Source organism: Antechinus flavipes, chromosome X, assembly GCF_016432865.1.
Source record: "Antechinus flavipes isolate AdamAnt ecotype Samford, QLD, Australia chromosome X, AdamAnt_v2, whole genome shotgun sequence".
Taxonomy (NCBI): domain Eukaryota; kingdom Metazoa; phylum Chordata; class Mammalia; order Dasyuromorphia; family Dasyuridae; genus Antechinus; species Antechinus flavipes.
The window spans coordinates 44,363,493-44,435,581 of NC_067404.1; the positions used below are offsets into that span (position 1 = coordinate 44,363,493).

A 72,089-nucleotide genomic window follows, 5' to 3' on the forward strand; every position below is an offset into this window, starting at 1 on the left:
CCAAGGCTGAAAGAAATTCCCTGAGATGGCAAGATATGTGAAATGCTTTTGTTTATGGATTATATTGTGCTGATTGTATTAAATTTCAATATGTTGTAAAGTCTCCTAAATGATGTCCACAGAGACTCAAAAGAGTTGGGCTTGACTATCCACGTAGAAACAAGTCAGATTGATGCAGAATGATGATCATGTATGCTATTATATGATATTTGATAGTAACTTACAGAATTTGATCATTAATATGCATATTTTGGATGTTTATTGCAAATGGGTTATGAGTTGGATTCAGAATTGAATAGTAGGAAGAGAACCAGCTGAATAATCTTTGAGAAACTGTATAGTTCCTTTAATAATTCCCATGCTTGTCCTAGAAAGAAAGGCTTATTTTAAAATTAATTTTTAGAAGAACTGTCTATTATTCTTATATTGAAAACTGTCTATCTTATGGTGGTGAATTATATAGAAAATTGTCTATATTATTATACTCTACTAGTAAATTATATGGAAAATTATCTATATTATTATTACCTTATATTGACAAAAATTTCCATATACAAAAAAGAATCAACAACCAGGATTATATATAAAACTGTGAATCTCTATGCACAGTTTGTTTTTCTAAAGTTCATATGAAATTTTTTTTAAAAATAGCTTTTTATTATTAAAATATATGCAAAGATAGTTTTCAACATTCATCCTCGCAAAACCTTGTGTTCTAAATTTTTCTCCCTTCCTTCCCCCAATTCCCTCCCCTAGACAGCAAGCAATCCAAAATATGTTACAGTACATATAAAATTTAATACGATAGCAACGCTGTCCTGCCTGTGACCTGTAACTCCCTTTGAACTTCCTTCTGCTCTTTTTAAATGTATTTTTGGAGGCAATCAGGGTTAAGTGACTGGCTTAGTAAGTATCTGAGACTAAATTTGAACTCAGGTTCTCTCGGCTCTAGGGCTGATAACTCTATCTACCACCTAGTTTTTCCTCTTTTTTATTTAAAAAATGTTTTACTGAGGCTCCTTTTCTTCTTTTCTTTATTTTAGCCTTTACTATCACTAGATAATAATTCTCCTCCCCACCATCAGAACAGGGGGTAAGTGGGTGGGTGGGGGAAAGAATTTGTTCTGACAAAAAAAAAAATCTATCCTTTATAACAAAGCAATCAAACAAAGCAAATCCACAGATTGCCCATAGCTGAAATTGTAGGTTTCATTGTGTGCTTTTAATCCATCATCTCTCTGTGAAGAGATAGGTAGCCTGCTTCAACATCCTTTTTATTCTAGCCATGGTTGATCATTTTCCTTTACAATTCTACAGTTATTATATACATTATGCTCTTGGACTTGCTTACGTTATTCTACATCCATTCCTATAAGTATTCCTAGGTTGCTTTAAAGCTATCCTTTTTATCATTAAAAAATGACCAACAGGATCTTTTATTTGCCAAAAATAAGGCTTTATCTACATTACAATATGTTTGAAAAAAATTCATCAAATATTCTTTCAATCATACTTAGTTTTAAAACAAACATTTCCTATTGTAAAGGTAACTGAAGAAAATATTTAAAATTCTAATACAATAGAATTGTTTTCTCCCAATTCTCATTTCAGAATTTGAGATTACATGCAAAGCCCATAGTAGTTTTAACATTTGGCTAGAAGCATCCATCACAGGGATCTGATATTTTCAGAAATATATTTGTTTGTCATTGAATTGTATCTGCAGTATTCAAAATTATGGAGTTATTATATATGAGCAAAAACACCTGAAGGCTTATTTAAATGATCTGAAATAAAAATTGGCTTTTCATGATGCTTTCAGGTAAACATTAGAGTCTTCTCTCTTGTGTATTTCTAGATGAAGTTTTCTTTATCTGATACTATGAAGGCTTTAAATCCTTTTATCTGGCTCCTGCTATGCTGAAGCGAGACTTGCTTATTTTCTAGGAAGATCTTTTATGTACCTCAGGTGTCCATTCATTAAATCAATCAACTGTCATCTTTGTTGCTGTTATTACTATTTTACTATGTGCTAAATACTGGTAATAGGTAAAAAAAATCCACAAAAATGGTTCCTGCCCTTAAAGAGCTTATGCTCTAATGGGGAAGACACATGGAAGTGAATAGGTATAGACAAAATAAATACAGAGTAGGAAACAGGTGATCTCAGAAGAAGGGGTATTACTGGGCAGGTGGTTTTTGAACTAAATCTTGAAGGAAGCTGTAGATGTCAAGAGTCAGAGATGAGGAAGAATGGCACTTGAGGCATGAGGGACAGCCGGTATAAAGGCACAGAGATGGAAGGTGGAAAGTTGTTTTTCAGGCACAACAAATGAGTCTGTGTCTTTGGCTTGTGTAATGTGTGGAGGTGACTAAAATATGAAAAGATCGAAAAGGTAAGAAGAGGTCAGCTAGTGAAAAGCTTTAAATGCCAAAGAACTTTATATTTGATCCTGCTAGTAAGAGGGTCATTGGAGTTCATTGAGTAGGAGTATGAAAGATCAGATTTACACATTTAAGGGTGTGCTAATGGCAATTTGGACCAGCTTGTGAGAGCCTATTGTTAATTTTTCAGTGTGAACATTTTCACCTCAGAAAGTGGCAAGTGATACAAATCAGGGCTTGATATGTAATTTTGTTGATTGTTTAGACAAAGTGATAGAAAAAACATCAATAATGTAGACTAAAGTTAAAAGGGTGTCACGAATACATTATTTTGGAGATCCAATGGCTAAACATTTATGAACACCCCACCAAGTCTTTAGAAAACTTACCCAGGCAACTGAGTAGAGAATAGACTGGAATGGGGGGACACTTGCAGTGAGGAAAGTGATCAAAGGTTATTACAAAAGACCAGATGAGAGGTGATAAGGACTTGAACTAGGATTGTGGCTAAGTAAGAGAGAAAAACTCCTATATGAAATATGATATGATATTAGATATAACAAGATTTGACAACAGAGTAGGTATTTGGGATGAGTGAGAGTGAGGAGATGAATAGGACACCAAGTCTATGAATCTGGGAGCCTGAGAGAATGTTGGCAGTGAGGGAGAAGTTGGGAAGAGGGGAGGATTTGGGGAGAAAGATAATGAATCCTGTTTTGTATATGTTGAGTTCAAGATCCTTATAGAATATCCAGTTAGAAATATTCAAAAAGGATTTGATTATGTGAGACTGGAACTCAAGAGAGAGAGACTAGGATTGAATATATAGATGTTGGAGTCATCTACAGAAAGATTATCATTGGGCATATGGGAATTTATGACATCACCAACAGAAATGGTATAGAGGGAAGAGAGTACAGGACAAAGCTTCGAGGGATACCTATAGTTTGGGGGCATGAATAAGGATAAAGATACAACACAGGAGACTAAAAAGGCACAGACAGACAGGTAGGAAAACCTTGAGAGATTAATGTTACACAAACCCATAGAGAAGAGCTTATCTTTAGGTTATCGACAATGCCAAATGCTTCAGATGATAAGAAGATAAGGGTTGAGAAAGAGCTATGAGATTGACTGGGTAAGAGATTATTGATAGCTCTAGAGAGAGCAGATTCAGTTAAATGATGAGGACAGAAGTCAGATTTAAAAGGGCTTAGAAGAAAATGAAAAGAGAAATGGAGGTACCCAGTGTAGTTAGTAGCTCTTTTCAAGGAATTTAAGGGGAAATATAGGATGATAAAGTAAGGATAGTAGAATCAAGTTAGTGTTTTTTGAAGATGGGAGAGACATGGAAATGTTTGTAGGCAGCAAGAAGGGAGCCAGTTATAGGCAGGGAAGATTAGCATTCCAAGAATTTGGTTTTATCTGGGATGTTGGGTAAGGATAAACATCATCTTGAAATGTTTCCTTTGGGTCCCAAATGTTTCCTTTTGAAGTACAACTAGTTGAATTCCAGGTTATCCTTGCTCTCATTCATTGTAATGTAGAATTCAAGGCCCCCAAGTCTTTGGAGAGCTTTCCTGGGCTAGAGGTTCAATCCCTTCAGAAGAGCTAGTGTTCTCATTGGCATCAGTAGTGTCTCTGGAATAACAGGGGCTTATGGTAGTGTCACACCGAGTGACTCTCAGAGTCACTTCTCTACTTAGAAAATGCCCCTTCTAAAAATCAATTGAGCCTAACTGATGATGATTTGGAAGCACACTGGTGGGGGCTTATGAGTGAATACAGTAGAACAATCCTAATTGTTATATCAACATTATTGATGCTTTAAAAAAAATCAGCTCAATTTCAGAAAGGCCTTACATGAGACTCACCTGAGAGACTTACATGAACTGATCCTAAGTAAAGTAAGCACAAGCAGGAGAACACTGTACACAACAACAAGATTACGTGATCTTCTAGTGTGATAGACTTGGCTCTCTTCAACAATGAGATGATTCAATTCCAGTAGACTTGTGATGGAGAGACCCATGCACATTCAGAGAGAGGACTATGAGAACTGAATGACTATCACAACATAGTATTTTTACCTTTTTTGTTGTTGTTTGCTTGTTTGTTATTTTCTTTTTCACTTTTTTCCTTTTTGACCTGATTTTTCTTGTGTGGTAAGATAAATGTGTAAATATGTTTAGAAGAATTGCACATGTTTAACTTATATAAGATTACTTGCTGTTTAGGGGAGTGGGAAGGAAAGGAGGGAGGGGAAAAATTTGGAGCACAAGATTTTGCAAGCATGAATGTTGAAAACTATCTTGGTATGCATTTTGAAAAATAAAAAGTTATTAATATTTTAAAAAAATAAAATATATCAGCTCTTTGTTTTGTGCACCAGTACAACCACTGATTTTCAGGTCTGTTTATTTAGCTTTTGTTTTAAAATAATTTCTTCTTTTTTGTCCTTGTTTTAGAAAAATTAATTCATTTCTTTTCTAATTTTTAAAAGTCGTATGTTTAATTCATTAACCTTTTCTTTTTCTCTTTTGTTTCTCTACACACACACACACACACACACAATATAAACATAGAAATTTATATAGAGTGAAGAAAACAGAGGCAGTCTAACAATGAACACAGAGTTTAAATTAAATGAAATGAGCAATATAAGGTTTGAAGATGAAACCCAATTCATTCCTTCATTAGAAAGGAAGCAGCCACAGGTGCAAAATGTTATAGTCATTGTATCCATTTTGCTTAACTGGTTTTCATTGTTATAAGGAAGAGTTCAAATGATAGTGTTTATTAGGAAATAACAGTGATATAAGAAACAAAAGGCATCAAAACATTTTAAAAAGTGAAAAAATACATGTCAGAAATATAAATTTCAAAACTACTTAAACTGTATACCATAAAATTTGGTATCATTTCACTATTATCATTCTCTTTAATTTTTCAGTTTTATGATTTGGTCTTTGACTTACTCATTTTTTCAGACTTATTTTAGTTCTAGACTGGTATCTATTGTTTGCATTTTTTATATCCTTTTAAAAATTCTATTAAAATTTATAAAGAATGTAGTTAAGCTTTCAACTTTTCTCCATTTATAAACTATTTTATATCCTTTATTTTGAATTTTATTAAAATTTATAAAGAATGTATTTAAGTAAGCTTGGAACTTTTCTCCATTTATGAACTTTTTATGCCACTGGATCCATAGACTCCTTAGGGACCTAAGTATGGCTTTCCGGTGGTCTATGGGACTACCAGAAGGGATGGGAAAACATTACATTTTTGTTATCATTAGCCTCAATCAGAAAGGGAGCATTTCCCTTAATTATGATTATAAACAGTGAAGCATTATTCTAAGAAGGTGTCCATAGCCTTTGTCTGTTTGATATGGAGGGGTTTATGATTAAAAAAAAAAAAATTAAGGACCTTTGCCCTAGACCATGACCGATTTTTGTTCAAGTTTCATGTTAGCCCTAGCTGTATACTTTTCAAAATTTCCATTAAGTAGTCTCCATAAAATTAACAAAGTCAGTTTTCTTAATATTCTATTCATTAGTTATTTCCTTATTTATATTTCTTTATTTTCTGTAGGTAGAATATTATTGAGTTCTGTTTTCTAATTCCTTTTGCAACTCCATTCCTATTATGGATCCATTAACAATCTACATTGTTAAATTTGGTTTTATCTCCATGTGGAAACACAGAGGACAACCAGTGATATTTTCTTTTGCTTATAGCATGTAAATACTGAACCATCATCTGATTTTTTCAGTTTACATCTTGATCTCTCTGCAGTTTTTGAAACTGTGGTCCACAACCTTCTTCTGGGTATTTCCTCCTCATCGGACATATGTGATCATGTTCTTTTCTAATTCTTTTACTCCCTTTGGCCACGTCCTTTCCATCTTACTGAACTGTTATTCATATCAAGCCCATTAAGCATGAGTGTCCCCCATGGCTCTTTCCTCGGTCACTTTCTATTCTCTCTGTTCTCTGTTTTGGTGATTTCATTGGCCCTTATGAGTTTAATTATCATTTCTACACAGGTTTCTTTAAATATATATATATTTCCATTTCAAATCTCTTTACTAAACTCTGGTCTCACATTACAATTACCTTTTGGAATCTCCATCTGAATGACTGATCAGCATCTCACACTTGACGTGTCCAAAATGGAGTTCATTATCCTTTCTCACCAAAACCTCCTCCAGACTCTCCTATTCCTGTTGAGAGCTCCATTACCTTTCCTGTCATTCAGACTTGCCACTTCAGACTTTCCTTGACTCTTTCCTTTTCCTAACCTCCCATATCCAAATACTTTCCACATTTTGTCATTTCTACCTCCACAGCAGTTTTTTATATCCATCCCTCTCACTCTCACACAGCCATCACTCTTATTTAGGTCCTCCTCCCTTTTCATCTGGACTTTGCTATAGAGTCACCATTGGCCTCCCAGATTCCAGGTTCTTTGCTCTCCAATCCATCCTCTCTCTATGTAACAAATTCTTATTACTTCATTTGACTCAGGTAGTTGGGGATTCTCTAATTCATAAGGTATCTCCATGAGGCAATTTCTCAGGATAGCTAATCTTTGATCTGTGCTCAGGGCTGACAACAAAAAGACTAAAGAAGATGGCTAGGGACTCAGACTCATACAGACAAGCACATATTCCCACTGTCATATTCCTGTAGTCACCATTGCCACTGGGTGTAAAGAAGAGAGATATATTCTCCTTCCCTTACTCCCTGCTTATTTTCCGAGAGAAAAAGGACTGGAAGAGAATCTGAAAAGAGGAGGCCCAAAATAGCCCAAAGAGCTATTTTTCTTCCTCTTCTTACATTCTACAGAGTGGATGGCTCTTTCTGACTTAGTCACTAATCATCTTTGACACAAATGCTTCCACCCCAATGTGGGAATCAATCAGGAGGTATTGTGTCACCTCAGCAAGGTGCATGTTACTTAGAAAAGAGACAGGGTGCATGTCCCGTTCCTTAGAAATTTCCGTAGTCCAGCAAATTATAGGTTCCCTTGATCTCCTCTGTTATACCTGTTTGCTGATAGAAAATGGAAGAATACTTAACCACTATTCACACTTGAACTGCTTTTAGCAAGCAATAAGAGGCTCTGCTCTTATAGGGACTGCTGCATCTAACAGCCACAACAATCCATTAGGAGAAATGATGTTCTGGCTTACAACCAGACAGAACTCACTCTACTGAGCAATATCAATGTATAACTGTCATCAGTTCTATCTTTTAGCAGTACAATTTGTTTTAAAAGTGGGGGGAAGGGCAATCGTTCATTCATTCATTCATTCAACAAATATTTATTAAGATTCTGCTGTATACAGAAAATTATTATTGTCTCTGGAAGAGATACAAAGTCGAGATACAACCTGATGATCCCTGCCCTTTCAGAATTCACAATCAAAGAGAAGGATAATAAATATACATAGACAGCTATAATAAGAAGAATTTACATGGGCATCGGAGAGAAAGGAGAAGAAGAAAGTTGTATGTGAGATCTGAGGGTAAACATGGTTTCTAGTAGGGGGAATCAGAGAGACTTTTCTAGAGGATATGGCTCTTGGGTCTGGCTTTCAGGGTTTGGGAAGAATTCAATAGGCAAAGAGAAGAGAGCAGAAAATTCTAGGTATGAATTAAGACACATGATAGAAATGTTCGTGCATTTCTAGCATAGAAAGCTATTCAGGTGACTAGAGCATAGAGGGCATAAATGGGGATAATCTGAGATAGGAGCTAATTGTTTTCCTCTAAGCTTTTGAGGAGACCTTCTCTCTCAACCCTCCCTCATTCACTTCTCTTTAATACTCTTCTGTTAGAATGTAAGTTCCTTGAAGGCAAGAACTATCTTTCTTTTTTTGCTAAGACTGGTAATTCCAACATTTAGTACAATGATTTACACATAGTAAATGCTTAACAAAAACTTGGTTACTTATTCAAGACTGGCGAGGGTCTTAATGCGAGACAAAGGACTTGAACTTTTGAGTAGAGTCATGATGTGACAAGATCTATGCACACAGCAAGTCACTGGACGTTGGTGTCTACTGGCAGACCGAAATCTTTCGAGGTCCACCAACTTGAGCTCCTGAAACATGTAAAATTATAACTCTCCCAGGTTTGAGAAGAGAACTGAAATCTTGTGAGAGGCAACAAGTGAGCACTTGCCTTGAAAGATGTTCCCCAAGGGAGCCTGGTGCTGCTGAAATAGGGGGAGAGATCACAGCTAAGCTGGAGTAGGGATGCAGTGGTCTGCTACAGCCAATAATGGCTTCCATGGTACCAAAGCCTTTATAGCCAAGCATCTTCCATTGCAGCAAGAGTGGGGGAGATTACAAGAGACTGGCTGTGCTTAGGGTCACTTCTGCTGCAGCTACTGTTACTGCTCCAATTAGTATTGGGATACTGGGAAAAGACTGTAAATGAACAACATGGAAATCCCATTGAGTGGATGCAGAATGGCTGTCACTGCCCTTGTTGACAAGAATAAAACCAGTGATACTTCTACCTTTGTGTGCCTTATTTTGCTTTGAGCTTAAATTTCTCATTTTTATTTTTTAAGAGTTTTTTTCTCCCTTTCTGTGTTTGCCATGGTTTCAAAAGAAATCAGTTTCCCTAAAATAACATTCACTGCATGTATATGTTTATGTGTGTATATGTCCCTGAGGAATTAAATGCAGATGAGATGGAGGCTACAATGATCATGGAGAGAGAAAAATAAATTTCATTTCTAATTTCCAGGACTACCATCTGGGGACTTGAGCTGAACAAAACCAATCATTTATTTATTTATTTGTTTGTTTTTTTGCTGAGGCAATTGGGGTTAAGTGACTTGCCCAGGGTCACATAGTTAGGAAGTAACTATGGGTACTCCTACCCTGTCCAAGACAGTTTAGGAAAGTTTCCTTCTCAATACTTCTCTCTTGGCAGATTTGAAAACAACTTCATGCTCTCACAAGGGAAAAGTAAGAGTGCTTACAAAAGGGAAAGTCATGGCTGAGGAGATGACCCAGGAGGTAAAGATAGAAACAAAGGGTACCAGATAAGAAGTAATGAATTCTCATCAGCTAAATATCTTCCTTCCCTTACACTGCTAGAAGCATGCCTCAGCAGCTATTAATGTGAAAAGAATGTGTTATTATGGCATCGGTGTGAAGGATGGATTGGCTGATGGGAATGGGGGGGGCAGTGGAAGACAGAACTGTTATTGCAATAGTCCATATAGGCAAGACTGGGCTGGTAAAAGTTTACCATATAGCTGTCCAAAAATGTACTTATGACATACTTTTAAGTTAATATGCATTATTAACATTTTCTCCATCACTTTCTTAGGTCTAGATGATGCTTTGATTGAAAATCAATAAGCAAAACAATCAATCAAGCCCTAATTTATAGCTCTTGCTGACTTCCAATGCTCACACTAAAATGTAATAATCAGCTGTCCAAGCCAGTTTGAACTGGATTCAGCATGCTTCTGCACATAGGTATTTATTAGTGTGTAGAAAGGAGGCACAAGATGTGAGAAATTTTGTGAATTTAATACTGAGAAAACTTAGGGAGATGCTTGGATTTGAGAGGTGAAGGAGATGGGGAAAGTACAAGATAATGTAAACCTCAGGTAACAGTGATATTACAAACACTGATCTCCTTTGGCCAAAAATTATAATGTGAATTTAGGGTGCTTTTAGAGATACTATGTTCTCCACTAGAGAAATGATGCTCTAACTGTTTCATCCTGGTCAGACCCTCTGTGGAATATTGAGCTTACTTTTAGGTACCACGTTTTCAGGACATTCATAAGATTGAGGATATTCAGCAGAGGACAATCAGTATAGTTAAGGGTTTTGAGACTGTGCCATGTGAATGCTGACTCAAAGGAGTGGAGATGTCTAGCATGCGGAGGAGATTTCAGAGGAATATTTCAACTATTTGAAGGCATGTTATATGAAAGAAAAATAAGATTTATTTTTCTTGGCACTAGAAAGCAAAATGAGGAGGAGGGGAAGTTAGACAAATTTTGCAGCATCACAGAATTTCAGAGTTGAAAGGAAACCAACTAATTCAACCCATACTCAAATGAGAATCCTCACCACCATGTAGTCAATAAGGAGTTATCTAGCCTGTACTTAAAGATCTATTCTAGTGAGGGAAATCCTCCCACAGGAGTGCTTCTCTGAGCAACCCATTCTACTTTTGGACAGCTCATGGCTAGGAAATTTCCTCCATATCATCTTTTAGTAGACCTTTTTGTAAGTTTTCCCCAGTGCTGCTAGCTTTTCCCTTAAGAGTTAAGCAGAATAATTCTATTCCCTCTTCCAAGTGACAGCCTTTCAAATACCTAAGTCTTCTCTTCTTCATGCTAAATATCCTCAGTTCCATTAATTTACTAATTGAAGCAGTTCTCTGGCTTATCAGTGACCTTTCTAAAATATGGCCTTCAGGACTGAACATGATGCTCCCAAAATGATGTAACAAGGACAGTAAAGCTGGATTATCACCTCCCACATTAGGACATGGGAACACACTTAATGCAGCCAAAGATCACATTAGCTCTCCTGGTTGCCATATCAACCTTGTATCTGACATTGAGGTTGCAATAGTCCATTAAATCCCTGGATTTTTTCTTCAAATGGCCTGCTGTCTAGCCAAGCTTTCCCCATCTCATATTTATGAAGTTGCCATTTTGAACCAAAGTGTAAGATTTTATCCATATTACATTTAATTCTATTGTATTCAGTTGAAAATTTCAGCTGTTGATATCTTCTTGGATCCAAAATCTCATACAACATTGTAGGTTAATTTTCCCAGCTATGTGTCTCACAGAATTTTGATAAACATGCTATTAATGTTTTATTCACATGATTGTTAAAATGTTAAATAATGCAAGGCTAAGGATAGATACATAGGGATACTCTACTTGAGATATCTCTCAACATCAACACTTAGCCATTACTCCTTAGGTTTGTCACTTAACCAGGGATTAATCCACTGATGTTTACTATCCTCTACAAGCTAATATGACAGATTTTGCCAAGTGCTTTGCTAAAATCTAGGATTTTTCTGATCTAGTGCCTAGTACCCTTCTCAAAAGGGTAGTCAAATATGGTTGTCAAACAAAGGAAATTAAGTTAGCAGGGATGATCTAGTCTCAATGAAATAGATGGCTATTTTTGTCTTGTCTTTTCCAGTCCAAAGTTACTCTCTTTGATAGAGAAAACTGAAGTAAAATAAAAGTTGAGCAGCTTTGCCTTCTCTCTTTCATCTATTATCCTCATACCTTCCACTCCAAGGACTTCTACCCCTTCTTTGATCTTTCTGTTTTGACAAATGAGTTTTTTTTGCAAAACCCTTCTCATTGCACTTTATATCCCTTATCATCTTAATCTGTTTTAGTGTCTCTGATACTGTTCTTACAGAATTAAACTCCATTTTTGCATTTATCCTCTGGTACCTTTCCTTAAATCCATTTTCAACACATGTTTTAAAAATCTCAATTAGCTCCCAGTTTATCCCTATGCATCCATATGCGTCTCTTCAGATAATTCCCAGTTTGCCCTCATAGGATTGTTTCCCTTTGTATCATCAAAATTTCTCCTGTGAGGGCTTCTTACACCTTCTAGGCAGAGTTTTAGTTCATGAGCTCATATCTTTATTTTCTCTAAAATCCTTTGAAATCTGCTCTTCCAAAATCACCAGACTATGATTAGATTTCTTCTCCTTTTCCAAACCCTAGGAGGGAGGGATCACTTGCCCCCAGAGTACTTGCTGTTGCTATTCCGGCAGTTTCTTCTTTTAAGTGAGAATCAGATCCAGAATAAATTTCTCCTTGTTTTTCCTACCTTTTGAAAGAACAAATTATAATTTCTCCTATTAATAATATTTTATTTTTTCCCAATTACATGTAAAGTCATTTTTTGTAATTCTTTTTTTTAATATTGAGTTCCAAATTAAGAGCAAATTATCATTAATGCAAGTCAAAGAATTATTAACTGCTCTACTTTTGGCAATTTCTCTGCCAAAATGACAAAACATTTAGATCATAGACATCCCTCCTCCATTACTATCATAATAGGTCTCTGTGCCAGGCTAGTTATCTGTTTCCCCGAATTCTCATCCATGCTTCTTTCTGTTCAAATGGTTTGTAGTCTTATCCCACAGCAATATTGCTTCTATTTCTGCCTCCTTTGATTTTTGCTCCAATGTTCTTCAGCATGTCTCCCCAGCCTGTTTTTTTAAAAATATATTTTTCATAAAAGTATGTAATCTATTGCCCAGTGTTCCTCAAGGTCAGAATCAGCACAGACAAGGTCCAATTTTGATGACAGATCTATTAGATATCACTCATTCTCTGGCTTTTGCTGCCTTCTCCCAGAATTTGCTCTGGGAAAATCTCAGATCATAGCTTTTGTCTAGGTCGACCTTCATAAATGCTGGCAATGGGTTTTCAACTACTGTTCAAGCACTTAAGGTAATAATAAATTCTGAGGCATGGGGTAGCTTTTATTTAACACCACAGAAAATGTAGAAAATGCAAAGAATTCACAGGCATAACCAAATGTGCTCATAAAGGGCTCATTATAGCTATTAGATAATTATTACAATTTTCTTCCTTCTCAGGTGGGTCTCACTTTTTTTCAGAACCTTAAAGCCTTCCAGTCTCAAAAACAACATGGAGTTTTTGATTTTTATTTTTTAAGTTCTGAACTTAAACACCCTAAAAGAATATTTCCATACTCATAGCAGAACACAAAAAGAGGATTCTGTGTGTGACTATGAATTTTCTTTTCACATTGTTTACTTAAAATGTATCTAATAAATTCTACATATTATTTTCAAAACTGTCCCACTTGTCCATGCTTCTTTCTGAACTTCCTTCTGTTTCCTTCCCTACATTTAATAATGTTTCTATGGCTCTCAGTTTGGGGGCTTTGCTGTTGCTAACCCCATCTCCTTGTCTACCTTGTCATTTAAAAGATGAAAGAGCAAAAGAAAAGAAAAAGAATTATTGTAACAAATGGGCATAATCAGGGAAAATAAATTCACAAACATGGTGTCCCAAACTCTGAATCTTTCTGAACCTTGTGTCTATCACCTTTCCATCAGAAGATGGGTGACATGCTTCATCATAGGTTCTTTAGAGATATGGTTTCTCCTTGCATTGATAAGAGCAACCTGATCACTCTACCAATATGATATATCTTTCCAGAAATAGATCCTAGCATGTTAGCTTCACAACATGAAGGAACATTAGGGGACATTGAATTCAATACCCTCATTTTTCAGCTGAAGAAACCAAGGCACTGCTCAGAAATGAATGTCATCAGTTCTCAACATTTCAATGAGTTCCTGTTTCTAATGCAATGACTCTCAAGCTCAAAGTACCAGCCTGTGGTTTGACTTTTCCCCAGAGGGGACCAACAGTATGCAGAAATTCTGATCCCTTCCTTCATTTTACAGAAATCCCTTGAGGACATGTCCTCCTTTAGAAGAGAAAACCTGTTATCTGCCCTGCATCATCAAAATAACTCACTCTAATAGGGGTATGCAAAGTTCTTTGTACAAGTCCCTTAGTCTATACCATGGATTTTGCTTCATTGTCATTGGATCTTTCAGCCATGACTCAGCCATGGACTCAGTCTTCTCTCCCTGCTATGCACAGTGCTCCGCTAGATCTCCAAAGTCCTGAACTTGGGCTTTCTTCAGAAATAATCCTTAAGTCTGGTACAGAAGCAAAAATCTCCCTTCCTTGGCTAGAAAACCCAATTCTGGGATCACATTGCCTAGCAAACTTCACTTCTTTGAACACAGGGCGTGGGTTCAGAAATGACCTTGTCTAGAAATTTACCTCAAAGGCCATAATGGTGGCAGCAGCAATTCGCACAAACTTTAAAATTTACAAAGACTTTTACAAATATTCTCATTTGATCCTCACAAAAACTCTGTTATTATCCCTAGTTTACAGATGGGGAAACTGAGACAGAGGTTAGGGGACTTGCCCAGATTCACACAATTAATATGTAAGGCAGAATTTGAACTCAAGTCTTTCTGATCCTAAATCCAACGCTCTGTATACTATGCCACCTAGTTGCTCCCATAGGTCTTTCCTTGTTGTATAATACTTTTATAAATCCAAGGCTGCTAACTTTTTTTTTTAATCGATAAAGTGTCCTCATAGTTTTGGTAGCTGAGCTGTACTCATAAAAGGGTGGTCGTGGCAGCTTGGAACTTGGTGTGCTGGAAAGCTTCTTTAAGCTTATGTAGATGAATCCTTATCTGTCACTCAAATACCCCCACTGATGGCTGGGGTGCTGGAAAGGAAGTGGTGGTGTTCTCAGGGTCTCTCCAGAAGAAAAATGGAAAGGAGAAAAGGCCCTCATAAACCAATGAAAAGGGATAGATCCCCAACAGGAGTCTTTGCCAATTAATTCAACTTGAGAGCAATCCCATCACTGAAATCCATCATCTAGAATATACCAGAGTGTTGCTCCAAGCCCACCAATTCATCGCGGAGATATTCCCCAAATCATCAAGAGTTAATTAGAAGTTTTTAATCATCTCAACAAAGTGCCAATGCCCATTGCTCAACCTTCTATAGAGAGCTGCTTTCCAAAGTTCAAACATTAACGCTATTCATCCTCTAAGTTCATCAAATTCAAATCATCAAGAAATTTCCTTGGTCATTGATCAATTTCCTTGATCAATCCCCAACCTTTAATATATATACGCTACTTTGACCTCCTCCCTTTTATTTATTCTGTTCCTTTACAATATGGTATACCTTTCTAGAACCAGATGTTATAGGATTTTAGCTTTAGATCTGGAAGAAACCTTAGGAAACATTCCTCATTTTTCAGCTGAGGAAAGGGAGACAGAGGTTGTGACTTTCTTCACGATCATACAACTAGTAAATGTCTGAAGTACAATTTAAATTCAAGTCTTCTGCTCTATAGTGCTCTTTCCACTGAACCTAACACTCAGGGGTCTCAATGATACTTAAATGTCAAATGTGCACCATGCCCCAAATTACCTAGCCTCCTTTGATTGTTATGCATACTTTATATGTACATGGACATTTATGGCCAGGATTTTAGTCAGTCTCAGTTCCTGGATTTTGCTTTATCTTAATTTCTGAACTTTTCTACTGTTACATTTCTCTCTGTAACCTAGCTACTCTTTATTTCTTTCCTGGGAATCATATGTACCTAGTTTTCTCCTTTCCCCTTCTTTATTTTGAAGGTTCTTTTTAATTAGATTTGTGAGATTCTAGGCAAATAAATTTTGTTAGCTCTTGTAATGTGAACTCCAGCCTTGATGAGGAGTCCTTTGTCCCTAAATATAAAGTCATTGCTGGACAGCTCTTTGCTTTCTATTCTTTTTACTGGGTGCAAGGAAAAAATTCCTAATGATTGAAGCTGTTTTAAAGTAGGAGGAAGCATCATGGGAAGTACTGGAGATCATCAAAAGGATTGTAGATGACTATTTTAGGGGTTGCTCTAGGGGGTGAAGTTCCTAGTCATATGAGGTAGGATTGGATAATTTCTCTAATTCCTTCTAATTCTGAAATGGCATTATCTATTCTCAATCCCAGGAAAATTATGTATTATTTACTAAGTAGGCTCAGGGTGTGATATTCAATAATGATCGACAGTTGATTGCTAAGCTTAATTGAAATGAATTTATTGACTTGGAAAATATCTGTTCTCTGACTCAGTTGTTCACTGCATTGCTCCTATGCTTTCACAAGTAGACCACTGGAAAAAAATTTTATAGAGCTTTCAAGATTTTTCTTTCCCTCTAGCCAATTTCCTTAGGGCACCTTTCACATCCTTATTCCTTAGGGTATAAATGAGAGGGTTCAACATAGGGGTAACTGCTCCATAAAATATAAAAATGACTTTGTCCTGGTCCTGAGACTCTTTAGATTGGGGCTTTAAGTACATATAGATGGCTGTCCCATAAAATACGGTCACCACTGTCAAGTGGGAACCACAGGTGGAGAAAGCTTTGAGCCTGGCCTCTGTGGAACGGATCCTGAGCACAGCTGCCACAATGCGGATGTAGGAGATGAGGATAAAGGTGAAAGGCAAGGGCAGAGTAAAAGTACTAATGACCAGCCCCAGGATCAGGCTCATGGGGGTGTCAGAGCAGACAAGCTTCAGCAAAGCTTGGATTTCACACATAACATGGTTGATGATGTTGTGCCCGCAGTAATTAGCTGGAATGGCAATAATTGGCATTACAGACAAAAGGAAGGCACTGACCCAGGTGCCCACGGCCATCTGCAAGCAGACCTGGTTGCTCATGATGACGGTGTAGCGCAGAGGGTTGGAGATGGCGACAAACCGGTCATAGGCCATGACAGCAAGGAGGAGACACTCAGTCATCCCCAGGAATAGGGAAATAGTCATCTGAGCATAGCAGCTGGTGTAGGAGATAGTGGGGAAGTCCTTGAAACACTGGGTCAACACATAGGGCTCCCAGCTGGTAGAATAGCAGATGTCAAGGAAGGACAGATTGCTGAGGAAAAAGTACATGGGGGTATGAAGCTGAGGGTCCCTTTGGATCACAATGACGATGAGACTGTTCCCCAAAAATGTGACCAGGTAGAGGCACAAGAGCCCGGAGAAGAAGGCGGCCTGCACATGGGGCCTCTGGGAAAAGCCCACCAGAATGAATTCTGTGATGTCAGAGTAGTTAGTTCTCTGCAGCCCATCCATCGGGCCCCTCAGCTGCAAGGAAAAGAGACAAAACAGAGCATCTTCTACATGGGAGCCAAGGGACAGGAAGAACTTTTCAGCGGCTTCTGGAATGAACATTCTCAGCTTTAAGTCAAAACTGGGCTGGGTTACTGCCAGAGGGTCAGGCTCATACTGCACATGTTGATGGAAGATGGAAAAAAGGTCTGGGGATTTGGAAAATTGTTTTCTTATGAGCAAACTTTGAAAGGTTTGCTATTACTTTAGCCTGGAGAAAGGGATATAAGCTCTCCTTACTCGATGCGAAAATATTTAGTCTATTCTGTGACACAGTGGCCAGAATACCACATTTGGGGTCAGAAACCCAGGATTCTGACTCCAAATTGAACATTTTCTCCCTGTGTGACTTTAGAAAGTCCTTTGATGCTCAATGCCTCAGTTTCTTCCTATGTAAAGTAAACATATTTAATGAGATGCCGTCTATGAAATCTTGCAGATCCAATTGCTTGTTATCCTATGAGACACAGATTTGATCAATCATGTTTTTGGTTGTCATACACAGGAAACATGGGGGTGATTAATTGAATCAGGCAGTTATTTTGGCCTCCTCATGATGCACAACAGCTTGACCTTTTTGGATAAATTGGCTGGTCAATTCAAAAGGTTACTTTCATTCAAATAACTGGTCATTATTTTTATTCCATGATACCAAGAAGCTGATTTGACTGAAGCTTTTTATTTCTAATTAGCTATTTAGGAGAAACAACTGTCCAATTTAGACTATTCTGGAACTATAAATTGAGTAGGAACAAGGAAGGCAAGGAAGGAATCAAAGATAAGCCTGATGTTTCTAGGCTGGGAGAAAGAGATTGTAATTGACCAACATGAGACATACTGAAAGTTGAGCTGCTCTTGGGGGAAAGATTCAGAATCTGATTTGTTCTACTTAAGATTTTGGTGAGTAAGAAAATAAAAGACTTCCTGTAGTAGAAGAGAAGTTAAAAGTTTTGTGATAACCATGCAACTTAGGAAAGCTTTCCATACATAAAGAAAGAGTTGGGACAAAATAAAGCTTATTGTAAAGTTAACATGACACCAGCTTAATCGAATCAATTCCAATCAACAAATATAATTGACACTGATGATATAGATAAGCATGGGGATATAAAAATGCGTTAAGAAGTTGACATAAATGATCATTTATGTTGCTTCCATGTCCTCCATACATTTCTGGATCACTGAATCATAAGTTGAGCATTAAGATCTGCTAGTCCCACCCCTGTTCAATCATAGCATTGAGATCTGCTAGTCCCACTCCTATTCAGAGAAATACAGTGAGACCAGATTGAGAAAGGTACTTACTGACCAGAAACACAGCTAAAAAGTGGCACAGCTGGTACATGAACTAAAGTCTTCTGACTCGGTGACAATTCATATTCCTGAATGTCCCCCAGGATGATTGTCACCTTCATAGCAGTGGATATTAGAGCAGATGAGCTGTTGAGAGCTTTTATATCTCCTGGATTAGAATACCTTTCCATGACCTCTAATCTCTGCCCATCATAAAAGCAGACCAATAGCAATGGCTAATCTTATTTGAGGATCATTGGATTTTGAATTGGAAGGGAATTTAGAAAATAACAAAGTCTGAGAGGTTAAGGGGCTTCTATAAAGTCACATTGATAGTTCTTCTGACTTTAATGTCCTAAGTCTCCCAGCTTTCCTTTCTTTCCCTGACATGACCTTTCTCTCATCGCATTAGCATCCATTGTCCCTTTTCCCTATTTCTGCGCTCACTGCATCTACTACTTTGTTGGGCAGTTGTTCAATTGCCAACCAACTGGAGGCCCTAGTGTTATATCTGGCAAACTAAAGAAGCAGTTTGGCTAAAGAAATCACTGAGGAGAGGTATTCCTTGTGGGAAAGAGAGAGACAAGCAAGCAAATATTACTCACTGCATGGGGGCAAGAAGGTAACACCAAAGGATGTTTTCTTTAAAATAGGGAAATTTTGTCAGCAACGGCCCCTCTACCCACAAATGAATAAGCTTGATTCCTTTACCTGCAGTAGAAATCTCAGAGAAACAGCTGTGGAAGTAAAATCTTCCTATGAGATGTAGGTGAAATTTTGAAAAATCCTAAGGATTTGGCTATTAGCTTCTATAGGCTGAACAGATCATGTTTGAATATTCTTTTGGTCCCATCAGTGATGTAATGGTAGTTTTTAGGAAACCCACCATTCAATGTTGCTATCAGGAAGCCATCACTGAAGAGGTATTAGGCAAGACAGTCATGGTATACATGCTAAATTAATTCATAGCATGCATTTCCCCCCACTTAAGCAGGTAGTACAATGAATTCGAGAATGTTAAAGCTGGAAGGAAGTTTAGAATGCATTGTATCAGACTCATATTTTGGAGATGAGGAGATTGAATCTCAGAGGAGCGAACTGATTTGCTCAGTGTGACACAGCTTCTAAGTGGTGAGACTGAACTCAAACTCAGTTCTTCTTCACAGCCTATGCTCAAAGCCCTGATACTTTTCTTCTGGCAGCAGAGAATAGCCCCAATTAAAGATATTTGTTTTCAATTAGACACAGATCCCTGGGAAGTCTGGAGCAGGTCTGGAACTTCCTAACTTCAACCTCAGAGAAATGTTGCCACTTCTGGGACTTCAGGGACCATGTCCCTGATTTGCAATTAACAGGTGCCTAATAGAAAGAGGGGAAGAGACAGAGGAGAGACACCAGATAGAGTGAGTAAGCTCATTAAAAGTCACATGTACTTTCCCCTGAACTTTGTAATGAAAGCTCCAGACACAGATCTCATTGATAACAATTTCTGGTAAGGAAACATGTTACTTTCTCCTACCTGCAAGAGGCCTGGGTAGAATGAGTGGGCTATTTCCTTGGTCTGCTCCCCAAACTCCTTTACAAAGCCATCTTAGGCTTGGGTAGTGCAAGTTCCAGTAGATTCGACAACCTTTTCAATCCATTAGACTATTATGTTGGGTAGTACAGTCACAAGGTCCACTTTGGACTGGAAAAGTTATAAAACAACTTCAGAGATTTTTAAAATTTGAATCTCTCTAATGGGGAGAGGGGCAAGAATTTATTAAATGTTTACTATATCCTAGGCAATTTATAAATATTATCTCATTTGATCCTCACAACTCTGGGAAGTAGGTAATATTATTATCTCCATTTGACAGTTGAGGAAACTGAGGCAGACAGAGTTGAAGAGACTTGGCCAAGGTCACACAGCTAATAAATGTCTGAGGGAGGATATGAACTCAAGTCTTCCTGACTACAGATCCAGTGAGCTAACCCTCTGTGCCATCTAGCTGCCTAATTATTACTGTTTTTCAGCAGTCTTTCATATGGTCATATAAGAAGTCATATTTTATTTTCTAAAAACTATCTCTTAACAAATAATCCATTAGGCATAACTTCTCTTTTTGCATATTTTTATCTTTTCTTTTTTTATCTTCAATAGCAGACTTTTATGAGAGACTTTGAATGCAATGATGATTTTCCATTCAACAGTTTCTCTTATTCAAACTACATTTGTTTGTTCAAAAGCTTTCTAATTTTATATAATTAAAATTATTTCTTTTATCTTTAATGATCACCTCTATGCACATTTTTTTAAAGAATTTTACCCCAATCTTATTTGTGAAAAGCATATCCTTTTATTCTCTTCTAATTCTTAAATGATAAGATTTTAAAATCTTCAATGTTTATTAATATCTTTTGCTTTTACATCACCTTCATTTCTAAATATATTCCTCTCCTGCCCAGAGAACCACCCACATATAAAAAAAAGAATAAAAAAGAAAGAGATAAAAAACCCAGTTCATCAAAAATCAACACATTGAGCAAGCCTGACAGCCCATGTAATATTCTACACCTATTGTCTCCCATCTCCCTTCTTGATACTTATCATTTTTACAACTGGGCAATATTCCATTATCCACACACTACACACTTTGTTTTGTCACATTCACATCTACATAGTTTCTAGTTCCTTATTTCTACAAAAAATAATATAATGAATTTTTTGCTATTATCTGTGGCCTTTGTTTTTATTGTTGACCCTCTTGGAGTTTAGGCCTAGTAGTGGGTTCTCTGAGTCAAAACCTTTTCATTTTCTTAATCTAATTCCAAATCGTTCTCCAGAATCACTGGATCAGTTCACAAGACATGTAATCTTAAACATGCAAGGTCACATATCCAACTGGTACTTCCAAATATATTTTTGTTTTTTATTTTTTAATAATAGCTTTTTATTTTCCAAACACATGCAAAGATAGTTTTCAACATTTGCTCTTGCAAAACCTTATGTTCCAAATTTTTCTTTCTCCTTTTCTCCAACCCCCTCCCCTAGAAAGCAAGTAATTCAATATAAGTTAAACAATGCCATTTCCAAGTATATTTTTGAAATTTTGTAGAGAGTAACGGTGGAATTTGACTTGTGTTGAAATTCCACCAAATCCTATCTTCAATATTATTTCATCAAATCCTTATCTTCAATATTATCAGTATTTTCTCCACCAATGCTAGTTTCTATTAACATGGTTTTATAAATTGCTGTGGTCAAACATTTTTTATCACTTGTTGGATAGTTCTCTGATGATGAGCCTCTTTTTGACTGGGCCTTGGGCAATAGAGAGAGTCTAGGACTGAGTCTAGACATTGAAGACCTTCTAGCTTTGCGGGATCTAGTTGCATTCTATATCCCTAGTTCTTGTGACCTAGAATACCAAGGTATCAGAGGAGGATTTTACTAAAAGTCCAAGCTCCTTGATAACAAGACCTTTTCTGTTTGGTTGGTTTGCAAACCCACCAATGGTGAACACATTGATTTTCATATTTAACCATTGTTTGTTGAGGTGACTTGAATACAATCTAATTCCACTTCTTACTTATAGAGTAGATTTGGATTTGTGAAGGCGATCCTGATAGAGCATAAGCTTGGGGAGATCTTAGCAGGCTAGGAAGGTTTGGACTCTGGCTGTTGGTCAGTAAGCAATAATTAAGACACTGTCCTAAGTGCTGGAAATGCAAAGAAAGGCAAAAAGTTCCTGCCTTCAAAGAGCTTACAATCTAATGGGAAAGAAAACATGCAAACAACTATGTACAAACAAATTATATACAGGATAAATAAAAAATAATCAATAGAAGGAAGATGCTGTTTAAAAGCTAGGTGATGATACAATCTAATGGGAAAGAAAACATGTGAACAACTATGTACAGACTATATACAGGATAAATAAAAAATAATCAATACATGGAAGATGCTGTTTAAAAGCTAGGTAATGATTGGACTGTCTGTTTATTGTATTGAGGACCCATAGAGCTAAATCCCCATGTGAGTCACCAGGTTGGCTACATGGGGAGTGACATTTCAGGTACAGTGATTCCTCAAGATCCTCTGCTAAGATATGAAGGGTTTGGGATTTGCCTCAATGGAGGGATTCTCACATTGATGAGATTGTAGTTCTCTGCAATATTAAAGCTTCTTTATGTATAGATACAGGTAGTTTATATGTATGTGTGTTTATTGTTGTTTGGCTATTTAAGTTCTGTCTGATGAATATATCAGGACTGAAATATCAGGAGGCCTGGATTCCTTAATCTGGAGCTGAAAGGGATGCCAGAGGCCTTTTAGCCTAATTCCATCATTTCACAGGAAAAGAAACTGAAGCTAGGGAAGGAAAATAGCTTGTCCAAGTTCACACATAGGAAATCTAGCATTGTCGGGACCTTAAAGGCCACTTCAGCCCTCTTACTTTACAGAGTGAGTCCTTGATAAATGAAGTTACTTACCTGACATCATGCTGGTAGTAAATGGAAGATGCAGGATTTGAACCCAGGTCCTTTGTCTCTAGTCTATGAATAAACCACACTTCCTATAAGTGGTTTTCTTATTGTTGTTTAGTTGTTTTCAGTCATATTTGATTTTTAGTGATCCCATTTAGGGTTTTCTTGGCAGAGTCACTGGAGTGCTTTGCCATTTCCTTGTCTGGCGTATTTTACAGATGAGGAAACTGAGGCAAACAGGGTGAAGTAACTTGTCCAGAGTCACACTGCTAGTAAGTATCTGAAGCCAAATTTGAATAAAAGAAGATGGATCTTCCCAATTCCAGGTCATGCACTCTCCACTGCAGCGCCACCTAGCTTTGGGTCTTTTTATAGGCTGTATAAGCTCTAGTCCAGAAATGCTATAGATCAGTGGTTATTACCGTGGTATCCAGTCATTGGTCAACAAGGACTGTGGCCAGGTACTATGCCAAGTGCTAGGAAGACAAATGCAAGCAGGAAGAAAAAACAGTCCGTACCCTTAAGGAACTTACATTCTAGTGGAGAAGATAACATAAAAAGAAGATGAAAAGGTGAGGTGCCTGCAGGAAGGTATCTAGAACAAGGGCACAGTGGAGGAAATCAGGCGTGAGCCTATGGGGCAATTAGCAGGTAGCTGCATTGGGTGCTCGCCTCAAACAGGTTCTGGGAGGAGACCTCCCACCTTCTAATCAGAGGGAAGGGCTCCAGAGACCAAGGATATAGAAATTCAGAGGAACATAGACTGATGGGAAATGAAAAGATCACAGTCCTTAAATGGGGAGTGTGTTACATCCTTATTTCCACTAACTTCTAACTGAAATTTAACTTTTTACATTTGAATGTAGGTGACAAATATTATTCTGAAATAGAACCATAGGCTTCACCAGTCTGCCACCAAGATCTCTGTCATGAAAAAGATTTGAGAATCTCTATTATAGAACAAGTTCATTCTTGGAAAGGTTAGATTAGATGACTTCTTAATTCTAGTGTTTTCCCTCTGTTAATTATTTCCCATTTATCATGTGTGTGTGTGTGTGTGTGTGTGTGTGTGTGTGTGTGTATGTTGTCTCCTTCATTAGATTGTAAGCTCCTAGAGAGGAGGAACTGTCTTTTGCCTCTTTCTGTTTAGCAAGGTCCCTGGCACATAGTAGGTGCTTATTAAATGTTTACTATGTTTAGCAGAGATCAACAATGAGATCAACTGCTCTCATGAATCTCTCTGGGCATTTCTGCAATGGAGAGTTAGCTCAAGGCTGTATGTATGGTGAAAAGGGTATTGGAAAAGGGAGAGAAGCTGGGATTTGGGAATTCTTTCTTCTGACCAGCAGCTTCCTCAATCTCTCTCTCTCAGTTTCTAGATTCCTGTCTCTCCATTCCCTCTAAATTATTCTTAGTTTCTCACTGTCCCCTTTCTTTCCCCTCCCTAGTCATTTCTTCTCCCTACTTTTCTCATTCCTTTAATCTAAACTCTTCTTCAGTCTTTCAATTTCTTCAGCCTATTCCACTGTGTGTGTGTATTTGTATATGTTTATGTGTGTACCATGCATTAATTAATCCCTAGAGAAGTGTTAAGGTCTTCTCCTGTTCTCCTTGAGAAATAGACATGACTAGAATTCATAATCAGAATTTAGAACCAGCAGGGTTCATAAACATTTTGTTCATGTTCCTGCCCTGAAGGACATGGAGTGAGGGAAGGGGGGGAGGGAGTAAGCTAAATACTTAAAGGTTTCAATAGGTTTTGGGAGGCCTCAGCAAATGGTAAAGAAATATGAGAGGGGCAGAACTATGCTGGTAAATGTTTAACAAGTGGCTCTCTAAATTCAAATGTATGCAGAATGCACTTCCAAGTTTAATCTGAGTTATTAACATTTTCTCTATCAGTTTATGAAGTCTAGAAAATCAAAACAATAAACCAAGCCTTGATCTGTATTATGTGCAAATTTACAAGGTTCAAATGCACACACTAAAGTTTAACAATCAGATTTTGGGGGATTGTTCCAGCTGGCTCCATAACATCTCTGGGATGGGGTGTAGGGTTCAAGGAAATCTTTGGCTAGATTGAAATCTTCCTAGGATGTTCTTCTGTCCTCTTGGGAGACTGTCTCCTTATTTTCTGAGCAATGACAATTTATCTTGCATTATTTTGATTTCTTTTTCCTTAGTCATGGAGTAAACATGGAGAACATATTTGGAGACCCAGAGACATGGGAGTGACTAGCTCAATGTCACACAGGAGCACCAGAGCTAGATTTTTATCCTAGGTTTTTTTTTTCCTACTGTGCTGCCTCTCTAAGGATGAGGTTTATAGAGTACAATAAGAAATTTAAAATTAAACAAAAAAAATCAAATGGGCTTTATGCATTGTGATGTGGAAGATAAAAGAAAGATGGTACTTACTCAGGTCACCTGATCAGCCCAAACCACAGACATGGGATATATTGCTCCTCTTGGATCGATCTCATAGACAGCTTCCAGTCAGAGATTCTGGAGAAAGGCCAACATCCAGGGAGACCTTCAGCCTATGTGGGATGGAAACTTTCAGTTCCCTGACCTGCGAAATCCATACAGCAAAGGACAGTGATTAGACACACCACGAGCCTGGAAGTGTCTTGAAGCCCTGACTATGGCTCTATTGCATTCACAGCTGTGAAATCCCTGGAACTGGGCTGAGTATTCTTTCTTATGTTACCCTCAAAGCTCCAGAAATGGAGAGAGGTCCAGACCAGGAGCCAGGAACCAAGGGTTCTGGGCTCCATTCTGTCCCCAACGCACCGTGCAACTTAGGGGGAGCCAGGCATCGGCCTTCTGGGCTTGGAAATGGGAAGAATCCACTTTTGTCTGACACCCCTCATGGGGCCAGATGTGTGAAGGATTGAGGGACACAGAGAATGGGAAAAGCTCTGAATGGGTCTGAGCACTGGCTATCTGTAATACTTATCTCCGGCTAGGCTACTGATGGTCTGTGCTGTGTTCAGTCACTCTCAACCTTCCTACTTTTACATCACAAAACTTGTGTGTGAGTCATCATCAAGAAGCAAAGTAACACCCTTAGGATCATGGATTTAGAGCTAGGAGGGACATTAAAGACCATCTAGTTTAACTCTCATTTTACAGAGGGGGAAACTATGTCTGATGGAGGTTAAGCAGCTTGGCCAGGTCATATAGCCAGAATTATCTGAGGTCTTGGAGTGGTTCTATTACACCTTGATGATCTTAAAAGAAAAAATGGAAAGAGAGGAGGAGATGGATGAAGGAAAAGGAAGGATATAGAACATAATCTTATGTAATCAGAGTATAAAAGTAGAAGTCTATATAAAAAGAAAGGGGGAGGGATGTTGACTCTTTGAACCTCATTTTCATTTGAACTGGTTAAAGGAGAGAAGAATACACACAGAGTTGGGTATAGAAATACATTTCAGTCAACTGGGAACTTGGAGGGAAAAGAAGTAAGAAGGGAGAATTCAAGGAAAGGCAGCTTAAGGGATAGATTAGGACTAAGCAGAAAAAAACTTTAAGAATGGGAGAAAAATTATACTAGCTCTTTTTGAGGTGGTAAAGGATTGGAATCTCTAATTTGAAAAGGGCTAAAAAGTGGTAGTCTATAAATGTGATAGAATACCATTGTATTGTAAGAAATGATGAAAGGGAGTCTCAGAGAAACTGGAGAAGACGTGTATGAACCAATGAAGAGCAAAGTGAACAGAACAAGGAAAACAATTTACATAGTAATGACAATGTTGTTTGCCTTTTGTTTTTGAAGAGAACCCATAACATCACAGGGTGATATCTTGATTTGTGAGTGCATTGGATTTAAGTGAGGCAGAGTTGCCCAAAGTTGTCAGCCTCACTGTCTCCTCCAGAGTCATCCGAGTCCAGTGGCAGGACAAAAAGTCAAGCTGATGACTGGTGATGGCCCGGGATGGGGGATGACCTTGTTGTCTGTGATATCTGAGCAAGTTCTAAATGTTCCACGATGCCTGCTTTAAATGCCTTCGTTGTTAGAACAAATTGTTGTCATCTGCCCATTCCACCAGGGAAGTCTTCATGTACTTGGTGTAGACATCTCCCTAACTCACTGATGGTTTTGAGGCCTATTGGTTACCTTCAACCTGGTTTAGTCCCTCCTACTGAAACAGTTTTACCAGAGTGCAGCCACTGCACATGCTACAGCTTTGAGGACATACAGGTGAGAGTTGGGTGATATGTGGACACCAAAGATGAATGAACAGCCTTGAAAAGGGTGCTAGTCCTCCTTAACCCATACATCCCAGGGATGGCAATATGGTAAAGAAAGCAACTTTGAAAGAATTAGAAATTCCAGAGAATTCATGATGAGACATACTAGTCACCTCCTGATAGAGAGTGTGAAATGCAACATATATATGTATATGCATATATAGATAGCCAATATACTAACTTATTTTGCTTGATTATGAGTGTTTGCATCAGGATTTTGTTTTTCTTTTATTTTTAATTGGGTTTGGGGTGGGAGGGAGAGAAGGCAGATTTTTTTCTGATTAAAAAAATTAATTTTGAAAAAATTGAAAGACAAAAAAAGAAAAAAAATTACCTCCATGATGAGGTAGTTTTCAATAGAGATTCTGAAATTTTTAAATGAAAGAATAAATTCAACTAGACATCTGGCTATTTGAATCCTTCTGCCCACAAACAAATGGATTTCAGCCCTTCATTTATGTGCTCTTTTGCAGTCAATGATAATAATGATGATTTATTTAGCACTTTATGTTTTGTAAAACTTTATATATGTATTATCTCATTTGATCCTCTCAACAGGATGGGTAAGTAGGTGCTATTGTTAGCCCCATTTTATAGATGAGTAAACTGAAGCTAGTAGAGGTTAAGTGACTTGCTTAGTTTAACACAGCTAGTAAATGTCACTTCATATCCAAAACTCTTATTTATTAGTTTCTTTTTATGCCAAATATGGAGCTTAGACTAGTGGCTTCTGAGATTCCTTCTCTCTCAATTTATGACCTATGACTTTGGTCAAGTCACTTTTTTGGGCCTCAGTTTCTTCCTATGTCAAATGAAAGAGGTTGTATTCAATGGTCTCTGAGGGTCTTTCCAGCTCTAAATCTATACACATATACTATACTGTGTGCTTCTAGGGTTCTCTTGAATTTTTTACTTTTCAAGTTTTGACTTTATTCCATTTTTGACAGAGATTAAGTGCTACCTGATTTATTTGTGTGGTGGGACTTGAACACAAGACCTCCCAGTCAGACAATTAGATGACAGGGAAAGAGAACTAATTATACTGTTGTGGGAAGAGATGTGAATTGTAAACAATTCTTTTTCCCAGCCAACAGCTATCATAATCTTAAAAAAATATGATGAGCTACAAAATCAAATGTAAATATAAACATTCCATATACAAGAAAAGGCAAAAAAGGAAAATTGTATCATGACTCTCTTAATCAGCTTGTTTTAAATGTATATTTATATACATATAAATACACACATACAGGATATACATATATGTGTATACATGTGTACCTACATGTGTACATGCACATGGATACAAGATATATGCATATACATTATATGTGTGTCTTTTTACCTATGTATTGTGATACCGAATAAATGTAGTAGTTTTGCTCTGCTTCTATTTATCATCTTCTGAACTTTCACTTCCTTCTGATCTTATCTGTGTAGTTTAAAATATTTCATAGATGGTCATTCAGAGGGCACTACTATAATTACTTTTGTCTTCCCCACTGGTTCCTTTCCCCCTAAGATAAAAGGCGTCACTTAAAACAAAGAAGTGTCATCAAACAAAACAAATCTATGTTCTACTGATAATATCTGGCAATGTCTGTCTCATTTTATACCTGCAATCCATTACTTCTCCACCAACAAGTGGAGGCACGTGTGTTTCATCATCAGTCTCCCAGAGTTGTGATTGGTTATTGCATTTATCAGATTTCTTAAGTCTTCTTATGATCTTTTAAATAGATGGTAGAGTGCTGGTTCACTTGGACTTCACTAAATAAGGAGATCGTTTTTCCGGGGTACATATAATCTCTAAAAGATGGCATTTATCAAGACAATAATTGTAATTTCTTCCCTCAAGGAGACTCAGCTCTACCGGTGTTAGCAAATTTTCTAATTAAGTAACAAAGATGCAGTGCTTTACTACTTCAGTGTTTGGTTATTTTGCTCCTTTTTGCTCTTTCTACCAACATCCTCCAACGTGGTCTTTGACAGTTGATATGGCTAAAAAAGAAATCATTGAATTACAATCAAGCTAGTGATGACCCTCTCAGAGTTCAGTTAAACTAGTGCTTTGATGGAAAACTTGCAGTTCGTTGTTTGGCTCCGACTCAAAGCGTGCTAGTGCCTGCCAGAGAGCTGCAGGAAAACAATCTTCCAGAATGTCTGGGGTTACTATGTACCGTTCTAGACCATCAGGTAGGCATTTTGCATTACAAAGATGTAAGTTTATTAAAAACGCATTCTATAAGACAGAAGCAAAAGAACAACATACAAAATGATTACAGTATTTAAATAAAGACAGCAGGAAAAGACAACAAAAATTGGGGCAAATACAATGGCCAATGGTTCAGTGGTTCCAGATGGCTGAGGTTAAAACACTCTTTCTTCTTTTCTGTTAAGAAATGGTAAACCATAAGAGTGGAACGGTACAAGAGCTGTCAAATACAATCTCTATATTAAATAGTTTTGCTTAACTGGTTTTTTTTTTTTCTCAGGGGAAGGTCCCGTGGGAGAGTTGAATTGTTTATTGGGATGTGATTGATGTGTCAAAACAAAATGTATCAATGAAAAAAAAAAGGTTTAAACCTTTCTAAAAATTGAGGCTGTAAATCTTGACTATAACACTAAAAATAAAGCATACTGAATATTCCTGAAAATGGATGAAATTAGATTACTGATCAACACCTCTCCAGACTTTCCATGCAAATTTCCAAGAACAGGTGATGGAAAGAGGGAAGAGTATTGCCATCTACTGTTGGCCTGTCCATCAGAAGAGAAAGAGAGGGGAAAGACAGTCCGGCAATTAATAAGAGTCCTCAAACATTTACCTCTGTTGTTGTCGCTGTTGTTTGTTGTTCAGTTGTTTTAGCCATGTCCAACTTTGTATGACCCTATTTGGAGTTCTCTTGGCAAAGATATTGGAGCACTTGCCATTTCTTCTTAAAGCTTATTTTACAGATGAGGCAACCAAGGCAAACAGGGTAAAGTGACTTGCCCAGGGTCACACAGCTAATGTCTTAGACTGCTAGGTTTGAACTCAAAAGAGGAGTCTTCCTGACTTCAGATCTGGCCCTCTATCCACTGCAGTGCCACCTGGCTACCCCCTAGTTACCATTACTTTCAAACAAATCACGTCACATACAATTGCTTTTCTCTTTGTCTCTAGAGATTGTTTCATAGCACTTTTGTTGAACAGGAAGCAAAAAATGTATCTAAATTATAGCCCAAATTATATGGCTGATTAGAGTGCCAGTGGATAGTGCTTTCCTTCCTTGACAGGACAAGTCAGTTTTTTATCTAGAAGGTCTAATCCTGTTAACTACAGAAAATCTGATCTTCAATCAGTCTAGTCACATGATCTGTCTCCTTTTCTGAGTCCTTTTGTTCTTCAGTTCTTACAATGAAACTAAGCTGCCTTTTAACATTAAAACTTATTGTTTTAAAATATTAAATCTTAGTTTACTTTCAGATCTGCACTTCCTCCCCCTCCACACCCTAATTGAGAAAGTAAAAAGAACAAAACCCCTATTATAAACATTTATAGTCAAGCAAAAGGAATGATCCATATCTAATGGCCATAATCAAAAAAAAAAATTAATGTCTCAAGCTGTTCTCTGAGGCCACGTATGAACTGATGCAGATTAAAGTGAGTAGACCAAGAAAAACAGTTTGTACCATGACGACAGCATTTTAAGGATAAGTAACTTTGAAAGATTTAACTCTGCCCAGGAAAACAGTTTGTACTATGATGACAACATTTTAAGGACAAGTAACTTTGAGAGACTTAACTCTGTTCAACACATTTCTTAGCCATGATTCCAGAAGACCAATTATAAGACATTCTACTCATGTCCTGATAGATGTGGTAGACTCAGTGTATAGCTACCAAGGAAATTAATTTTGTTCAAATATGTAAATTTTAACAATGATTTTGTTTTTCTTATTTTTTTCAATGGTAGGGATGGGAGGGAGGAAGAGAAAATTATTTTTGCTAATTGGTAAAAACAAAATAAAAAATTTTCAAGAGTTCAACACCAAACAATGAGCCAAATATAATAAGAAATTTGATAGAAATAACACTTGAACATTAGTACTTGAGGTAAATAAAAAATCAATTGCAAAAGTACAAGATGTGGGAGACTTGGCCAGAAAACAGTTTAATTCTTTGCCACCGTAAAAAAAAAAAGAACTGCTATAAATACTTTTAACACATGTGGTCCTTTTTCTTCTTTCTTTGATCTCTTTTGGGTATAGAACTCTTTGTGCTATTGTTGGGTCAAAAAGTATGCACAGTTTTGGGCAGAGTTCCAAATTGCTTTTCAGAATGGCTGGACCAATTCACAGCTCTATCAACAGTGTGTTAATGTGTCTTTTTTCCCATAGCCCCTCCAGCATTCTTCATTTTCCTTTTTTGTCAAGTTGGCCAATCTGATGGGAGTGAAATGGAACTTTAGAGTTGTTTTAATTGGCATTCATTTATTAGTGACTTAGAATATTTTTTTGCACATAATTATTGATCACTTGGATTTCTTCCCCTAAAAACTGCCTATTTATAGCTTCTGACCATTTATTACTTAGGAAATGGCTCTTATTCTTATAAATTTAAATTTGTTCCTTATAAATATTAGAAATGATACCTTTATCAGAAAAAATTAATGCAAATTTCTCTCCCATTTATCTACTTCTCTTCTAATTTTAGCAACATGGTATCGTTTGTACAAAACCTTTTCAATTGTAATCAAAATTGTCCACTTTACCTCTCTTTGATTCTCACCATTTCCTGCTTGCTCGTGAACTCTCCCCTTATTCCTATATCTGATAAATAATTTCTTCTTGCTCCTTTAATTTGTTTATGATATCAACCTTTATGTCTAACTTGTGTACCTTTTTGGAGTTTGTCTTGATATATCATGTGAATGTTGGTCTATACCTATTTTCTTCCAGTTTTCTTTCTAGTTGTTCCAACAGTTTTATTGAATTGTGAGTTCTTGCCTCAGTAGCTGGGATCGTTGCCTTTGTATATTGTATACCTAATCTATTCCATTGATCAATCTATTTCTTAAATAGATCCAAATTGTTTTTATTATTATTTTACAGTATCGTTTGAGATCAAATACTGCTAGCCCCTTCCTTCCCACTTTTAATTCCTTTGATTTTTTTTTAACCTTTATTTCAGATGAATTTTGTAGTTTGTTTTTTCTTTGTTCTACAAAGTAATCCTTTGGTAGTTTGATTGGTTTGATATTGAAAAATTAAACCAATTTAGGTAGTGTTGTCATTTTTGTTATATTGACTAAGTCTACCCATGGACAATTAATATTTCTCCAGTTCTTTAGATCTGTTTTTGTGTGAACAGTATTTTGTTACTGGGTTGACATAGTTCCTGTGTATCTGGGCATCTAGATTGCCAAGTATTTTATACTTTTTATAATAATTTTAAATGGAATTTCTCTATCTATTCTTGCTGAGTTTTGTTAGTAATATACAGAAATGCTGCTGCTGCTGCTGATGGTGTGTGTGTGTGTTTTATATCTGCAACTTTGCTGGGGATGTTAATTGTTTCAATTAGTTTCTTAGTTGATTCTCGAGGGTTCTCTATATAGACTATCATATCACTGACAAAAAGTGCTCATTTTGTTTCCCCTTTGCCTGTGTTTATTTTTTTTTTTGTCTTATTGCCATATCTAGAATTTTTCATACTATACTGAAGAGAAATGTGTGGTGGGAACTAGCATAAAGGAAAACATTGTTGAAAGACATCAGAACTCTTATCAATACAATGTTTAACTATCACCTCAGTGGACTGTTAGCAAAGATTGTTTCCCTTCTCTTTGTGGATTATGAAGAATGAGGCATCCACTATCAGACAGGGCCAATGTGATGGTATATTTTATCTCTACTTCTTAGTCGTGCGCAAGGGGGCAAGTCAGTGGAAAGACATAAATATACAAAAAAAGACAATCGAGAAAATATTTATTTTGTTTAAAAAGAAAAATGAATGGTAGGTGTAAGTGGGCAGGAGAGTCTTTGCATGAAAGTAGCAGCTGCCATTAATTGGTAACTTTGGGGCAGTCATTTAACTTTTGTATCCCTCAGTTTCCCCACCTGACGGTTGGACTAGACCAAGGCTTCTTAAACTTTTACCAGACATGACCCTTTTTCACCTGAGAAATGTTTACGTGATCCTGGGTATACAAGTATATAAAATAGCTATACAAATCAAACATGTACTGATAATAAATCCTACTTTCACAACCCTGACATTCAGTTTTATGGCCCCATATGAGGTCACATACCACGCACCACAGTTCAAGAAATTGGGGACTAGAACATCTGTGAAGCCTTTCCTAGCTCTGGGAGATAATAATGACAAAAATCTCATTATAATGGATCCTGGAGGCCTATAGAAGAGCTTGAGCCATAATATTCTAGACTGGGAAGGGAAATTACTAAGTCCAATCATTTCTTTTTATAGGTAAGGAAACTAAAGCCTAGCTTAGGGGAAGTGACTTGTCCAACATCACATGATTAACAGTAGAAGGGCTGGGATTTGAAATCAGATCTTTTTATTCTTTCTGGAACTGAAACAGTGTTTGAGGCCATTGAATAGAGGAGGCACAGATTTCCCCTGGATAGAAGTGAATGGTTGGTAATAGCTTGTAGCCATGCATTCATTTCTCATTAGCAACAGCAGAGATTCCAAAAGAAGTGAATGACTTTGATCAGCTAGTTATTCTTTGTGTATTGGTTAAGAATTCTCTCCTAGCCATAGTTCTGAAAAGTAAAACTTTCTGTTCTATTTTTTCTGACATGCTTGTTTTTTCTACAGGAAAACTTTTTAGTGTAGGTGAAGTCAAGATCTGGACACAGTTTAGATGAATGGAATTTTGTGGGCAACATCCAGAGCACTGTAGTCTAGAGCGAGGTGGATATAGACCTTTTTTTCTCCATCAGGCTGGATCAGTGCATTATCTTGGCCACATAGATGTCATACAGCTTCTTTACTGCCTACTTGATCTGATAGTTGTTGGCCTTGACACCCACGATGAAGATGAGGGTATTGTTGTCCTCAATCTTCTTCATAGCAAACTCAGTGGTTAAGGGAAACTTAACCATGTCCTAATGATCAAGCTTCTTTCTACCAGGGACACTTTTCTGAGGGTATTTGGGCTGCCTTCAAAGTCTTAGTGTCTTGAGTCACGAGAAGGTAGGGGATGTTTAGATCTTCTTTTTTGTGACTATGAACACCCTTTAACACTGCCTTCTTGGCCTTCAAGGCCTTGGACTTGGCTTCTGTCTTGGGGGGGAAATCAACTGCTTCCTCTTCACCTTTGACACCATCTTGCGGCAAAGAAACATGTTCTTTTATATTTAGGTAAGATATCCAGTTGGAATTTTCAGACATGATTTTGATGTCCATTAGTGATAGAGTGGTTTTGTATAAGTCACAATTCGTATTCAGTACTTTAAAAGATTTATGATTTTTCTCATTGTGGGTAATCCCTTTAGCAACACACATTGACTCCACATTTTAGTAGATAATTTCAAAAGTTACTGTGACCAAATATTTATTACCTAATGGCCAGCCCTTTGGCGATGAACCTTTCTGAAGCTGGTATTAAGTCTCACAGGGCCAGTTCACCTCTGGGCCCATACTAGAGCTGATTTTAGGTCAAAATGTACTTCTCTTATAATCCACCTCTACTGGAGGCAGCTAGGTGATACAATGGCTAGAGTACTGGATTTGGAATCAGGAAGACCTGAGTTCAGGTACTTACTGAGCTGCAGATACTTACTAGTTATATTATCCTAGGCAAGTCTCTTCACTTTTGCCTGCCTTAGTAAATTGTGAACAAAATAGCATCTACCTCAGAGTTGTTGTGAAGATTAAACGAAATATTTGTAAAGTACAAACTTTACAGTATTATGTAAATGCTAGTTATCATCATCATTTGCAATTTCCACTAATTTCTCCTGTTTTTATCATCAGAGGACTGATAAAGAATCCTTTTATGAGGCCATACACAGTCTTTCTCCCTTGGAAGGGGATCTGCTGACAATGCCTTGGACAGCCAAAGCTGGCCTCCATGGCAGGAGGAGATAAGAAATCAGGACTTGAGACTTAAGAAGGCACCTTTTGGGAGCTCCCAATCTGGTCTCAGAAGAGCTAAAGAGGAGTAGGTCAGAGGTCAGGCAGGTGAGGGAAGAGTTTCTCCATATCTAGGTCAAGAGAACTGAGCTCCCAGAGGCTAAATATAGTGGTGGTAGTGTCAAGTAAAGTGAATGCTGAATTACAGAGTGTGGAAAGGACTTCAGAGACCATCTAATCCACAGCTCCCCCGTCTGACAGCTGAGGAAATTAAGGGCTAAGGATATGTGGTAACATATCCAGTGTCACACAGGAGTGGTAGAGCTAGAATTCTGCCTCAGGTCTCCTGACCCTATGTCCAGGGCACTTTCTTCTACCATGGTGCCTCTCTAGCAATAAGATTTATAGGATAGAGTGGGAGAATAAATATTAAACAACATATAATTACAAGGGGTACAAGTAAGAAAATATAGACTAGTGGGGGGCAAGTAGACTGGGGGACTTAGGGAGAAAGGAAAAGTAAGGTACTCACTGAGATCTCTTGATTAGCCCAAACCACAGATGTGGAATATATTTCTCCTCTTGGATCAATTTCATGGACACCTCCCAGTCGGAGATTCTGGAGAAAGGCCAACATCCAGGGAGACCTTCAGCTTATGTGGGATGGAAACTTTCAGTTCCCTGACCTGTGAAATCCATACAGCAAAGGACAGTGATTAGATGTACCATGAGCCTGGAAATACCTTGGAGCCCTGACTATGGCTCTATTGCATTCACAGCTGTGAAATCCCTGGAACTAGGTTGAGTAGTCTTCCTTATGTTACCCTCAAAGCTCCAGAAATACTTTAGGGACGTGCTCCATGCCCTTCACATGTTAGCTGGAAAAAATTCATCAGTGTCCAGATGATATTGAAGCTGTATACAAATTACCTAGCAAAGGATTTTGCATCTAGTCATACTTATTCCTTTGGGGCACATCTGTCTGGTTGTGTGTGTGTGTGTGTGTGTGTGTGTGTGTGTGTGTGTGTGTATCTCCATGCATGTGTGTCTGTAAGGGGACTGAGGCTTGTCTATGAGAAATGCACGATGTTCCCAAATGTGCCAAAGTATCACACCTGGGTATTCAAGAAGGACCTAGATGTCACCTTCTAGGCCTCACTTTGACAAAGATCTTGGGATCATAGAATGTAAGAAATGAAAAAGGACTTGGGGATTACCTAGTCCAATCATTTTATCTCACAAGTAAATAAATTTGCAACTTGGAGAGGAGGAAGGTACGCTACATAAGTTGTGTCCTTCTTATGTCACACTGTTCCAAGAAAACAAGAAGCAACATCTCCAATAATTGGTCATCTACTTGAAAATCTTCAGTGTTGAAGGATCTCCCACCTTCCAAGGCAGCCCATTCTACTCCTTGTTAGGAAATCTTTCCTGATCCCCAACCTAAATTTATTTCTTTGCAATGTCTACCAATAGGCTCCTGGTTCTGCCAAACAACTTTCTTTCTTCCTTCACAGGATAATGCTTCAAATACTTGGCAACTGATAAAAAGTCTCTCCCTAAGTCTTCTCTTCTTCAGACTAAACATTCGTAATTCTTTCAGCTAATCCTTGCATGACATGTACTCCAGCCTCATCATTATCTTGTTCACCTGCCTTAGGATATATTTAAGCTCATAAATTTCCTTTCTAAAAAAAGGTTGCCAGAATTGGACATCAGATATGGCCTGACTATGCCAGATTGTTCTATTTCCACACATGTTCTGTGCCCAATCAGGTGATCAAAATTTATATTAATTATCTATCCATACACACACGTGTATATGTACATCTATGTATTCACAGATACATATATACATGTCTCTGTGTGTGTGTGTGTCTGTGTGTGTGTGTGTATGTATATATATATATGTATATATACAAAACTACAAATTAGGCATATAGTCAGATTCTGGCATGGAAGGTACTTTGAACTAGATTTCTAAACATTTGAACACCAGCAATGAAGTTCTAAGTGAATGCTTATAGTATTTGTTGGGGCTAAAATGGTACCAGAACCTTGATGTGATGGTATCAGGCAAAGCAAAGACATGGAAAAAGTTGGAACTTTAGAAAGAGACTATGGGAAAAGGAATGGAGACATTCTTCTATGAGGATAATAATAACAGCTAACATTTATGTAGTGCTTACCATGTGATAGTTACTGTGCTAAGCTCTTTCCAGTCATCTCATTTGATCCTCACAATAACTCTGGGTGATTGGTACCATTATTATCTCCATTTTATAGATGAGGAAACTGAGGCAGGAAGAGATTTTAAAGTCCCTTGTCCAAGGTCACACAGCTAGTGTCTGAGATTAGATTTTAACAGATTTTTCCTGAGTCCAGGTCTAGTCGTCTATCGACTGCAGCGCCACCTAGTTGCCTCAAACCCGAGACCTCTCAGGGCCGGCTCTTAGATTTTGATACAGCTCTAATTGTTAGGAAATTTCCCCTTAACTCTGCCTCTTTCCAGTTCCTCACAGTTTTCATTTGATGCTCCTATTCTGCCCTCTGGGGGCAAAGAAATTAGAGAGAAAGAAATAGCTGCAGGAGAAATCTTTCAAAGGAGAAGGAAGGGGAGGGAATGAAGCCGATGGAGTGGCTTTGGTGAGCAGAAAGTCTAGCCACCTCTTCATCAGAGAATGAAGGAGAGGAGAGGACAGGAGAGGACAGGAGAAGACAGGAGAGGAGAGGAGAGAAAAGGAGGGAGGAGGGGAGGAATAGGAGAGAAAGGGAAGGAGAGGAGATGACATTGAGAGCAAAGAAGGAACTCAAGAGGAATTTGCTTTATTTTCTCCATAAAGTGACAAGTTCAATTGTCTCCTGAAAGGGACAAGGGGGTAGTGTAGTAGGCTTGAGGAAAGATGAGATTATTTGGAATCACCACTGCAAGGAGTATAATAGAACATTAATTAAGGAAGACTAAAAGGAATGGCTTGTGGTACTTGGGCCGGGATGACATTAAATTTCAGAAATTGGTAGTGGACCCAATCAACATGATTTCATATCTTCTTCATCCATCAACATGCATGTAGGAGGCAAGCGGTTGGGAAGAATACAGAAATGACAAGTCATAAATGGCAACAGTGTAAGAAGGCAAAGGATTTGAGACTAGAGGATCCTGTAATACTGATCAGGTTAAATAGAGGCTTAAGAGAGAAGGCAGTGTGGTGAAGTGAGTAAAGAGAGAGCCCACCCCTGATACGTACTGGATGTATCATATCACTCTGGGCCAACACTTAACCCCTAGGAAATCTAGGCCAAAACTTCATAATCTATGAATCTCGAACCCCTATGGAGTCTCATAACAATGTGGAGGTCATGAAATTGTGATTTGTCAGTAAATGTTTGACTTGTATATCTATTTTATATGTCTGGGGCTACATAAAAATTTCTTGGGCAAAAAGGGGTTGCTAGTGGGAAAAGGTTAATAAACCCTGCTCTAGGTAATTCTCTACTTGGTAGATAAGATGCTGACCTATACTGGTGGAGAGAGTTTCCTCACTTGGAAGTACTCTATACTTAAGCAATCAGATGTCCAGTTCCTATTGGGAAGAGCAGCATATAAAACCTAGAAAGAACGAGAGTTTCCCAACACAGCACAGACCATCAGTAGTTCAGCCGGAGATAAGTATTACAGATAGCCAGTGCTCAGACCCATTCAGAGCTTTTCCCATTCTCTGTGTCCCTCAATCCTTCACACATCTGGCCCCATGAGGGGTGTCAGACAAAAGTGGATTCTTCCCATTTCCAAGCCCAGAAGGCCGATGCCTGGCTCCCCCTAAATTGCACGGTGCGTTGGGGACAGAATGGAGCCCAGAACCCTTGGTTCCTGGCTCCTGGTCTGGACCTCTCTCCATTTCTGGAGCTTTGAGGGTAACATAAGAAAGAATACTCAGCCCAGTTCCAGGGATTTCACAGCTGTGAATGCAATAGAGCCATAGTCAGGGCTCCAAGACACTTCCAGGCTCGTGGTGTGTCTAATCACTGTCCTTTGCTGTATGGATTTCGCAGGTCAGGGAACTGAAAGTTTCCATCCCACATAGGCTGAAGGTCTCCCTGGATGTTGGCCTTTCTCCAGAATCTCTGACTGGAAGCTGTCTATGAGATCGATCCAAGAGGAGCAATATATCCCACTTCTGTGGCTTGGACTGGAGTCCCTCATGCTCTCAGATGATAATGACATAAAATTTCACTTTTGCCTCTGAGTTATTTTTTATAAGTTTTAGTATTCCTATTCTACCCTATAATCTTCATCTATCTTCAGCATGGCAGAAGAAAGTACCCTGGATGCGGGGCCAGTAGCACTAAAATGGAATTCTGGCTTTTGCCTCTCCCTTGTGCCACTGAAAAAGACATGTTACCTCAGTTTCTTCTCTGATCAGATGAAAGGGTCGGGCTGGTTTATCCTTGAGATCCTTTGCCCATTTTTTGTTTTGTGACCTTTCTACCTGACACAATTGCCACCATACCCAGCTTCGAAGTCCAAACACAAGCCATGTGACTTTGGCCTAGTCACTCCTATCCCTGGGCCTCAGTTTCCTCATCTGTCAAATGAAGGGGTTGGATTAAGTGATTCCTGATGTCCCTTCCAGTCCTACATCTATGAAGACCTCGCTCGCCTCCATCAGCCTCGGTTTCCTCCTTTGTAAAATGAGACAGTCAGCCTAAAGGGTCTCTGCGATTCCTTGCAGCTCTAAATGTAAGATCCTATATGTGACTTTAGACAAGTCCCTTCCCCTCCCTAAGGCCTCTATTTCCTCCTTTGTCAAATGAGGAAGTTGGACTAGGTGACCTATAAGATTCCCACCAGCCCTACATTTATGATCCTTTGATCTTAAACTAATCCTTTTAACTTATTTTGGAGGTTACTTATGGGGATGTCACAAACTCTGGAGGCAGGACATTCTCAATAGCAATTATTGTCGAGTTTCCCTTGCAACCTTTGAGGCTTTCTCTCAGGACCGAAAATGTCTCTGATTCTCATAATCTCATTTGACTTCATTTACACAAGTTGCTTTATTAGTTAATCCATCCCACATCCCCCCCTTTCCAACTCTTAAATACCACCAGAAGGATTTTTAGGGAAAGTAACACTTGAAAAGAATATTTTAATTGCTTATTATGACTGTGATTATGATGATTGCTATTATAACTGAGTTATGTAATAGTTTTATTAACACAAGTCTACAGAATTTTTTATCACATCTCTGTGAGATAGATGGTGCAAATATTATGACCTCCAGGTGACAAATGAGGAATCCAAGAAACAGAGAGGTTAAGTACCTTGCCTAGTCCCACACAGCTAGTAAGGATGAGTGACTGACTTGAACTCAGCTCTTCTGATGATATGGTGGTGTAAAAACAAGCAGCAGATTTGGAATGAGAAGCTTACCATTATTAGAATCCAGACTCTGCCATTGCCCAGGTAGATGACCCTCTTTCTGGACCTCAGTTTCCTTATGTGTAAAATGAGGAGGTTGGGCTGGATGACCCCAAAGATCTGAAAATCCTCTGACTTTCAGACCACTGCTCTTTTTTTCCCCACCACAGCTGCCTCTCATTTTGTTCTCTCTTGCTTTCATTATAATTGTATTCACACAGAGCTCCCAATTACTTTTCCCAAGAGCTGCTCTGTCAGGGTTCCTTCCCATTAAAGGCTGCTTTTGCCTTTCCCACACCTGCTAATCAATTCCAGCTACTAACAGGTCAAATAACAAGCTCAGGACCTTTGATCAAAGCAAAAGCAAAAAAAAAATAAGAATGACTCATAGAGTCAGGATGTTAGTGATTTAAGGGACCTTAGTAAATCTGATCTTTCTGTCAGAGCTGAAGAAATAATGGTGGAGTCTTTTATGCCAAAGAGAGTTTGGGGAGCAGTTTACTGAATACCAGGCATTGACTTTAGCACTTTTCCCGCAGTATTGTGAAAGAGATTGAGCAGGGGAGGTCTCTGATCAACTTGATTAGTTTACTCAGAGGCAACCAAGGGCAACTGTGTCTTTGGTACCCTTGGTTGTCTATAGCTGTCCTCAGAGAAGGCATGGGCGTGTCCATTGACATCTTGTGAATATAGCCAAGTCAACAAGCTATAATAAAGCATTTACTGTATGTCAAGCACTGTATTAAATGCTAGGGATACAAAGCAAAAATAGTGCCTGTCCTCTAGAAGCTCACATTCTAATAGGGGAGAAAGCAAAAAACAAACAAAAACAAAAACAAAAACAAAAACACGATATATAAATATACAAAACATATACAGGGAAAGTTGAGGTAATCTCGGATGGTAGGCACTACTAGCCTGAGCAGAAAAAAAAAGGCCTCTTGCAAAACGTGAAATGTGAGCTGAGTCTTAAAGGAAGCTAGGGGAGTCAGAAGAATCATTTGCTTTGAGAGGGAATACAGCACAGTAATTATTTAATATACTCTATGCAAAAAGGGTCAAATTTGAATTGCTGCCCGGTGAATCTGTACACAGGTGCAATGTGTCAACATCCCTGCCTATCAGTCAGGTAAATTGTGTCATTTTTCTGCTTAATGCATCTGAATGTAAAGTGTGGAAATTCAAAGTTAAATAAACTATATGTGGAAATTAAACATATCATGTCTGCTATATTTCTCAGCATCATTCCTTTTCTAAGTAGAGCAGAATAAACTTGTTTCCCAAAAACCCTGGAACTTTTCAAAAAGGGCAATAATTCATGAATGATTTTGATGATCATTTGAAATTTTCAACAAATTTAAGTCTGTCTTAAATTTTTATTGTCAGTTTTTAAAGTGAAATAATATATTTCATGAGGGACAAAGACATAATTGGTTCATAGAGAGAATCCAGTAGAGCAACAGAAACTTATTCAAGGAAAGACAAGAGTGATAAATGAAGTAGCAGATATATCTATATACCAGATATATATCTATATCCATACGCATAAATATATAACTCAAGTCCTAAAACCCATTTGGTATGAGACTCACTCCTCATTGGTGGAAATCAATGACCCATTACTCATCCACACAAAGTAAAAAAGTCTAAATCTAGGAAATACAGTCTACTGTGTTTGTCATTGGGATTCACGAGTGCTGTTATTGTTGGAGAGGGAAGACCATTGTGTTTGCTTTGTTCCAATGCTTTAATACAAATAGCAGGAAACCTAATCAATTAAAACAATATCTTGAAACAATACATGTGGAATTCACTAGCAAGACAAGATAAATTTCTTCTAGAGAAAATTAGATGCTTTACACAAGCAGATGCATGTCCCCCACCCACAACCATGCCTGTGACGTCAAGAGGATCACAGTCATCCCTAAAAATGGCTTACAGAATTAATAAGTGCAAAAAGTCTCATTCAGTGGGAGAAATGTTAGTACTACCTACAGTTATTGACATGATCAAATCAATACTTGGTGAATCACATTTAAAGTAGCAAATGGTTCCATTTATAGATAAAATAGAGAGAAGGGAACTTGCCCGGAAACTGTCCAACTATCTTTATGATCAATTCAAATGAATTCAAAATTCATTGCATTGCAGGTAAATGAATCAACAGACATAGTTAAAGATGTTCTTTTGATTGTGTATGTAATCATATTGATCACATATGTTGAAATCAAAATAGGGAAAGATTTGTTAGCTTGCAAACCTGTTGATGGCAGGGGCACACCAAGAGAAATTTTGAGTATACTTGGCAAAATTTTAAATGAATGTTATTATTATGTGGGAGAATTTCAATGTACTCTGCACGGACAACATAATTGATATCAGGATAGAACACAGATCTACAAGCACTAGTTAAAAATGTGTCCCCCACAATGCCATCTGGACATTGAATACTTCACAGAAAATCAGGGGCGGCTAGGTGGTGCAGTGGATAGAGCACCAGCCCCGAAATCAGAAGACCTGAATTCAAATCTCACTTCAGACACTTAACACTTCTTAGCTATGTGAGCCTGGGCAAGTCACTTAATTCCAATTGCCTTAGCAAAAAAAAATACTTGTGCTGATAAAATATAACTGAGGTACAATTTTTTTCAAGTTACTTTAAGAGTTATCAACTTTACAAGAAACAATCTACCAACAGAAAGTTGGTTTCTGAAAAGTATGTGATAACATGAGGGCAGAGCCTAGGGTACTTCTTTATTATTGAAAAGTAGTCTAGCTTTCTCATGACAAATTATTTTGAAAGATGTTTGAGCTAAAAGAAGAAACTGACATTTTTTCTTAATGATAATGATAAAGATAAAGCAAATTCATTTTATAACAAAACTTAACTGTTTGGTGAATATATCTGGAAAATTGAGTATTCCAAGTGAACTGGTATGAGGTCTTTACATTTATACTCTGATTCAAAAAGGAAAAATGAATTTATCAAAAAATTAAAACTATGGATAATAAATTGACAAAAAATTATTTTTATAGATTTCTCAATTTAAAACAAAACCCTTTCCTGAAAATGAAGTAGAAGAAAGACCTCATAATTAATCAGTTAAATAGTGTATAAAAGCAAGTTTGAGTCTATTTTAAAGATGTAAATATTTCTAGTGTGACATGAGCAAAACTTTGCTCTGTTCTCTGAGAGCCAGGAAGACTATTTCTCTCCATGGGTTCTTGGGTACACTAAAGCGTTTATAGTAGTGTCCCATCAGATTTGTTTACCCACTTTAGGTGGGCAGAAACCAGCCCCCTTCCATTAACCTTGTAATAACAGCTGGCTTTTACAAAGGAATATTTACTTCAAAGATATAGAAAGAAAAAACACATCACAAGTTTTCCCAACATCTCAGTGCCCCATTACACACATGCAACCTCAACCTGAGGGGTGTGATTAGGCTTGAAACTTAGCTCAGTTCCCACATAGCACTGACTCCATCAAGTTCACATCCAAATGTGACACCACGACTGGATGAGTCCCTCTGCTGAGCTAAGATCCAGAAGGCCACTCCTCAGAATTGCTCTTTGCTCTTTAAGGAATTAGTGCTTAGATGACTACAAAAGATGGCCTGGATTCTGACTCCTCGATTCCTTGGCTTGCTCTCCCAGCCTTTGAAACTTCCCACGCTGGAGACTCCACTGCTCCTCATATAGACAAGAATGAATGAAAAGGTCAAAGAAGTCCAGTTTTGCGAGAGGCCATTTGACCTCAAAGTTAAGAGGAAGCACTCAGGCCCTTCTCCTTACTGCGTGGTCCTCCAGAAGTTGTGAGGGTAAGAGTCACCTCACTTTGTTCAGTTGTGAATGCAGCCATGAAGCCTCCCAAATGGATTCAGGCTCTTGTGAAGCAGTAACAATTCTGGCTGTATAGCCAATAGAAACCATCTCCTCTCACCCATTTAGTGTGTCAGTCAGAAAGGGCTCTGGGATACTCATGCATGCTCCAGTCTTCTGCAGATACCTCCCTCATGTGTCATTGCAATTCTGCCAGAAGCTACCTAAATGTCTTCCATGTACAGCTGTCATCATAGAGTACTCATAGGGTCTACACATGTACTAGATCTCCATTACACTACAGAGGCTATGTGGTATAATGGATAGATAGCTGGTCTTAGGATCAGAAAAACCAGAGTTATACCTGTCTCAGACACATATTAGCTCTATCATCTGGGCAAGTTACATAGCATCACAATTCCCCAGGAAACTTCTAAGACTGAAAGTTGCAATAGCTGGCACTAACCAGCAATGGCACAGAGGAGTTTCCTCCCTGGTGATTACCTATACCAATGAAATCACAGGTCTTATTGAAAAAGATATTTCTAAACATTAATGGACAAGAAACCCATTCACTGTGGACAAGTATGGTTCATTTGAAAAACGGTTAATAGACTTACGTTCTGATAGTACCACAAAACAAGCATTTGAACCTGAAAGTCTGATTGCGTTTTACTACAGGTAAAGAATCCTCCATTAAAAGAATACAAATTTCACTATAGTTTATAACATCTTATTTGTGTGAAATGAAGTTTTTCATTAGAGCTACTATAAAGGCAAAGGCATTAGTGTCAATTAGTGGTTGAAAAGGAATTACAAATAGCAATATCAGTGAGACCATGTTTTGAGAAAATGTGCAGTGAAAAAACAAGGCCACCTATCCATTAATAACAGCATTATGGTTATTATTTGTAGAAGTTGTAAACATGAATGTTTTGAAATATTTTATCAATAAATGTCATATTTTTGCTATGTAATTTTTGATTATATGTTTGATGTTTGTGATTTTTACAAACTTCTAATAATTTCTTCATTTTATATGAATACAGCATGAACTATGAAATTATTTGTGCAAACAAAAGGAAGATAGATAGGGTCTTCCAGATATTCTTTTTGTACATGACATTATGTGAATTGCATCAATCCTCACACATCTCAGTCTTCTAAAGGAAATGCATGATCTCTCAACAAAATTCGAACTAAGTATCCATAAGACAAAGTAAGCAGATGAAAAATGCCCATTTAGTCCATACAATGGTATATATGCTGGGTTTGAGTAGGCTGTAGCACATTATCAATGAGGAAGTGAGGAGAAGTATTATGAACATATCATTAGATGATTGTATGACTAGAAAAGGATTTTGGCTGGTCCCAGAGTGAGGGACAGTAAAAGATGGACCAACCACCAACTTCAGTGATATCCACATAATGTAAAGACATCAAGATGAAACCTTCTAGCATATGGAGCAAACTGGTAGGGAAGGATTTACAGAAGGATGCAGGGACAGCTAGGTGGCGTTGCAGTGGAAAGAATGCCAGGCCTGGAGTCAGGAAGACTCATCTTGAGTTCAAAACTGGCTTCGGATACTTACTAGCTGGGTCATCCTGGACAAGTCACTGTTTACCTCAGGTTCCTCATCTGTAAAATGAGGTAGAGAAGGAAATGGCAAACCACTCCAATATCTTTGCCAAGAAAGCCCCAAATGGAGTCACAGAGAATCAGTAATGATGGAAACAACCGAACAACAACAACAGAATAGTAAATAATAGAACTAGAAAAGACCATGGAGGCCAGATAGTCCATCCCTGTTAGGAGAATATGACCAAGAGTCACAGAGAATGGATAGCATTGAGTAGATTGTGGTCTGTGCTGGTAGAGGGCACCTTTATCCCTGGATGAAGCATTGTTCTCTTATCATAGGACCAAAGGATTTAAAGGTAGAAGAGAAGATCATCTAGTCTAATGAATTCTGACAAGTCTAGTTTTCTTTTGTATTTTCACCATCTCCTTGACTGATTTTAGTCCATTGCCAATCATTTCCTCCTTTGTTTGCCTTAGCACTTCCATGTAACATGTGCTAAATGGACTTTGACTCACTTCAGATACCAAATGATTTCTTATAAGTTGGCCTGGTCTTCCTAAATGCTCCAAGGCAGGGCAATTTTTCTGCCTTTTGTTTCCATTTATAGGGCCTAGTCAAGTAGATTGCCTAATTTGTGTTGGATTGAAATGATTTTGGTGACTTTTGTTATCTAATTCTTGTGTCAGAGGTTTCATCCTGGAACAGAGGACTTGGGTACACTTTGAGGGACTTCTCAATTCTCTGACTCATTGCCTTTACCCAGATGTGACTGGGAACTTCAGTATTCAATATTCCTTGATCCGAGTCCAGTCATTAATTAACTCCCCTAACAAGCACATAGGTTCACAAGGCTAAAAGCATGGATTCATTTACAGGTCAAGGGAAACAGAACTCAAATCAAAGTCCATAGAAAACAATAATACCTACTGGCGAACAACCCTTTTCTGGGAACTGATCTAGTCCCAGTAACTTACAGCACACAATGGTTGGAGCTCTCACTGCACTATCTCCAATGGAGCTTAGGAGTCAATGCCTCCTATCCAATCTATCATGGCTTCTCTTCTGTCTGAGTCCCTCCATGTCACTGTCCTTGCACATTTCTTTGGCTCCCATAAGATGAAGACCAGTGCCCTTTTCTTCTTGTTCAATCTGGAGATAGAGATATTGCTTAGCTTCTCTGGTAGATTTCTTGCTGTTATCTCTCATTACTCTCCTTTACCAGTTTCTCATCTTTGTGGTCTTTCACCATAAGACTTTTCTTCATACTTGTCCAAGCCAGAAACTCAGAGACTCTTCCTCCTTCCCTCCACCCCAACCCACTCCCACCCTCTGTATCCAACTAATGTAGTATTCATAAAAAATCCTGCTCATGAGGATTTTGTCACGTTCTTTCTTTTTGATGATGGTGAATTCAGCCATCTTTCTTTTTGGTGATGGTGATTTTAGCCTCCATGTTAAGGCTTAACTCCTTTTCCATCCCTGATAACTTTGTGACTTCTTGCTCCTTCTTGGAGCATTAGCTAGGAAGTCTGGCTCCGGGAGCAAATATAGCTGGGTGAGGAACTTATTTTCTAAGTACCTAGCTATTGAAATGTTGTTTCCCCATTAGAATGTAAGCTCTGTGGAGGCAGGAACTGTCTTTGTATTACTAGTTCTTGGCACAATTCCTGATACATGTAAGCACTTAATAAATGCTTGATTATTTCCTATGTCATTATTTATCCTAGGACTACTTGTGAACTATGCTTTCCCTACCCCTAGACTTAAAATGAAATGTAGAAACATATTCCCTCTTCCTTTAGCAGCCTTTCCCAGAAAGGTATGAAATCCTAAAGGAAAGCATTCTGGTTACCATCCCATAAGTATTTGTCCCTGCCGTGTGCTATCCCTCTGTCCGGGCTGCATCTAGTATAAAGGAACAGTATTTCTCCAGTATACCTTATCTCTTCCTATTCTTTATCCTAGGACTAACTCACCAGGGATCGGATTTCTTTTCCCTGCCCATTACTAGGTAGAAGGCTACTTTTGGGAGAAAGCATGCCCCCTCCTTCCATCAGAACTCTGGAATAAGGTCCTAGTTGCCCTCACCTGGTTATAGCATTGCCTCTTCCTTCCACATCTCCTTGTGATTGCTTCAGTGTTGTGTCCTGGAAGGAAATCTCACACAATCCTGTGCAGTTTTCCAAGATATTTGGACTAGAGGGGAATGGGTAGGAAAAGATGACCCCGGTCTCTTCATGTCAGTATCCCACTAAAGTTACCAAACTTTAGTTTTGGTGATATGTGATAGCAGGACATGTGTGAAAAGGGCACGCTGGTCTTGGGATCAAATCTCAGTCTCATCAGCTGGTAGCTGTGTGGCTCTGGGCAAGCCATTTTCCCTCTTTGAACTTCAATTTCACATGCTTCATTAATACATTGTCTCAAGGGAGTCTCTTATAATTCTCTGTTTTCAAATGGCTAAAAGGATAAGAAAACGATCATATCATTCAGATGAGAAAATGGAACATAAATGTTCCATTAGAGTAGGAAATACAGGCTGTCAGAACTGGAAGGTAATACAGAGAACTTCTAATCCAACTATTCCATTTTAAGGATGAGTCCATTGAAGCTCACAGAGAAGTGACTTTTCCATTTTCATTTCGTGAGTTAGTAGCAGGGCCAGTACTGGAATCTGGGGCTCTCAGCTCCCATCAGGGCTCTTTTTTCTTTTTGCCAGGTTTACCAAAACCACGTTTAATAATCCTGACGTGTCAATTTGTCTTTGTCACAGATAAAGGTCAGGCCATTAGCTGGATGATCTTCCATAGGAAAGTTTAGTTCAGGATTCTTTCTTCCTAGTTATTTTTCTCAAGGCACCCTTAACATCTTTGTTCCTCAGGGTATAAATGAGGGGATTCAGCATAGGTGTCACGACCCCATAAAATACAGAGACAATTTTGTCCTGATCCTGGGACTCTTTTGACTGGGGTTTCACATACATGTAGATGGCTGTCCCAAAAAAAATGGTCACCACAGTCAAATGGGAGCTACAGGTGGAGAAGGCTTTGAGCCTGGCCTCTGTTGAGCGGATCCTGAGCACAGCTACGACGATGCGGATGTATGAGATGAGGATGAAGCTGAAAGGCAGCGGCAGAGTTGCCACACTGATGACTAGACCCAGGATGAGATTTATGGGAGTGTCTGAGCAGACAAGCTTCAGCATGGCCTGAATCTCACAGGTGAAATGGTTGATGACGTTGTGCCCACAGTAATGAGCTGGAATAGCAATGATTGGCGTTACAGATAAGAAGAAGGCGCTGACCCAGGTGCTTACGGCCATCTGCAGACAGACTCGATTGTTCATGATGATGGTATAGCGCAATGGATTGGAAATGGCGACTAATCGATCATAGGCCATGACGGCAAGGAGGAGACATTCTGTCATCCCAAGGAAGAGGGAGATGGTCATCTGGGCATAGCAGCTGGTATAGGAGATGGTAGGGAAGTCTCTAAAGCCATTGGAGAGCAGGTGAGGCACAGAACTGGTGGTGTAGCAGATATCAAGGAAGGACAAGTTGCTTAGGAAAAAATACATGGGGGTATGCAGCTGCCCATCAATTCTGACTACAAAAATGATGACACTGTTACCCACCAGTGTGACTGAGTAAATTACAACCAGGGCACAGAAGAAGGCAATCTGGGCTTTGGGGTGATTAGACAGCCCCACCAGAATGAATTCTGTCACTTCTGTGGTGTTAACACTGGCCAGGCTCTCCATTGTATTCTATAAGGGGAGAAAAAAATAAATCCAATTCAATGCCTTTCAAGTATTTGAAGGGCCGTCACATGAAAGGGGGACTAGACTCATTCTGCGTTAGCCCCAGAGAGGGACAATGATGGCGGAGTAAGCTGCAGAGAGATAGGCTTCCATTGAATATAAAGAAAATCTTCCTAACACTCAGAAGCATCTGAAAGTCAAACAGGCTACCTTGAGGGTTCCCTCTATTAGAGGCTGAATGACTACTTGCTGAGGATATTGGCAAGGAGATTCTGGATCAGGTTGTGTGATTTTAAATTTTAATCCATTAAATCTTAGAATCTCAGAGTATCAAGGAACCTCAGGGGTCTCCCCTTTACCTGAAACATTCATTCCCTTTATCAGATCCCTGACAGGTAGTTATCAAATGTCTCTTTATTTAAAGACCACCGGTGGTGGGGGACTCACTACCTCATGAAGCATTTATGAGCAGCTCTGATTTTTTTTTTTAGAAATTCTCTCTTAAACTGAGCCAAAACCTTCCTCTCTGTAGCTTCCCTGTCTGCTCTAGTTCTACCTTTTGGAGCCAAGCCAGAGAATTCTCATCTCTCTTCTATATGAAAAGTCTTTAAATATTTGAACACAGAGATCAAGTCACTCTAATAAGCCTCCTCTTTCTAAGGTAAACATCTCCATTGCTTGAACACTTCCTCTTATAGAATGATTCTAAACCTCCTCGCCATTCAGACCACCCCTTCTGAATGCATTCAATTCAATGAGCATGTAAACATCTGCTATATCACATCCTAGCAACTCGATGCCATTACCATAAGCAAACTGGAGAGATCAAGCATGTCTTCATGCTTTCCTATATTTCAGTCTTTTTTTTTCCAGTTAAGGGTCTGCATTTACCATTAAAGATCCAATATGTCTAATACCATCATGTGTAGCAGAAACTTCCCCTTTAATCAGCTCTATGCCCAGGGAAGGCACTGTTTTAGCAACTGCTTTGGTCCCCTCTAGACTCTAATTCAAGACCACCAGTGATAGTGGTACCAACTGCTCCTTTTTTCACAGACTGTTGCTGTGGAGTGTCTTTCACTGAACTGTCTCATGGCGCCTTATTAAAGTTTGTAGGTATTTTGTTGTTCTTGTTCAGTCGTTTTTTTTAGTTTAGTCTGACTCTTTGTGACTCCATTTGGGATTTTCTTGGCAAAGATACTGGAATGGTTTGCCATTTCCTTTTCTAACTCATTTTCCAGATGAGGAAACTGAAGCAAGCCGGGATAAGTGACTTGCCCAGGGTGATTTGAACTCACAAAGATGAGTCTTCCTCTATCCACTGAGTCTGGCACTCTATCCACTGAGTCACTTGTTGATTTTTCCCTGTTTAATATCTGGTCTTGAGTAGAGAAGTTGCATGGTGTGGTGGATAGAGTCGGGGAAGTTTAAGTCCTGCCTCCAACTCATACTGGCTGTGTGACCCTAGGCAAGTCACTTGACCCCTCACTGATTTAGGCAATTCTTTAAGACTTCAAATTGCAGAGAGACTGCTGACCTTCATTAATACACAGAAATTCCTTACCTGGGAATTCCTTATACAAATAAAATAATTGGTTCAGTCCCTAACTTTACTAAATACTGAGAATACAATAATAAAATTGATATAGACTCCTCCCTCGAGGAGTTTCCAGTCTAATTGGGGAAGGGGTCAAAATGATACAAACACAAAGAACTAGTAAAGAAAACAGAATTGCAGACAAAGTACCATGAGAAGTGTGAGAAAGGAAAAATTACTTCTGAGAGTAGGATAGATAAAAGGGAAAACAGGTCATTTTGCCAGATTCAGTTCAGTCTAAGCCTTAATGTTTTGATAATTTCCCCTAAAACCTGCTCAAGTCTCATAGTTTCTTACTTGATTGTAATTCCTTTGATCAAATGAGATAATATATGTAAAAGTACTTTGTAATCTAAATATTATTATTATTACTATTATTATTATTCTTCATTCTGGTATCTTTATTATCAAGTACAAAATCTTGTACATAGTAGGTGCTTAACAAATCCTTGTTAAATTGAATTCAAAGTAGAGCATGTGAAAGGGAATTATATGAGAAGCATGGAAAGGAAGGTTAGAAACACATTGCCAGCATTATTCAGTAGGCAATAGGAAGCCATGGAAGATTTCTGTGGAGAATAGGGATATGATCAGAATCCAGAATTAGCTCAGGTTCAATGAGGACATATCTACTGAGCATCTATAGTCCTCAGCACTATACTGGATGCTATAGAGAGGTATGCATAACATCATTTCTTCTGTTGATCTGTTTATGTTCCACTTGGACATACACACACACACACACACACACACACATACAATACAACAAAATGACAATTGAAAAAATGACACATACTGGCTCTCAGTTTCCTCATCTGCAAAAATTTCTTTTTTATGGGGCTAGATTTTTAGCTCTGAACTTCCATTCAAAGAGTGCCATCCTTTAATCCATGGAGGTGGCATAGGATTATGGAAAGATCCCAGGAGGAGGGACCAGGACACTTGAGTGTGGTTCCAATTTGGTCACCAGTGAGCTATGTTACTGGACAATTATTTCCCCTCACTGTGACTCAGTTTCTTCACCTGTAAAATGATAGAATTTCTTCCAGATGATCTCTGAATATTATGTCTGGGTTCTCAAAACACTCTTTAGGATGGAATGGACTCCATCTGGAAATGGGATGAACTCTCAGAAGGAACACCAATCTCAAAAATGCTCTTGAAGCTATTTCTCAGAGGTCTTTTCATCACAGACCAGCTCTTTCCAGAACACTGACCCTTTTCAAGGCTGGACTGGTATTAAGTGATGTAAAAGATACCAGGGAAAAGAACATGATACATAATGCTCTTCCTGATTTATATCTTGGAGAGAAAAGCCATTTCTCAGGAACCCCAGACAATGCTGGGGTATCCTGCAGGGCATATCTCAGAAACTCATTCTTATACGACTCACTCTTTGAACATTAAAGACCACTCAAAGACACAAACATGGGCCAGTTTAAGTAATTCTACTGATCTTTGGGGCAGCATGCTACAGTGGAAATGACACTGGCTTTAGAACATGGGTTCATATTAGGGAGAGTAACTTAAATTGGGACTCAATTTCCTCATTTGCAAAATGGGGACACTGGACTTTGGTCCTCTGAGGTCTCTGTTAGTTTTAGTGCTGTGATCCTTTAACTTTTTTCCATCTTTCAATATCTGGATTCTATTTCCTTATCATCACCATCACCCCAGGAGGGCAGTGCAAATCCAGTTTTTACTTCTATCCATGGCTACAAGTGCTGAAGCAGCCAACTTCTCTTGGCTTAACTACAGCTGCTGGCCATGGTCCTGACAATAAGACACTTAACAAATCTATGGTCTTTTCTCTCTATAGACTATGCTTGTCCAAAAAATGCTGAAAGAAGTTGGAGTTTAGTAGTGATCAGAGTGGGTAGGCTTAGTCAAGACTTCTTGGATAAAGTGAGTCTTGATCCAGAATCCAAGAATGGACATACATTAAAATTTATTTGAATCAAAAAGAAAAACAAAAAGGTTCCAGTGAGAAAAATAGTCCTCAGAATGGGGATGTAAAGGTGAATCTACTGTGGAAGCAAGGAGACTTGGATCTTGTAATCTAATGTCACCCCCCCTCCTTTGCCATCAAATCCTTCCCCAACCACCCCATTCAAGGAAGGTGTAAAGGAAAGATCCCTGGACCTTCGATTAGTAGGATCTCAGTTCAAGTCCTGATTCTAATATTTCTGAGTTCCATGATCTTGGGTAAGTCACTGAAACTGACTTCTGAGCTTTAGTATCCTTATCTCTAAAATGGGAATGATGATACTTGCTCTGCCTACTTCACAGGATTGTTGACAAGGAAATCACTAAAGAAGGCAAGGATGAGGGTCAGGGAAGCAACAAACAAATAATCAACAAGCATTTAGGCATCTATTATGACACTATACAAGGCTCTAGTGATACAAAAGAAAAAAAGAGATATTCATTGTCCTCCAGGAATTTAAAGTTTATAAGAGGAAAGAATGTGCACATAAGGTAAGCATAAATAGAGTAATTGCTAAGTAAATATCGAAAATACATGCAAATAAATATAAAGTTTATAAAAATAAATACAAAATAAATCAGGAAGGGAGGACACTAGTAGCTAGTGGATTAGAAGAATTTCATATAGAAGGCAATACTTGGACTGAGTCTAGATGGATACAAGAAATTCGATGAGACTGAGGTGAAGAGAGAATGCATTCCAGGCACAGGGTATAAACAATTGCAAAGGCTAAGAAGATGGAGTGTCTTATATGAGAAACAGCAGGGAGTTCAGTATGGCTGGGCCATGGAGTATAGGAGGGGATGTGTAATGAAGCTGGAAGGGTAAGTTGGGGCCAGGTTGTGGAAGACTTTAAAATACAAACAGAGGAATGGGAGGGAATCACTGGAGATAATTGAATGGAGAAATAATATGGTCAGACTTGTGCTTGAGGTAAATCACTTTCATTATTTAATGGAGGATGAATTGAAGAAGGGAGATTGAAGGTTGAGGAGAGCGATTAGGATAGTTCAATAGTTTGGATGAAAGCTGGACCTGAACAAGGATGCTGCCTGTATGAGGACTAAGAAAGTGATGGATGGGATAGATTTTGTAGATACAGAAACAAAGATTTGGAATTGGTTTGGATATGTGGGGTGAGCAAGAGTAAGGAGCAGATATCAAAGTTGAGCTTGGGAACCTGAGAGATGGAAAATATGACAGTGCCTTCCAAGAAACAGGGAAACATGGAAGAAGAATGGCCACTATGGGAAAATATAATGTTTTGTTTTGAATATTTTCTGTTTGAGGTATGTATTGGGTAAACCAATTGGATTCAGGATTAGCTCTTGGCTTGGTGGAGACCCACAGTAAAGGGACCTATTATGAACAATAAATCAATGAGAGACTGAGAAGCAGTGCTCCCTAGTGGGAGCAGGATCCTGAAAACTCAGAGTGGAGAAGGTATATGGGAAAAGAGAGTGATCTACAAGGTCAAAGACTGCAAAGAAAAAAGAAAGACTGAGAAAACATGATGAGATTTGGCAGTAAAAAATCATTGATAATTGTGGAAATTGTTTCAGTTGAGTGATAATGATAAGGATAAGACCGAATCTTACAGAATCGTAGAGGAATGAGTGAAGGGGGAAGTCGAGGCAATGAGAATAGACAATTTTTACAGGAGTTTTGATGAGAGAAAGAAAGGAATAATATCCTTAAAGGGTAGTGGAGTTACTTAAAAGACTTGACTATGTTTGCACCTAGTAGGGAAGGAATCAGTAGATAAAGAGTTTTAAGATTAGAAAGACAGGCTGAATAATTTAGGGGCAATTTGTGGGGAAGATGGGAGGGGATGGGAATCAAGACCACAGATAGAAGAGATGGTAGCTTTGGCAAGGAGAAGAGTCATCTCATTTTCAGATATTGACATAAAGGAAGAGAGAGTGGAGGATGATACCAATGGATCCCAAGATGAAGGGGAGAAGAGGGCCTCTATTTTCTCAGTAAAATATGAGAGGAGGACCCCCAGGGAGGGGTTAATATTGGAGGTTTGAGCAGAGGAGAGAATGTTTGGAACAGTTTCTGTGGGGAGTGGGATAGAGAATCAATCACAGAAAATTCAAAAGATTGCCTTGCTGCTGTAAAGTGATTTGCTAAAGATTTTGCATGGTGGTAAATGTCAGAACAAGGATCAGTAACTAGGTCTTTTCATTCTAAGTTCATTATACCATATGAAGTGTACACCCTCTTCCCAGACATTGGTCCATGGAGGAAAGACCTGGTCCCCACCCCAGGTTCCAGTTCTAGATGGTGCTCAGCATGAGAAGAGACCTAAAGTAGTGGGTTCAGGCTTAGAGGGTAACTGGATAACACCAAACAACTCACCAGAAGGGCCTGATCTCTGGGGAAGCTGGATCCTCAGAATGTCACCCTTGTTCCCTTTTCCCCCAAAGGCAGCTCCAGTGCAGTAGGTGCTCAGCAAGGCCTGGCCAAACAGCCCTATCCCCAGGTTCCAAAGGAACGATTGAAAGGGGAGAGAGTTGTGTCACTTTAAATAAGTAGACTTTTCTGGACCTTTTAAAAATTCATTCTTAAAATAAAAAGGAGCTCCTGTTTCTTTATCATTTTCAATCTGACACAGCCCTTTCCTTGCAGCAAGCCAGTAAGCACGCATTTTGTCAACCACATTTTTATATGAGTAAACTGAGGCTCAGAGACATGAGGTAATTTGTTAAGATCACATAGTTGGTAAATGACAGAGCTGACCTTTAAATTCTGCTAAGTCCCACAGTCTATCCATTAAACCTCAATTGAAATAATAGCTCCAAAGACATAATATCAAAGCCTCCAAAGATAATAATAACTCCTATTTCTATATCATTTGTTTTGAGGTTTACAGAGCTGTTTCTTCATCTTTCCCACCTGATGGGAAAGGTGGTACAAGTATCATTATCTTCATTATATGGATGGATAAATGGAGCCCCAGATATTTGCTCAGGATGACATAACTAGTAAATAGCAGGCCTGGGACTTGAACCCACCTTTTCTGTTCTCACTCTAAGCCCAGCAATCTTTCCACTGTGCCCCGTTCTGTGTGTGTGGGCATGCATTGCTTATTTATAACACATTGACAATACCTGCAAAAAGCAGGGAATAAAGGCATTTATCAGGACCACCTCCACACCCCCATCTTGCCTCAGGTTGGTTTCAGAAATTTAGTTTCCTGCGGCTCCCATGATCACCTGCTCCTGGAGGAGTTGGTAATTTCCAAGAAGGAATGAGAGGCGGTAAGGGATATCAAAGAGATGAGCTTGGTTAGCTGGTCTGCTTTTATATATCCCTGTTGATTTGTTCTGGATCAACAGGAGCCAAGTAACTGGTCAACTGGTCAAGTGACTTCCTTTCTCCAGGCTTCAATATTTCCATCAGTAAAATGAATGAATGAGCTAGACTACTCTGAGAAGCAGTGTGGTACAACAACTAAGCCTGCTTTGGATACTTCCTGGCCAGGTGATCCCGAACAAATCACTTTTCCTCTTTGGATCTCAGTCTCCTCACCTCTAAAATGAGGGAATTGGACTCAATGGTTCCTAACTGAAGCCTTTTTGGCTTTAATTGGCTCATAGGTTTCTATGAGCAGATGGTGTATAAGGCTCCTTCAGGCTCTAATATACTGTTGTGCCAAATTCTCAAGTCTCCATTTTGGGCCTTGGCTTCTTAAATTCTAAAATGAGAAAGATAGATTAGCAGGGGTCCTCAAACTACGGCCGCGGGCCAGATGCAGCAGCTGAGGATGATTATCCCCCTCCCCCAGGGCTATGAAGTTTCTTTATTTAAAGGCCCACAAAACAAAGTTTTTGTTTTTTCTATAGTCGGGCCCTCCAACAGTCTGAGGGACAGTGAACTGGCCCCCTATTTAAAAAGTTTGAGGACCCCTGGATTAAAGGAACCCTAAGGTTTCTTCTGGCTCGTGATATCTTTGAATGCCCTCTGTTCCTGACAGGGCTCCTGGGCACTTGCCAAGTTACTCTGGACTGAGATACGGGGAAGGGCTTGCCTCTGTGAAGCTTTCAGGACACCTCCATTCCCTTGTACCAAACAGCAAGAAATCCAAAGACACCAAGATCTTCTTAAGTATTCTCTGCAGTTTCCTGAGCTTGTTAGTTCTGATTCTGGAGAAATCACTGCATCATAGAGACTTCAGGGACCAGATCCCAGAGGGGCCATTTAAGCCCTGGGGCTGTGCTGACAATACCCAGGGCTGAATCCTTATTTGGGAAAAGGAATCTTTTTTTTAAAAGACATTTCAAGAAAGGTCAAAAAATCTGTATCATTCCAGGACTCTGTTAGGAGAATGATCTCACAACCTGTTGCTAGCAATGAAAAAGTCCTGCCCAGGATGGGGGTGTTCTTCAGGAGAATAGGCAATGTAGTATAATGGGAAGAGCCACAGGCCTGGCATCTATATAGACCTGTGTTTGAACACCACCGCTGATCCTTAATAGCCAAGTCACTTAATCATTCCTCTTGATGGTTTCCTCATCTGTAAACAAGCTTATTATTATATAACTTTTAATATTATTTATATTATTATATAAATTATTAAATTTTATTTAATTGTATAAATATGTTTATATATATATATTGGATTTAACATATATTTTAACATGTATAGCATATATTGCATCACTTACCATCTAGGAGAAGGGATGAGGGGAAGGAGGGGAAAATCTGAAACACAAGGCTATGCAAGGGTCCATGTTGAAAAATTATCTGGGCATATGTTTTGAAAAGCTTTAAAAAGAAAAAATAAATAAACTCCCCTATATCCACTAAGAGTACTACCATCCTTGGTCATCTTGGTTAATAATCTGGGAGCCTTTCCTCTTTCTCACCCCCACCCTATATCCTATCAGTTATGAAATTTTTGTCGATTCTATCCTGACAATTCTACCCTCTTGTATCAATTTCTTTTTTTTTTCTCTTACATAATGCCTACTTTTGGTAGGGGTTCTCATCATCTCTTACTTAGATTATTGTAATAGCTGCCAAAGTACTCCCCTATTCACAAATTTTCAATAACTTCCTATTGCTTCTACACTAAAGTATAATCTCAACTTGGTATTTAAAACTGCACAGTTGACCCCCTTTATTGTTTTAGTCTAACTTCATATTATTCTACTACAGATGCTCTCTGTTCAACTCGAGACACTAATTCCCATATACTAGATTTCGTGTTCCATCTTCATATCTTTCTCACCCCATGGACGGAGTGTCCTCCCTCCTGCTATAGATATAGATATAGATATAAGATATAGAGGTATCTTAGAGCTTCTATCAAAGCTCAGATCAGGTGTCACTTCCTACATGAGAGCTGATCCCCCAAGTGTTCACTGTTCTTTCCCACTTGAAATTACTTTGTAGGGACTTTGTATTTATTTACCTGAATACATGTTTTAGTCCCTCAGTAAAATGTATGGCCAGGACTGTGTCCCTTTTGGTTTTGCATGCCCAGTATCTTACATGTAGTAGGTATTTAACAAATGTTCTTGAGTTAGATTGGACTGCCTTTTTTTTTTTTTGTTTATCATTGTCAGCTCTGAATACTGCATGTTCTCCTCAGTAACTGCTCAAAAGAGACTGGCCTAGCCATTAATACAAGAAAAAGAAAGTGGATGAAGACTACTTATTAGCTATGTCTTTTTGTTTATTACAGTTGAGCATTCCATTGAGTTAATTAATCAGTTTATTTGCTTTGGCCATGTCCTATAGTTAGGCAATATTTTGCAAACAGATATAAAAAGGAGGAGAGTGGACCATAGTAGATCTTATTTTAGAAAACATTAACTGATAATATTTTCATTGATTATGAGACACTTCCTGCTTTAAAGTCCCATCTTTTAAACACTGATATTCCCCCAATGATGTTGTATGGCCGTTAATCATTGAACATCATCATTTTGGAGGAATTAAAATTGAAGTTTACTTAAAGAGCAATAGAGAGAGATATGCTGAGTGTAGTATATTATCTACAATGATTTTTATGAGAAAAGTGGAATAAAAGGACATACATGATCATTAAGAACACTTGATCAGAAAAGGAAGTGGCTCAGTCATTTAGCTAAAAGAAAGACTGCAGAATGGCTAGCCTGAGTCGGGACAGTAGTCCCTATGAACTGTTGAAAGAATGAGCCTCCCTCTAGTTTGTGTGGGGTAGATTCTCTTCAGGGAACTTATGGAAGGACAGGAACAAGAATCATATAGCATGAGAAGCTATGGAGGGGTTCTGATCTGTTTACACAGAAGCAGTTCTCACATTAATAAGATTGTAGGTCCCTCAAAGGATAGCAGCAAGCTAGTTGTACTCCAATTTTATCAATCACTCAGTCTAGAAATTGAGGAGTAAACTCTGACTCCTTGATCTTCCCCTGCCATATTCAAGTCCTTTTGCTTCTTTTTTCAAAATGTCTTTTGCATCTGTTTCCTCCTCCCCATCACCTCTCCATGCCTTCCTTACCTCTTCCTTGGACTATTGTAACAACTTCTTAACTAGTTTCCCTCCAACTTCTTCCTCCAATTCTTTATTTCACTAGCTCTAATATCCTATGTATCTATGTGGATCACACGAGCCGGTCACAAGTAATTTGCCACTTTGTTTAGGTTAAATAGATCGAATTTAGTGCTATCACATGGATGAGGATGTTGAATTGACATAGACTGGCTTCCTATGGCTTCTCCACCCAGTAAAGTATGGTGGGAGGTACTCAGTGGAGTTAGTTTTCCTGCTTATATAATCTTAAGACATGCTCAGCCAGCTAGCCCCAACACTATTTATGGTTGTTCCATGCTGGCCTCAGCAATCACTCAGTCAAGACCTCATTATCTTGGATGGAATCTGTCAGAAATTAAACAATGATTGGAAAGCTGGAACTTTCTACTAAAGTCCTTCTGCCATTCCACTCTTGATGTGGAGATGACCGTGGAGAGTCCCTAAAGCTGGTCTAGCAGAAAATGGCTTCTTAGTAGCAATGAGTTTTATGTGAGAAGTGGAATAAAAAATATCTACAAGGAAATACATCATCAGAAAAGGAGACGGGCTGGTCTGTGTTACAAATCAAGATGATTTGTAATCATCATTTATTATGGAGTATATATTCCAACATCCCATGTCCTAGGTCACTAGTAGCCTCTCCTACTCCAGAGCAATCCTCTCCTGAAAAAGAAACCAGGACGATCCCTGAAGCCTAGGATTTGGAAATTTTGTAGTGGATGGAATTTGATTTGATAGTCTTCTATCATAATTCACAGGGAATGGAAAGGAACTGCTATCCAACCACAACATTCTTTCCTGTATAATTGCTATTTTTGCTCTCTGGTCTCATGGAGTCCCAACATACTAATTGAGATCTCAAACTCTATATCTACTTCAGTATGCATAGACTCAGTCTTATCAGTTCCAAATAGAACCACTGAAACCACTCTCATTGTGAATTTACACCCCTTTAAACACTATACTTCCACAATAGTTGGCATTTATTTAGAGCTTTAAAGTTTACAAGAGCACTTTAAATATGTTACCTCATTTGATCCTCACAATAGGTAGGGTTTATCCCTTTTTATAAATGAGAAAACTAAGGCAGGTAAAGGGATTTATCCAAGGTCACAAGCTAGTATCTGAGGCTAGATTTGAGCTCAGCTCTTTATGGTCTTTGAGCCCAGTGTTCTAGCCATTGTATCACCTAGCTGCCCAAACTCTGATCTTACTCCAATGCACATGTAAAACCCGGGCTCTACTGGAACCAAATCACACATCTTAGAAAACAGTAAGTACTACAAATCAGGATTTCATTGAGTGTTTTGTTGATTGTCTAGATTTAAGACTCTGATTCCAAATCCACACCATGGCACCATACCAAGGCTTCTTAGAATTATGCTCAATGTTATTACAGAACATTGGAAGGAAAAGGGAATTCTAGTTTTAAACATTAAAAAAATCCCTTCCTTCCTATCCTCAACCCTTTCAACTGAACAACAACCAAAAATGGAAAGAAAGAAGGGAGACAGAGAAAGATAGAGACAGAGTGAAAGGGGCAGAAAGAGGGAGGAAGATGGAGGGAGGGAGAGAGAGAAAGAAAGAGACGAGAAGAGGAGAGGAGAAGAGAGGAGAGGAGAAGAAAGGAGAGAAGAGGAGAGGAGGGGAAGGGAGAGAAGGGGAAAGGAGGGGAGGGGAGAGAAGGGGAAGAAAGGGGAGGGGAGAGAAGAATAAAGGAAAGCAGGAGGAAAATTGTCAATATAGATTAAACCTAAAAGTTTGTTATATATATGTTTTCCCTGGAGAGACAGTTATTGAATGTTTACCAGTGTACTCCTGAGCAAAATACACTAGAATCACAATCCTTTCTTCCAAGATATCTTCTTCAACACTTTTCAGGCCAGGTTTTTGACCAATGAATGACTCAAACCATACTTGAGGCTACTTACTGATACTCCTAAATGCTCCTATAGAAGGATAGACAGGTGATTTTACTCTCCTGGTTTGATTCACTTCGATGTACAGTAGTTCATAAAGGTCTTAGAAATAGTCCATTTAACATTTTTTATGATGCAATAACATTCCATCACATTCATATACCAAAATTTGTTTACCCATTCCCCAACAGGTGGTTAGCTCTCTTAGTTTCAGGGTTTTTTTCTGCTAGTGTAAAAATTGCTGCTACAAGTATTTTTGTACACATGGGTCATTCCTCTCTTTTTGGATGGCTTTGGAGTACAGGCCTAGTGGTGGTATTGCCAGATCAAAAAAGTACATCCAGTTTGGTAACTTTGGGAGCCTAGTTCTGAATTGCTTTCTAGAATGACTGAACCTCCTTACAGGAACTATGTTTTTTTGATCATCACTTTCTTGATTGCCCCTTTCACATCTTTATTTCTCAGGCTGTATATGAGAGGGTTCAGCATGGGTGTCAAGGCACCATAAAACACTGAAATGAACTTATCTTGGTTGGAAGAAGATTTGGACTGAGGCTTCATATACATGGAAATGGCTGCCCCATAGAAGATGGTCACCACAGCCAAATGGGAGCCACAGGTAGAGACAGCCTTGAAGCGGCCCTGAGCTGACTGGATCCTCAGGACAGCAACAGCAATGCGAGCATAGGAGAGGAGGATGAACAAAAAGGGTAAGAGCAGGGTAAAGAAACTGGTGGCCAAAATCATTAGCTCATTGAGGCGTGTGTTAGAGCAGGCCAACTTGATCAGGGAGAGAATTTCACAGACAAAGTGGTTGAGGACACTGGCACCACAAAAACGGAGGTGCAAGGAAGAGATAAGCATGATGGTGAGTGCAAGGGATGCGCCCCATGAGAAAGTGGCCAGCCAGACACATACCGGTCTGCTCATGACTAGCGTATACCTCAGGGGGTCACCAATGGCCACCATGCGATCATAGGCCATGACAGCCAGTAAGAGGCATTCTGCCGTGGCTAGAAAGAGGGAGACACTCATTTGGGCAAAGCAGCGTGGGTAAGGGAGGAGGGGATGGGCAGAGAAGCAATGCACCAAAGCTTGGGGCATTGAGGCTGTCGCATAGCAGAGGTCAAGAAAAGACAAGTTGCCAAGAAAAAAGTACATGGGAGTATGGAGATGGGAGTCCAAGTGGATGAGGACAATGATGAGACTGTTCCCGAGAAGGGTGGTCAGGTAGGTAAGGAGCACCAGTGTAAAGAAGGTAACTCGCCACTCAGGATAATTAGAGATCCCAATGATGAGGAACTCAGGTACCATGCTGGTATCATTGGCTCCCATCTTACTTATGACCTGGCTCCTTTGTATATCAAGTGTGACCTGCAAGAATAAAGAGGGGCCACAGGAGGCACTTTATAGGAACCTAGACCCATAAAACATTGGAACTGGAAGAAATTTTACAAATCTACCCCAACAACCTCCTTTCATAGATGAGGGAACTGATTCTCAGAAAGGGTATTTGACTACTATGTACTAGTCACATGACTAGTGAGGAGGAGAAGCAGAAATCAAAGCCAGGTTGACTCCAGTCCAATGGGCCTAAATTTCTTATCTAAAAAAATGAGAAGGTTGCAACTGATAGTGTAATGGGAAGGTCTCTGGACCCCGACCTTTAAGGTTCCTTCCAGCTCTGACACTTTGTGTTCTAGGTTCCATGAGAATAAATAAATACAGTGAAGGCAGGAGATCAGTGTGCTTTAACCTCAGCCGTTTGGGAAAGACAGGAAATGTAAATCTAGCAGAAATGAAATTTGAGTTAGACATTTGCCCCTTAACCCCAAGGAAATGAGTAAAAATGCCCCCCAACCCATAGTCAATTGTTAAGCAAAAAGCTCTCCCAGCCTTGGGAGTGATTATTAGACTGAGTTTTGTAAGAGGAGAGAGAGGAAAAGGGGAAAGCTAGCAGAGGCTCTGACTGGCTCTGATTCGAGGTCACTTTCCATTGCTTTTCCCATTTATACATGCAGATCAACCTAATTGGCCTAACTTAGCCAGGCTGAAATTTTCAGTAAGTGGGTCTTTCTGGTCCCACCAGAGCCATGGTTTCTATCTCTGACCACATCATGGAATTATCATAGCATCAGGGCTGGAAGGGATCTGAAAGATTGTTAAATCCAACCCCGTCATTTCACAGAAGACAAATCTGAGGTCCAGAAAGGGGAAACAAATGACTGAATTACCAGAGCAGTAAGTGGCAGAACTGGAATTCAAATCCAGATCCTCTGACTTCAAAGCCAGTCTCTTTGCCACTAGTGGCACCTCTCAGGCATGGACTTTGTCTATGTCACATCAGAGATAAGGGGAATTCAAGACAATGGTGTCATATAATTGAATGTCTTCCAGTGTTAAGCATCTGGGGAAGGAGTGCTATTGACTTTCTAAGTAACCTGGCCCCATGTTCCATTTTCTAGCGGTCCTGACCACTCAGAGACACAGCTAATCCCAAGGAGGACAAGGGGATTTAGCTTCAGCAGGGTTTCCGTCCAGTGCCTGGGAGTCCTCATGCTATGACCCTGCTCTGGTGAAAACAAGAGTTTTCACCTATCAGTGCCTTCACCCTCCCTAGTGAAATAGAGAAAATTGTCATCACTTAATAGCTTAGTAGACCAAGAAATTGAAAATGTAGTTGACTCCTGGCCATCTGCCTGTATACAGAAAGACAAATGGCAGAGTATGGTTGGAAATCCTTGGGAACTCCTGCCTGGATAGTGATGGGATGGATGTGATGGGAGGCAAAGTCATTCAACAGGCATGGTACTGAACTTGGAGTCACAGGACCAGAACTCAAGGTACTTTCCTTCTCTTAACTCATTTTCTCTTCTAGAAAATGATGGGTTAGACTAAATCCGTGATGGCAAACTGAACTAATAGAAAGAGCCCCTTTCTTGCAGGTGGCATATTGACCTAGAAAACCACAACTTAACACTGCCGTTGTCATATTGTATTTTTGTTAGCACAGTGCCTAGCACATAATAGATGCTTAATAAATGCTCATTTATTGATTGCTATATTGTTTATTTTGTTAAACATTTCCCAATTTAATCAGGTTTGGGCAGTACTAGGAAGTTTTGATTTTGATCCTTCTGGACTAAATGGCCTGTTAGGTCCCTTCCAGCTATATATCTATAACTAGACATTTATATATACGCATACACACATATACACATATATGATCTTCATGACCTAAATATTTACACACACACACACATACCACACACACACGTGTGTGTGTGTGTGTGTGTGTGTGTGTGTGTGTGTGTGTGTGTATGTGTGACCTTCATGATCCAACTGAGTCAGGAAGATTGCTTCTGAAGATAATTGGCTTTTGTCACTTTGGACAAGTCACTTAATATCTCTGTACTTTTCCACTCATCTGTAAAATGGGGATGTGCCTACCTCAAGGGTCATTGTGAAACTACACTTGGCAAACTACACTAGGAGTTCTTCCTCTTTTTCGTATCTTGGACCCCTTGGGCAGTCTGGAGAGACCAGAATGATGCTTATAAATAAATAAAAGAAAATAGCTAGGATTACCAAGAAATGAATTATAGTGAAATAATTGTCAAAGTATTTAAAAATCCCAAATTCATAAACTCCTCGATTTAAAGCATCAGATAAATGGCAGTTATTATTAGGATCTCTCGTGATCCCAGCTTCCTCTGGGGATGTGGTGGGGAGTCCATGGTAGAAGCAAATACTTTTGCCCTTAAAACTTAAGAGTCCCAAGTACAAAATGACACTGAATTCTATTTGGGTGAGGAAGTGGTTGTTCTGTGTCTCTTACATGAAGATGAGACTCCCAACTATCAGTAGGATGGGTATTTCAGTTCTGTTCCCAGTAATGGAATCATTTGGATTCTAACCCCTTTGTTCCCCAGCACACATTTGTGTGATGGTTGGAGAGAAGGCTTAGCCTGGGTCCAAAATTAGGGCTTGTCCAAAGTGACAGAATCAGTTTGTGGTTGGTTTTAGGGTTAACCTAGAACCAGAGTTAGGGCTCAGTAGAGCCATACTAGTGAAAGGAATGGGGAAGATAACTAGAGTTTTTTGAGGGACACAAAACCACTTGCATTCTTTCAAAACCATAGAAATGACAGACTTAGTATCCTATTAAAAAGAATTTGGGAAGACAGAAAGCTACTAAATGCTTCATGTTTCCCCTGGGAAAAGGCTATCCTAGCAGAAGCTGGACTGTAGCCCAGGGCTTGTACAAAATTTGCCAATTATAGTTCTGGGGCTTAATATGGGACCAGGGCTAAGGTTCAGACTGTGATCAAGAAGACTAGGATTCAATCTAAAGCTGGGACATGATGGGTAGGTCCTGTATTTAGAGCATAATCAATACTTAAATGTCCAATTGAATTCTATCCAAGTCAATAACTTTAGGGACACCCACAGAGAATCAGTCTATAGGACTGAAAACCTTTTCTGTTCATAAATCCAATCCACAGACTGCTCTGCAGAAGGCAAACTTCTTTTCAGAATATCCACTGTTTCATTCCATCTTCCTGGAAAGGTCCATTCAGAAAGAAAAGGGTTCAGATCCCAAGAATAGTGAAAAGGACATGATGGGTACTTACCATTGTGGGTCTCAAGTCTTAACATGGAAAAAATAGAGTAGAGGTCCGCTGAAGAGAGAAATATATGCCAGAAGGCTTCTGATGAAAGAGGTTGAAGAGTTCCTTTAGTTTTCTGAAAACAAAAAAGGCAAAGAAACCCTTTGGACTATTCACAGGAGAAGAAACATCTAATAACTCAAATTTGTCAAATCTGTCCTCTTTCAAATAGCTATTCTTTTCTTTGGAATAAAAACTCACATTTCCATGTAGGGGTGTGTTAGTAAATGTTTAACAATTGTCTCTCTCTCTCCCAAAGCAAGATATACTTTTAAGTTTAATTTGTGTTATTAACATTTTTCCATCACTTTCTTAAGTTTAGACAATCAATAAAACAATAAATCAAGCCCTGATTTGTAGCTTTTGCCTAATTCTAAGGGATAAATATTCATGATGAACAGATAATATTGACTCTTGTGAGCCTGTTCAAACTGCCCCCAGCACAATCCTGTTTAAATACACTTACTGTTTACAAAATGCCTTCTGCCCAACGGCTCTGTGGACTGGGTAATGCAAGTGTAATCACCACTGTACAAAGAAGGAAATTGGTGCTTGAAAAGAAGCAGTGACCTCCACGAGTCACTGCCCTCAGAAGTTGCAGAGCAGCATCCCAATCCAGGATTCCTAACTCCAAGCTTGGAGCTCTTTCCACTGCCTGGTGCTTTTTGATCTGTGACCTTGTTTCTTGACTCTCGGAAATCTGCAGAGATGGACAATGACACCCATTCAATTCTATTCACTTAGGTAGGAAAACAAAATTACACACAAGGGGAAAAGATCACAAACAGACCAAACCAAAATATATTTTCATGTTAGCCTCTAGTTAAGCCTTCCCACCAAGCATTTTGGATAATTATTAGAGGTTTGACTCTATTTCTTTTCCCTATTTTAGTTTCAATTCATTGAATGTTTAACCAAAAGCTGACTTAAGAGTATGACTTTGGGTAAGTTATTTCCCCACCTATAAAATGAGGTATTTAAAACAGATGATCTCTAAGTTCCCCTCCAGCTTTGACATTCTGTTTCATATTCTCAGATCCTTCTCAGATTGAAATTTTCTGTTCTATGATCCCTCTCATATTTGACTTCCTTGTTCCAAAGTCCCTCCCAACTCTGATATTCTCTGTTCTAAGGAGCCTTTTAACTCTACCATTTTATGTTCTAAGATCCTCTCTGGCTTCAATATTCTTTGGTCTAGGACTTTGGATTTCCAGAAGTATATAATACCCTCAGTCCCATCTATAAATCTCATCTGTAGACTTTGAGTTCTATTTTTCTCAGACTCAATTCAGGTTGAGAGCTGAAGAAGCAGAGCCTTCAAGAGGCTCCATGCCATTTATCTCACTGGTAAATTTCTAAGTTTCTGATCTTACCAGGAAGAAAATAATTATCTTTGGAGAGCTTTGGGAACTACGTCCCAAGCAGGTAATTAGCTTTTGCCAAACCTGAGCTGAGTTAGAGGAAAACAAAGTGGAGTTTTGTTTGGGAAAAAAAAGAGACCTAGGAGACCATGGGACACTGGTATACCCTTCCACTTGGGTTTCCAGGGAGTTGAGAAATCTTTCTTTTGAGCGTGGGCTAGAGATTTTTCCACTCATTTTCCTTGTTAAACGAGTGCTATGACAGGGATCACACTCACTGGGGAAATGGCTGGCAGGTGGCTGCCTGTTCAGAGTGTGCTCGATGCAGAGGACAAGAATAGCAGCCCACACCGATGTCGTGCATTATCATGTGCAACCTCTTTCTTGCTCGAACTCCGAGAGAAAAAGTGGGAGAGAGAAAGAGTACTAAGCAAGTTTTATTATCTTTAGTTTACAGAGGAAGAAACTGAGGCTCACAAAAGGGAGAAGAATTGCCCAAAGCCATGGGACAATGACCTGAACCCCTGGCTTTGCATTGCTGGAAAAAAGTTATGAGGATACTTGTGCTAGACTGTGAACTGCCCAAGAGCAGCCATTGTCTTTTGCCCTGCTTTATATTCCCAGCATTTAGGCTAGTGCTCAATACATAGTAGGTGCTTAATATTTTTTTAAAATTTTACTTTAATACACATTACTTTATGGATTATTTTGGAAGAGAAAAATCAGAGTAAAAGAGAAAAACCATGGGAGAGGAAAAAAAAACAGAAAAAAAGAAGTGAACATAGCATGTGTTGGTTTACATTCAGTCTCTTTAGTTCTTTTTCTGGATGCCAATGGCATTTTCTGTCCAAAGTCTATTGGGTTTGCTCTAGATCACTGAACCACCGAGAAGAACCAGTCTTTCATAGTTGATCATCGCACGTTTTTGCTATTACTATGCACAATGTATTCCTGATTCTGTTTGTTTTGCTCAGCATCAGTTCATGTAAATCTTTCTAGACCTTTCTAAAATCAGCTTGTTCATCATTTTTAATAGAACAATAATATTCCATTATCTTCATATCCCACAACTTGTTCAGCCATTCCCCAAATGATGGGCATAGTAGCTACTTAATGAATTATTGTTGACTGACTGACTTGATTCCTAGGATCAGAAGACATAGAACTGGAAGGGAACTTAGTGGTCATCTAGTCCAACCCACTAAATTGACAGATGAAGAAACTGAGGCCCAAAGAAGAAAAGTAACTTAAAATCATAGATACAGAGTTGGAAGGCATCAAAGAAGTCATCTAAAATAGTGGTATCAAATTCAAATAGAAACAAGACCACTAATCCCTATATCAGGATCCTGACAGTATATTGACTAAGAAAAACTATAAATTAAACATATGCAATTCTTCTAAACATATTTCCACATTTATCATGCTGTACAAGAAAAATCAGATCAAAAAGAAAAAAAAAACGAGAAAGAAAAAACAAGCAAACAACAACAAAAGTTACTACGTTGTGATCCACATTCAGTCCCTACAGTCCTCATTCTGGATGCAGATGGCTTTCTCCATCACAAATCTATTAGGTCCCAATTACATTTTAATTTGGTTCAGGCTATCTGCCATTTGACATATCTGATCCAGCCCCATTCTCTAATTTTATAGAAAAGGAAACCGAGATCCAGAGAGTATAAGGGAACTTGCCCAAAACCACATTTGGGGTTTTCTTGGCAAAAATAATGGAGTGGTTTGCCATTTTGTTCTCCAACTGATTTTATAGAGGCAAAAACTGAGACAAACAGGGTGAATTGACTTGCCTAGGATTATTCAGCTAGTAAGTATCTGAGGTCAGATTTGAACTCAGGATGAGTGTTTCTGTCTCTAGGATTGACACTCTATCCACTGCAGGGCCACCTAGCTGTCTCAGACATTTTACTAGTTGTGTGACCAGATCACTCAGCCTCTCCAAGTCTCAAAGTTTCCTCATCTGTAAAACGAGGATAATAATATAAAGATCAAACAATATATATAACACTTTGTAAACCTTAAAGTCCTATAGATTATGCACAGCTTCTATTATAATCTGGAAAATTCACTTAGTAAAATATTCACTTCCCCAACCATTGTATTATTAAAGATAGATAGTGTAACCTATAGATAGAGCAGATAACCAGTCTGGAAGTCAGAACCTGAGTTCTAATCCCAGTCCTGAAACATACTGGCTATGTTTCATTTCAGTAACTCCAGGCAACATTCTAAGATTATAAATTGCAGACAGAGCAGTTGCCAATCTATATTGCCAGAAGGAGTTTCTTAAAATAATAGATTTGTTCAAAAACAAGGAAGTACAAGACCTGAGAACAAAGGGAGACAGAGATAGGGGAGAGAACACTTGCATACACATTTTTTTCCACCTTTTTGAATAGAAGCGGGCTTCCCCTTTCCAACCTCACCAAGCAAGTGTTCTAGGAAGAAGGGGACTTGGGAGCTACCAGAGACTTTAGAGGAAAATCTATCCCAATCCCAGCTCATCTCATAGAGTAAAGAACTGAAGCTGAAAGAGTAAATCCATCAATCAGTACACATCTATTGTCTACTGTGTGGTAGGCATTGTGTTAAGCACTGAAGAAAAGAAATATGAAAATGACCCCTGACCTCAAGGAATTTACATTCTAGGAGACAAATGACAAAATGTGAAAAGCCCTAGACTTAGAGTCAGCAAAGACGTGGGTTTAAATGCTGCCTCAGCTAATGAACAGCTGTGTGACCCTAGGCAAGTCACTTAAAATCTCAGAGCCTCAGTCTCTTTTTTCTGGAAAATAGAGATAATAATACTTGCACTATCTAATTCACAGCATGGCTGGGAGTACTTGTATTCTTGATTCCATATTCCATCTCTTCCATAAGCTTGCCTATTTGATCATCACCTCTTCTTCCCTAATTTTCAACTTTTCATTCACTATCTTCTTCCTTGGTGCCTACAAACATGTCTAGATATTCCGGATCTTTAATAAAACTTTTATTTGACCCTACCCTCTCTTTAAGCTTTTGTTGTTAATCTCTCTTCAGGGTCAAACATATAAACACTTGCTGCCTCCCTTTCATCACCTAGCATTCCCTTTTGCCTTCAGGAATGAAACTCTGCTCTCCATAGTACCAATAATCTCTTCATTGCTGAATATAATGGCTTTTTCTCATTCTTCATGTTTTATGACCTCTCTACCACTTTAACATCATTGACCACTCTCCTCCTGGATATGCTTGCACACACATACACACACTCACACGCACACACACACTCTCACACACTCACACACACACTCTCTCACTCTCTCTCTCTCTCTCAGGATTCATGATACTAACTTTTGCTGCCTTCCTTCTATCCGTCTGACCAATCTCTCTCAGTCTCCTTGCAGTATTATCATCTATGTCCTATCTTCTCACCCCAGATGTAGTCTAGGCCTCTGTCCTGGGCTCACCCATTCTCTTTTTTCTCTCTTAGTGATCTCAACACCTTCAATGAGTTCAATTATCATCTCCATGTAAACAACACCCAGATCCTCAAATCTGTCCTACACGTGGGTCTTGTATCACAAAGGCATGTTAGACAGCTCCACGTGGATGTACTGTTGGCACCTCAAACTATGCATACAAATTAGAACTCATTATCTTTCCCCCAAATGCACCTTTCTTCCTAACTTCCCCATTGTGGTGGTGTCAAATACACTATCATTCATCCAGTCTTCCAAGTTTGTAATGTACGAATCATTTTCCAACTCTTCATTCTCATTCACCCTTCATATCTGAGTCTCTTCATGCTGAGTCTCGTCAGTTCTACCTTTATAATGTCTTACACTCATCCCCTTTTCTCTAGTCACACAATCACTACCCTAGTTTTGTCCTTCATTACTTCTCCCCTAGATTACTGCAATAACATCTTAAGAAGTCTTCCGGTCTTCAGCCTCTCCATTCTCCAATCCATCCTCTCTCTGTGTCTGGTTCTTTGTACTGAACCATGCAAAAATGGATGGAAAGAAATGAGATGTTCAGCCTAGAGAAGATAAAATCAATTAATATGTCTTCCCTCTACTGTTAAGTGTTTTAAGGGAAGTATGAGACATTCAAAGTCTCATTTAAAGAGGGTTTAGAAGCCCAGCCATGTCTTCATTTCCTA

At 38.7% G+C, this 72,089-nt stretch overlaps 3 protein-coding genes and 1 pseudogene across 3 annotated transcripts; all 4 read right to left on the minus strand.

Annotated features, from left to right (window-relative positions):
- Positions 1-16,187: 16,187 nt before the first annotated feature.
- On the minus strand, positions 16,188-17,129 carry LOC127543131 (olfactory receptor 13H1-like). Its single transcript, XM_051969155.1, has one exon. The coding sequence runs from the start codon at positions 17,127-17,129 to the stop codon at positions 16,188-16,190; it is 942 nt and encodes a 313-aa protein (XP_051825115.1).
- A 16,927-nt stretch (positions 17,130-34,056) lies between these two features.
- On the minus strand, positions 34,057-34,605 carry LOC127543132 (60S ribosomal protein L23a-like; annotated as a pseudogene).
- Positions 34,606-48,922: 14,317 nt separating this feature from the next.
- Positions 48,923-49,861, minus strand: LOC127542442 (olfactory receptor 13H1-like). The gene has a single exon (XM_051968028.1). The coding sequence runs from the start codon at positions 49,859-49,861 to the stop codon at positions 48,923-48,925; it is 939 nt and encodes a 312-aa protein (XP_051823988.1).
- A 12,440-nt stretch (positions 49,862-62,301) lies between these two features.
- LOC127543271 (olfactory receptor 13H1-like) lies at positions 62,302-63,228 on the minus strand. The gene has a single exon (XM_051969341.1). It carries the CDS (start codon positions 63,226-63,228, stop codon positions 62,302-62,304), a length of 927 nt encoding a protein of 308 aa, XP_051825301.1.
- Between the last annotated feature and the right edge of the window lie 8,861 nt (positions 63,229-72,089).

Bases quoted from the DNA above. Each gene is read 5' to 3' on its own strand.
- LOC127543131 (XM_051969155.1), bottom strand. From the start codon at position 17,129: ATGGATGGGCTGCAGAGAACTAACTACTCTGACATCACAGAATTCATT.
- LOC127542442 (XM_051968028.1), bottom strand. From the start codon at position 49,861: ATGGAGAGCCTGGCCAGTGTTAACACCACAGAAGTGACAGAATTCATT.
- LOC127543271 (XM_051969341.1), bottom strand. From the start codon at position 63,228: ATGGGAGCCAATGATACCAGCATGGTACCTGAGTTCCTCATCATTGGG.